This window comes from Ornithorhynchus anatinus, chromosome 1 (assembly GCF_004115215.2).
Source record: "Ornithorhynchus anatinus isolate Pmale09 chromosome 1, mOrnAna1.pri.v4, whole genome shotgun sequence".
NCBI lineage: Eukaryota > Metazoa > Chordata > Mammalia > Monotremata > Ornithorhynchidae > Ornithorhynchus > Ornithorhynchus anatinus.
The window spans coordinates 146,890,887-146,962,975 of record NC_041728.1 but is presented as its reverse complement, the minus strand read 5'-3'; the positions used below and the strand labels follow the sequence as shown (position 1 = coordinate 146,962,975).

Sequence of the window (72,089 nt, the reverse complement as noted above, 5' to 3'; positions counted from 1 at the left end):
GTGAGGTTGGGACTCTGTTGGCCTTTTAAGGCACACATGCACCTTGTAGGTAATCTTCATTATCTTCAATCAATCAGTCAATAGTACTCCCTGTACTAAACACATGGGAGTTGCAAGAAATATATTCCTTGCCCTCCAGGAGCTTTCAGTCAAACATGGAAGGCAGTACAAATATTATTTACAAATCATGAAGGCTGAAGAACAAAGTTAAAGTGTGAAGCTGTACAAATACATCTGGATGAAACAACTGAACAAATAGTTGAAAGTTCAGACAGACATACACATAAAAATGCTTAAGTATGTGAGTGTTGAGAATAGAATAAAGTCTGCAAGTTCAAAGGACTGGTGCACTGGCCTGTTATTAATTGATTGTACCTCTCTACTAATCCAAAGGACAGTTATGTAAAATCCAAGCCAGAGTACTTCAGATCAACCACTGAAGAACTGCATTCATTCATTCTATCATATTTGTTGAGCACTTATTGTGTGCAAAGCACTGTACTAAGCGCTTGGGAGAGTACACTATAACAATGAACAGATATGTTCCCTGCCCACAATGAGTTTACAGACTAGAGAAGAGCTTACCGTCTAGAGAACATCATTAATCTTAACCCTCTCAGAATCACAGTGTGACTTTCCCAGTGTGGCACAGTGGACCTGCTCAATGCAGCATAATATATTCATGAAAAGTTAAGGTAGTAGCATCAAGATGACTATACTTTTTCCATAGGCAATCTAATGCCTTCAACAGAACTGGGCTGCTTCATAACGCTGGCTGCACATCACATCTTCTTTAAAATTCTGACAGTACTGCTGGCCACACCTAAACTGACTTTTCTGCCCTATCTACTCCCCATTACCTACTGTGATAAAGCAGGGACATGTAGGGGCTCTGGTCAAACTGAATGTATTCTTCGCAGCTGTGCTGGAAAATGTCATATGTAAGTGTTAGATTCAGGTGTTGGAATATACCTTAGTAGGGCTGGGAAACTTTCAAAACAACAGAACTTGAGCTTTATCTAAAATCTGTCAATCAGCTGCTTGGCCTAGTGGATAGAGCACGGGCCTGGGAGTCAGAAGGAAGTGGGTTCTAATGCTGGCTCTGCCCCTTGTCTGTTGTGTGATCTTGGGCAAGTCACTAAACTTCTATGGGCCTCCGTTATCTCATCCGTAAAAGTAGGATTAAGACTGCGAGCCTCATGTGGGTCATGGACTGTGTCCAACTTCAATTTATTGCCATTGTTCTTGTCTGTCTGTCTCCCCCGATTAGACTGTAAGCCCGTCAAACGGCAGGGACTGTCTCTATCTGTTGCCGACTTGTTCATCCCAAGCGCTTAGTACAGTGCTCTGCACATAGTAAGCGCTCAATAAATACTATTGAATAATCTACCCAGTAATTAATACATGCCAGGCACTTAGTAAGCACTTAACAAATCCCATAAAAAAAATCAATCAGTGGTATTTATTGAGTGCTTACTATGTGCAGAATACTATGTGCAGAACTATGTGCAGAGTGCTTGGGAGAGTACAATACAAGAGAATTAGCAGATACTTTCTCTGCCCACAATCAATCATATTATTTTTGAGTGTTCACTGTGTTCAGGGCACTGTACTAAGAACTTGAGAGAGTACAATACAACGGAGTTGGTAAACACATTCCCTGCCGACAGTTTACAATCTACCCGGGGAGACAGACAATAATATAAATAAATAAATAATGGATATATACATAAATGATATGGGGCTGATGGAGGGATGAATAAAGGGAGCAAATCGGGGCGATAAAGAAAGGCTTGGGGAAAGAGGAAATGAGGGCTTAGTCAGGAAAAGCTTTTGGGAGGAGATGTGCCTTCAATAAGGCTTTGAAGATAGGAAGAGTAAATGTCTGTTGCATATGAAGAAGTAGGGCGTTCCAGGCCAGAAGCAGATTATGGGAGAGAGACCGGCAATGAGAAAGGTGAGATCGAGGTACAGTGAATAGGTTGGCATTAGAGGAGCCAAATGGGCTAGCTGGGTTGTAGTAAGAGATCGAGCATGAAAATAACCTAATATATAATCATATATGTGAATACGTGCATATGTATTTGCATGTATGTATATATGTGCTTATGTGCATGTATGTTACTGAGAAATGTCATGACCAATAGACAACTTGAAACTCTTTCACATTAAAAATATTTGTCTTAGTGGGAAAGTCATATTAATAGTTCCATTTTCCTCTGGATCTCCAGAGAATGAACTATTCAATCGGTTTTCAAATTGCTCCATGAACGATCACTTCTAATGAAGCAGATTAATTAGCTACTTCTTGTTGGGAGAGCACGTTTTGTTAAGCATCTCATTCCAACTTGTTTTACCCTCAGTGCTATTCATTGGCCTTTTCCTGCCGCTTTCATTCGTTTTCTCTTGTACTCAGTTAAATGCTGTCACTGAATTCTGCTCCCTAGGCAGCACATTGTCCAGAGACACGAGGATAGACAAAGAGGTAGGAAAATGAATTAAAGAAAACCAGCATGCCCTCAGAGAGGCTAACAGTGCATGGCACCAAAGTGGCACCAAGCTACAGAAGAGTAAGGGGACTCTTGGCTACTAAACGGCTGACACCTAGAACTGCCATTTGAAGATGACACTGCAGCCTATAAATCGTTGTTGAAAAGATCTACTGGATACTAACAGTGCATCCCACACTGTGTTCACACAGAAATTGGCCTTGGCTGAGTTAAAGTGTGTCTCACATGAGGTGGCTATTGCACCCAAATCCAGCTTTTGTTCTCTTGATGCTACCGAAGTCTCCCCTCTAATTACCCAGGCCGGGCTATCTTGTCTTTGCTCTACCCTCCCAACACTCTGCTGCTCTGCTGAAACATTTGACACAATTCTTCTTTTGTCTTTTCTGCTTCTGAGTGTCCCATTTTGGTGTATCATCAGCAGACGCTTCAAGTCCTTTTAACGATCATTCTCCTCATAAAATCTTGCTCAGTGAAGCTGAGTTGTCATAAACATCTCATCAATATGGTGAATTGACTCTGTTGCAGAATGAGGACTATCTGAGCCCAAAAGCAACTCAAACCTTCGTGTCATATCTAACATTTAATGTCACTGCAGCATAAATGGGGATGTCCAGGATTCAGTCAATTCACCAGCACTAAAGTCATCTTTATCACCTCACGTCTACACTGGGTGGGGTGCTGGAAGAGGAGGGCAGATGCTGTATGAAGAGCTCAAATGGGGGTATCACCGAGGACATATCGAAGAAAAATCTCAGCTAGTGTGGCTTGGCAGTGCACTGCTGGGGGAAAGTTACAGAGGACAGGTCAACCTGGCAGTTGGCAAGTAACAACGGGGTGGCTCTCAGAGTTTTTGAGTGGTTCATGACAACGACACAAAGCAATGAAAATGGCACCATGTAATACAGCTAGAAAAGCCCCCAAAATGACCATCTCTAAAAACATTTGATGAGCAGCTATAAGCAACTTGTGGGCAGGAAATGTGTCTACTGACTCAGTTGTTTTGTACTCACTCAAGTAGTTAGGAAAGTGCTTTGCACACAGTAAGCACTCAATAATTATGATTTACTGTTGGTCATACAAAGATTTTATCCACCACAAATACATAGACTGATAAAGGCAACATCAATAGGCAGATTAATGATGTGGAAAAATTAGGGAAATACTTGTGGGTTTGTCTGCGCTACTCCAAAGTTGAATATTAAAGCTTGGCAAACTGCCATTAAGTATCCAGTCATACCACATCACTTTCCTGCTCTGAAAGTCCCGAGCTATTGCCGTATTACCTATGAATTAAACTGACGTGTGAGAGAAGTCTGAGATGACTGTAAATACCAATGACAGATCATGGTGAGAATGCCAAGTTATTGTATTCCTTTATTCTGACATATAAAACTGACAGAGGAATTAATGCCAGTAGTCCTCAAGGAATTCCAAAGAACTCTAAGGGAAGTCCCTTATCAGTGAAATGCCCCTGCCTTAGAACTGTGACCGTCTGAACCCAAGTATTCTTAGGGCAAATCATGAAAGCTCTGTCTCTATCTGTTGCCGACTTGTTCATTCCAAGGGCTTAGTACAGTGCTCTGCACATAGTAAGCGCTCAATAAATACTATAAATAATAATAATAATAATAATAATAAATAAATGCAGTATGAACTAAAATGATTAATGACAATTAATGATTTAAAATTATGGCATTTATAAAACATTTTTTATGTTTTTAATGGCACTTGTTAAGTGCTTACTACATACCAGCATGATCCTAAGTGCTGGGGTAGACACAGGATAACCAAATTGGGCCTAATCCCTGCTCTCCACAGGGCTCACAGTCTAAATTTGAGGGAGTAGGATTTAATCCCCATTTTACAGATGAGGGAACTGAAGCACAGAGAAATGCTGTGGTACTTGCAAAGAGCAGAACTGGATTTTGAACTTAGGTCCTCTGAGTCCCAGACCCCAGGTTCTTTCTACTAGGTCATACCACTTCCATTTATTAAGTCCAAGTTCAGCTACAAGGCTATCAGATTGGACACAGTCCCAGTCCTACATGGGGCACACAACTATTTTGCCACCACTTTAGAGATGAGGAATTGAGGCCCCAGTTAATCAATCAACAAACAATGGTATTTCCTGAGCACTTATTATGGGCAGGACACTGTACTAAGTATTGGGGAGAGTACAATACAAACCCCAGACCACAAACAGGCCAGTGGTAGATGTGCAACTGGAACTTGGGTCATCTGACTCCCACCCATCTTGTGCGGCTTCTCTTGTCCATTTATTAAGAGCTTAGTGGCCTCAAAGAGTTCATGCATTTCCCAAATCATCTCTGTAAGTGGCTCCAGGCTAGAGAAGAATCTGGCTCACTATCTAAAGTTTCCATTAAGTTTCAATTGGTATTTCTTAGCCTAGCTTCACAACAACTTTCTGAGATCAGAAGTACCCTAACATCATCGACTGGTCTACAGAAGGAAAATCTGAGGTAAAAGAAAACTATATAACTTGGCCATGGTGGACAATCAGTGTCAGAACATGGATGACAATTCAACAACTTTTGTGACTAGTCCATCGTGAATGTATCTCCTCATTTGACGTTCTAGATGACCCATAATGAAATCATCTCTGGGCCTATTTACAAAGGTGAAAGAAGAAAAAGAAATTCTACCTTACTCTTTTGTCGCTTGAAAAATCAGAAGAATGAAAAACCATTTGGGAAGATGACAGAAATGATTCATTTAATAGTTTTGGCACTGAAGATGATGTGTGATTATTATATTATGAATATTAACTAATATTAATAATGGTACTTATTGAGCATTTACTAGATACCAAGTGTCAGGGTAGATAAAAAATCACCAGCTTAGACACAGTCTCTCATATCTCCTAACTCACAGGACCAGTCTCTTCACTGGACCCCACTGTCTCTCAATCAATCAATCATATTTATGCAAAGCACTTTACTAAGTGCTTGTGAGAGAACAACTCACCAATATAACAGACACATTCCCTGCCTAAAATGAGCTTAGAGCTTAGAGAGAATAGAAATATTTCAACATAATCGATTGTCACGTTCCAACAGAATAATAATTGGTTACCACCGAAAACACAAAAGAAAAATTGTTACCTAAAGTTTTAATTCTAGTTGAATAGTCTAAAGATTTTTTTCCATCTCCCAAAAGAAAAAAATGCTATTTTTTACTCTAGAACACAACAACCTGGACCTACTGTAGGTGTGATTTGATGTGGCCCTTTGTGGCTCTTGTTTAGCTGCAGGTTAAGTTATCCAATACGTGCAGAGGAGGGTGAAATTTTTATGTCACAGGGAAATATAAATGATGTATGAGTCAGCAGACCACTGCTTCCCTCCTCTGAGTCCTACGCCTGGTCTCATTCTTTCTAAATCCCTTACATTGGGGTAGGGTTGTGCCAGAATGGTGTTCTCCTTGAAGATATGCTGCCATTAGCAGGATCCCAAGGTTCCAAGGCTCTCAGATTGGACACAGTCCTTGTCTGAACATGGGGTTCACAATCTATCTGTTCACCAAATGGTCCCAGCAGATGCCTAGATTCCAAGCCTTAGGGAGGAAGAGTTTCAGGATCTCTAGATTGTTTGGGTTTCACTTTGATGGATCTAATAAAACTGTTTTCCCCACATAATCAATACAATTTCCCTCCAGTCCTCAGGGCAGGGAGTGAGCTAGGATTATTCCATTCTTTTAGATTTATTGTACGGACCCTGAAGGCACTGGCCTCTGACCAGATCTCAGGGTTTTGGTGGAACCAGACTTGCCTTGTGAGCCCAGGGAAGGACACAGAATAAATCATAGTCACTGGTATTTATTGAGCGCTTAATGAGTATAGAATTATTTAACTTCAGGAATCATATGTCCTAACATTATTGTATGCTCCTAAGAACTTAGTATAGTGTTCCATATTGAGTAAGTACTCAATAAATACTACTGAATGATTGACTCATTTATTCTACCTCGCAGGAAGGAGCCAGTTGGAAAGACAAATGTTTCACCATCAGTCAAATCCCCAATCAAAAGCGCCAAATATTCAACAGTCAGCATCTAGTCCAGAGTTAGGGATACAGGATTAAGTTAGGAAATCTTCCTTTAACATATAATTTTTTGAAGTCACTTTTCTGTGAGCATCTATTTCCATTTCAAAATACTAGGTCTTTCCTCAGAGATAGGATGTTTCATTGCAAAGGAGGATGTGGTCATTCCTATCAGATTTCGCTCCTTCTAGATTGTAAACTCACTGTGGGCAGGGAACGTGTCTACCAGTTCTATTATATTATACTTTCCTAAGCACTTTAGTACAGTGTTCTGTGCACAGTAAGTGCTCAATAAATATGATTGAATGATTGATAGACTGATTGGATTTGAGCACCAGGTTGCACTAGACTTTGAAAGTTCATATTTTAAAAGTTTGAGGCACAAATTTGGTAGTCATTCAAAACCCAAATTCAAACAAAGGAGCTTACCCTCAGGGATAAGATGAATGTCATAATGGTCCAGACATCTGGGCTGTATAATCCTACAAATGGATTCTGGATAGCTTCATAACTCCTGTTGTGGTTCTGGATAGCACTTTTGGGAAAAAGTTAAGAAAGGATTTAAAGTACATTAAGCTCACTTATAAATCGATTTCTAAGAAAATTGTTTTGTCTTAATAGTAATGAGTATATTTCAGATATTCATAAAATGCAATGGATCTGATTCCAGATGTTGTCAACTGTGTTTTACAACACATTTATTGATTTAAAATTCCATGAGCAAAATGTAAAAAAAAAACCTAAAAAGATAGTTCAGAAAATGAAGGTTAAGCCATGTTATATGTGTATAACCCTGAGTAAGAGTGGAAGTAATAATAATAATAACTTTTCATTTGACTTATCATACAGTGGGGAAAAAACACATCTATTGTTTTTATTTTTTCTTTACTAGAAGGAAATCAGGTGATGGCTATTGTTCAATTTGCTGCAAGGAAAATGCATCCAACTGGAAGAGAAAGAGTTAAGTCTGAAAGCCACCTCATTTTTCAGCCACTAGCAATAGCATCCTGGGTAATTACTGCGGCTTAAGCTAGACCACACCTTAGATAAACCTGTAATGCTGGAGTTTTCTGCAAACATTTTCTTTTCTGCATGCTGTGGCTTGCCTCTCTCATATATTTGTCCTCTGTTTTCAACTTGGTTTTCCTCTGGCTAGTTTATACTTCATTGAACCAACAAATCAGGCTCTATTGATTTAGCTTCATATCTTTTTGGTGTTTGCGTGAGACAACCATGACAGTTATGTGGTAATTAATAGTCATGCTAGATGACTGATTTTTCTACTGTAGGAATGAAGCCTTTTAAAAGGAGGAAACAGTTCAGGTAAAGGTGACATCTTAGTTTCTTTAATTTAGCCTCTGATCTGCTTGCCCTTGTATGTGGAGAAATGAATTGTAATTATTCATGAGGTTACTTTTCATTCTTTAGTAGTCTTGAGAAAAAATTTAAAAAACCATTGTATAAGCACACCCTTTCTAATGACTATGATATCGAGGGCTCTATAAATGCAAGCTGGTTTATGTTTTTACAGAAAATCCAACACCCTTCTTCAGGCCTCTGAGGTTCAGAAAATACTAGTACTATCAACTTTCCACCCTTATATTGTGTCAGTTCAATGAAGGATATAAATTGATTTAGTTTGTCTTTGGTTAGGCTGCTTACGTGAAGATGAGTTATTCCTGGAAGGCACCTGTCTTGTTAGAAGAACAGTATGCTATATCTTTGCTTCAAAGTTGGTTTTTTTTCCCTCAGAAGGAATCATTTGGGTGACCAATGGTGTTTCACTAATTTTCTTAGGTTTTTGGAGATACAAAAACTAGTCTCCTTTTTCCAGTTGGTGATGAAAGAGACATGGACCCTAGATTAAAGCTAAATAGTGGTCCTTAATGGTGAAAGTTACAACTGATAATGAGCTTTAAATCCTTGTGTGTGGTTGTGCTTGAAAAGATTGATGCAGTAAATGACCATCCCTTACTGTGAGCTGCTTTATTTGGACACTCTCAAAGAGTATGATGATGGTGGAACTAGACCTGAGTTTCAGAATTCATAATGCCCCACAGGAATCCTATCCAAATTATCATGTTATCGTTCTGAGAAATAAATTTTAATGAAAATATTACTGCATCCCCAAAAGACTTCTTACTTTTAGTAAATTAACTGGAATTCGCTTTTGCGATCCACTGTTATTTAGCTAGTATGACTGTAAAACAGGAAGGACAAATTGTGGTTTGGAAAGCAGTTTCTTTGCCAGTGACTAAGTGTTGCTCTTGATAGTTCAATCAATGCTATTTATTTAGTGCTCACTGTGTGCACAGCACTGTAGTGCTTGAGAAAGTACAATGCAGTAGAGTAGGTAGACATGACCCCTATCCAAAAGGAGGGAAAGACAGAGGGGGGACCGACATGAAAATAAATTGTAGGTGGATATGTACACAAGCTGTAGGGCTGGGGTGAAAATCAAAGTCCTTAATGGTTACAGACCTAAAGAAGGATGGTCAGATATGGGAGGTGACCCAGAAAGGAGGGAAAATGGAGGAAGTGAGGGCTAAGTCAGGGAAGGCCTCTTGGAAGAGGTGTAATTTTATTAAGGGTTTGAAAATAGAGCGAGTGATGGTCTGTCCTATGTGAAGGGGGGAGGGAGTTCCAGGCAAGAGGGAGGACATCGGCAAAGGGTCATTGGTGAGAAAAACAACACAGAGGAAGAGTGAGTAGATTAACTTTAGAGAAGCAAATGGTGAGGTTGGGTTTTAGTAGGAGAAGCAGCATGACCTAGTGGAAAGAGCACGGGCCTGGGAGTCAGAGGAACTTGGAGTTCTAATCCAGGCTCTGTTACTGAGGTGTACATCCCCTTGATTCTATTTATCTTGATGATGTTGTTTTGTTTTTGTTTTGTTCTGTTTTGCTTTGCTGTCTGTCTCCCCCATTTAGACTATGAGTCTGTCACTGGGCAGGGATTGTCTCTAATAATAATGGTAGTATTTGTTAAAAGCTTACTATGTGCCAAGCACTGTTCTAAGCATCAGGAGAGATACAAGGTCATCAGGTTGTCCCACGTGGGGCTCACAGTCTTACAATCCCCATTTTACAGTTGAGCTGAGGCCCAGAGAAGTTAAGTGACTTGCCTAAAGTCACACAGCTGACAGGTGGCAGAGCTGGGATTAGAACCCACCACCTCTGACTCCCAAGCCCGGGCTTTTTCCACTGAACCACGCTGTTCCTCTGTTGCCGAATTGTACCTTCCAAGTGTTTAGTACAGTGGTCTGCACATATAAGTGCTCAATAAATACTACTGAATGCATGAATGAATGAACTTATCTGCTGTTTGACCTTGGACGAGTCATTTAACTACTTCATGCCTCAGTTCCCTCATCTGCAAAATGGGGATTCAGTACCTGTTCCCCCTCCTAATTAGACTGTGAGCAGAATGTGGGACCTGATTATCTTGCATCTACCCCAGTGCTTAGTAAAGTGTTGGGCAGATAGTAAGCACTTAACAAATACCACAGTTATTATAGTTATTACTAAGAGTTCAACAGGGTAAAGTAGGATGAGAAGAGCTGATTAAGTGCTTAAAGCCAATGGTAAGGAATTTTTGTTTGGTGTGAAGACTGAGGGGCAACCATTGGAGATATGTGAAGAGAGGGGAGGCATGGACTGAGTTTTTTTATTTAATAAATCAATAGATCAGTCAATGATATTTATTGAGCACTTAAGTGCAGAGCACTATATATTGGAAGGGTACAATATAACAGAATTATTCACTGAATCATATTTACTGAGTACTTATTGTTTGCAGAGCATTGTACTAAACTTTTGGGACAGTACAATACTACAATAAACAGGCACAGTCCCTGTCTACAACAAGCTTACCCACTAAAGGGGGTAATTAGCAAATACATTCCTTGCCCTTAATGAGCTGACAATCTAGAGGTGGAGATAGGCATTAATATAAGTAGTTTATCATTTGTAATTTAAATACATGTACATTATGTTCTGTGGGGTTGAAAGTGGGGAAAATATGAAATGCCCAAAGGTCACAGATCAGAGTGCTTAGATGATGTAGAAGGGAGAGAGAGCCAGGGGAAAGGGGGTTGAATTGAGGAAGGCCTTTTGGAGATGTGACCTTAATAATGCTTTCTTTGAAGGTAGAGAGAATAGTGGTCTGAGGTATAGGAAGGGGGAAGGAATTCCAATCTAGGGGGAGGATTTGGGAAAGGGGTCAGAGGGGAGATAGAAGAGATCAGGGACCCATGAGTAAACTGGTGCTAGAGGAGTGGAATATGCAGAATGGACTGTAGTAGATCACTGAAGTGAGGAAGAATGTATGAGCTGATTGGGTGCCTCAAAGCCCATAGTAAGGAGTTTCTGTTTGATGCAGAGGTGGATGGGCAACCACTGAAGGTTCTTGAGGAGTGGGAAGACATGGACTGAACGTTTCTGTTGAAAAATGATCTGTGCAGCAGAGTGAATTATGGTCTGGAGTAGGGAGAGACAGGAGGCTGGTATGTCAGAAAGGAGGTAGATGAAATAGTCAAGAAGAGATAGGATAAGTGCTTGGATCAGCATGGTAGCAGCTGGAATGGAGAGGAAAGGACAGATTTTAGCAAGCAGGGCCAGGGAGGTCAGCGAAGAAACTAATGCAGCAGCCAAGACTGACATATGATAAGAGGTTGGATCCGAATGGAAAGGGGCAGATACTAGAAATCACCCCACACTCAGGCCCCCCAGCACTCATGTACATATCCATAATTCATCTTAATTCATTCAATAGTATTTATTGAGCACTTACTATGTGCAGATCACTGTACTAAGTGCTTGGAATGTACAATTTGGCAACAGATATAGACAATCCCTGCCCAATAATGGGCTTACAGTCTAATGTGTATCTCCCTCTCTAGACTGTAAGCTCCGTGTGGCCAGGGAATGTGACTACCAACTCTGTTGTAGTGTACTCTTCCAAATTCATTCATTCGTCCAATAGTATTTATTGAGCACTTACTATGTGCAGTGCGCTGTACTAAGCACTTGGAATGTACAATTCAACAACAGAAAGAGACAATCCCTGCCCATTGACAGGCTCACAATCTAAACTGGGAGACAGACAGCAAAGCAAGACAGAACAAAACAAAACAAGACAACATCATCAAGATAAATAGAATCATGGAGATATACACCTCATTAACAAAATAAATAGGGTAATGAATAATATATACAAATATGCACAGTGTTGAGGGGAGGGGAAGTGGGTAGAGCAGAGGGCGGGAGGTGGGGGAAGGGCAGGGGAGGAGGAGCAGAGGGAAGGGGTGCTCAGTCTGGGAAGGCCTCCTGGAGGAGGTGAGCTCTCAGTAGGGCTTTGAAGAGGAGAAGAGAGTTAGTTTGGTGGATGTGAGGGGGGAGGGCATTCCAAGACAGCAGTAGGACGAGGGCCAGGGGTTGACAGCGGGACAGCTGCGAACGGGGGACCATGAGGAGGTGAGCCGCAGAGGAGCGGAGTGTATGGGGTGAGCAATAGAAAGAGAGAAGGGAAGTGTAGGAGGGAGAGAAGGGTAGGAGGGGGCAAGGTGATGGAGAGCTTTGAAGCCAAGAGTGAGGAGCTTTTGTTTTGTGCAAATGTTGATAGGCAACCACTGGAGGTTTTTGAGGAGGGGACGTTTAGTACAGTGCTCTGCACCCAGGAAGCATTCAATAATTTCAATATATTGTTTGATGGAGTGATGCAGGACCTCACTGTTGTTAATCATCTTCATATCTGATGTTCACTACAGTGTACCCTTCAGCCTTCTAGGAAATTAACAGTCTTGGAATACTTTGGGACTCAACCAAACTCAAATTGCAAATGCCCAAACCCATACATGTCAATACAAATATATCATATATATCCCGGCCCACGTCCTACCTCTGGCCTGGACTGCCCTCCCTCCTCAAATCTGCCAATCACACTTCCTTTCTTCAAAGCTCTACTGAAGACACCTCCACCAGAAGGCCTTCCCAGACTAAGCCATCCTTTTCTTCAGCTCCTTCTTCCCCCATCTTGCCCCAAATCCCTCCCTTTGCTCTACCCCCTGCCTCACAGCACTTGTATATATTTGTACATATCTATAATTCTATTTATTCATATTAATGCCTGTTTTACCTGTTCTGATGTTTATATGTATATGTGTGTGTGTATATATATAGCTAATTCTATTTATTTTTATTGATGCTATTGATGCCTATTTACTTGCTTTGATGTCTGCCTCCCCCTTTCTAGACTGTAAGCCCATTGTGGGCAGGGATTGTCTCTCTTTGTTGTTGAATTGTACTTACCAAGCACTTAGTACAGTGCTCTGCACACAATAAGCACTCAATAAATACGACTGAATGACTAGGAATCAAATAATTAGGAGAATCTGGAGGGAAATCCCAACATAATACGCAGATAAAGCAAAAATGTCCCAATTTAGTACAAATGTGGTCTTTTTCTAAAACTGCCCAGGACAAATTCCAATTATCCAGGACTGTCTTGGCTAACTGGTGTTGGGTGGTCCACTGAATTAGAGCACTATGAGAATCTTCGGACAGGAGACTATAACTCTGGCCCTCATAAGTCCTTATGACTTTGGATTTAATTCAGTTAATGTCAACAAGTATTCACTGAAGCCCTAAAGAAGAAACAGGTCTCTGTTAGACACTATCATGTATTTTGAGAAATAGACATTGTCCCTGCCCTGAAATTGCTTATGCTCTAATAGAGGAAACATTGGAGACCAACATGAAATCCACATGAATTTGTACATATATAATACCTCACCCCACTTCTCTCCTACAACCCAGCCCACATACTTTGTTCCTCTGGTGCTAATCTTCTCCCTGTGCTCGATCCCACCTGTCTCACAGCTGACTCCTGGTCCACATTCTGTCTGTAATTTTACTTATTTGTATTGATTTCTGTTTATCTATATTGATGTCTACCTCCCTCACTCTAAACTGTGAGCTCACTGTGGGCAGAGATTGTCACTCTTTATTGTTGTGTTGTATTTTAATTTTACTTTGTTGTATTTTACTGTGTGCTCTGCACACAGTACGTGCTTAATAAATATGATTGAATGAATGTGATTGACTAGAGGCAATTTTGGGTGAAACTGGAAGTCGAGGACCCTTGAGCTTAATTTTAAGGGAAGAGAGGGAGGCAGTGTGTGGGAAAGGGATTCCCATTCATAAGGAAGAGTTCAGGAAAGGCTCAAAGTTTGCAGAAGAAGATCCTGATGCAGAGGGATTCAAAAATGTAAAATGGATTAGAATGGAGGGAGTTTTCTACAGAGTGGGGAAAAAAAAGCAGACAGGAAAGGTGGGAATTCTTGATCTAAAGAGGTTTAGGGGAGCCACTGCAGAACTGGAGTAGTGAAATAGTCAAAACAGTGAGCATGGTAGATGAGCTAAGTTAGTTATTTAATACTTAGTATTATTATTACTTATACTTATTACTTAGTATTACTTATGTATTGAAGGTGTACAGTGTTCTAATTAGCACTGAGGTCAGTACAAACTAAGCAATGCAGACATGATCCCAATCGCACAGGGCACATGGAATCTTAGTGGAGGAAAATAGACACATAGGAAAGGGAACAAATTCTAGGCAACAAATTATGGGCAAAGGAATAGTTTTTTGAAACAAACACAGACATATAGATTGGCAGATAAGGATGATGCTCCTTCAGGATCAAGGTCTGCACTTTGGTAATATCAGACAGCAGAGAAAAGTTGGCTTTGGGTATAGTGAATGGAAGGGCCAAACTAAATATTGGGAATAATAATAATTACGAAATTTAAGAACTTCCTATGTGCCAAGCACTGATTTAAGCACCAGCGTAGATACAAGTTAATGAGGTTGGACATGGTCCCTGTCTCACATGGGGCTCATAGTTTTATGCCCATTTTAGAGATGAGTTAACTGAGGCACAGAGAAGTGAAGTGACCTGCCCAAGGTCACCCAGCAAACATGTGGCAGATTAGAACCCAGGTCCTTCTGATTCCCAGGCCCGTGCTCCATCCACTAAGCCACAATGGATGCCACTAACATTTGGGTTGCTCAAATATAAAAAGATTTATGCTTGAACAAGAGTTGTGGTAGCAAGGATATGGAGGACTGGGGGAAGTGAGTCAAGAAGAAAGTGTCTGGCTATAGCCATCGATTTGATTCAGGAGGAACTGAAAGCTTCCTCTCCACAAAGCTTCAGGCTACCATGGGAATGAGGAAATTAGACAGTGAGGAAAAAAAAGTTAGAGAAAATAATATTTGTACCTTTATCTGTTGTATGAGTGATGTCTCATAGACAGAGAAAAATGGATATCACAAAACCAGAATGACCGGATGGGCCATTTTTTCAAGGACCATCCTGATTCCAGCCTCCAAAATCTGCAGTCTCTAAAATGTTTTAGGATCTCCAATACATCCCTTAGAAGCTGAGAAGCAGCAGACCCTCGTGGAAAGAGCATGAGCCTGGGAGCCAGAGGACCTGGGTTCTAATCTCCTCTCTGCCACGTGTCTGCTGTGTGACCTTGGGCAAGTCACTCAATATCTCTGTGTCTCCTACTCCTACTGAGTCCTGCTCCTACAGAGCAGGTTGGGCTGTGGCCTAGCGGCAAGAGCACAAACTTGGGAGTCAGAGGTTATGGGCTCTAATCCCAGCTCTGCCAATTGTCTGTTGAGTGACCTTGGGCAAGTCACTTCACTTGCCTGTGCCTCAGTTACCTCATGTGTAAAATGGGGATAAAGACTGTAAGCTCCATGTGGGACAGGGACTGTGTCCAACCTGATTACCATGCATCTACCCCATTCCTTAGAACAGTGCTTGGCACATAGTAAGCACTTAACAAATACCATTATTATGAGAAGCAGCATGGCTATAGTGGTAAGAGCTCCGGCTTGGGAGTCAGAGGACATGGGCTCTAATCCCAGCTCTGCCACTTGTCTGCTGTGTGACCTTGGGCAAGTCACTTCACTCCTCTGTGCCTCAGTTATCTCATCTGTAAAATGGGGATAAAAACTGTGAGCCCCACCTGGGACAACCTGTCTTGTCTCTACCCCAGCGCTTAGAACAGTGCTTGGCCCATAGAACGCGCTTAACAAATACTATCAGCATAAGTCCCCACCACAGTCTATTTCCCTTCTAAGCAGGGCTCTAGGTCCACTGGAAATGAGATTTTCAATGTGAAAATAGTTCAGAAACATAAAAAAGCATCATATAATTCAAGTTATTATTACTTTTATACCATTTTTGTGAGATGCTGTGGGAATATACATTTTTCTTCCCTAACAGTAAGTTTCATTTTTGAAAATTTGAGTCTAAAAGTATAAAAGTGGGTGAAGGAAAAGAGATGGGGAGGAAGCAACACAGAAGCTCCATGGCCTAGTGGAAAGAGCACAGGCCTGGGAGACAGAAGATCTGAATGCTAATCCTGTCTGCCATGTGTCTAACAATAATAATAATAATTGTGGTAGTTATTAAGCACTATGTGCCAGGCACTATTCTAAATGCTGAGGTGGATACAAGCAAATCAGGTTGGACAGTCCCTGACCCACATGGGGCTCACAGCCTTAATCCCCACTTTACAGATGAGTCAACTAAGGCAGAGAGAAGTGAAATGATTTGCCCAAGGTTACACAGCAAAGTGTTGGAACTGAGATTAGCACCCAGGTCCTTCTGACTCCCAGGACCAGGCTCTATCCACTAGTGCACGCTGCTTTGTTAATGTCTGATATGTGACCTTGGGCAAGCCATTTAACTTCTCTGTTCCTCAGTATCCTCATCTGTAAAATGGGGATTCAAAGCCTGTTCTCCTTAGATTGTAAGTCCATATAGGACAAGCTCTGTGTCTGACCTGATTATCTTGTATCTACCCAATTCTTTGGTTGGCACATAGTGAGTGCTTAACCAATGCCACGATTATTATCAATAGAAAGACTGAAAAACAATTATAGCACTATCTTTGATTGAAATTTAACTGCAACTTCACCATCTGAAAACTGCAGAGTAAGATTGGCTAGAAAAACTCATAACACTTGTAAAACAGAAACCATGTCAATAACCAATCAGCAATAAACCCCTGAAAGAGCTCTGCAAGACTCCTCCACCTTAAGCTATTTTAGTAATTACCACTACTAATAATAATAATTGTGGTTTTTGTTAAATGCTTACTATGTGCCAGGCACTGTACTAAGCACTGAAGTAGATACAAGATAATCAGTTGGACACAGTCCCTGACCTACGTAGGGCTTCCAGTCTCAATCACCATTTTACAGATGAGGAAACTGAGGCACAGAGAAGTGAAGTGACTTGCCCAAGGTTACAGCTCAGACAAGTGGTACAGCCAGGATTAGAATCTGCAGTTACCCAGACACTTGTATGGTAATCAATGGTATTTATCGAGCCTTATATGCAGAGCTCTGTACTAAGTGCCTGGGAGAGTATAACCCAACAGAATTAGCAGTTGTGTTCACAGTTCCCTGTCAGACCTGTAACACCATCTGCTGAATCCCCTCAACTAAGCTCTCTCTCCATAGGCCTCCCAGGAAGAACAGAAAGTGGCAGGAGGGGGAATGTCACTCATCAGAGGGAGAGAGAACGGAGACTAAGAGAGAAAATAGTCACTACTGTACCTTTCCAGTCTTAATTGTTCAGTACAATAGTTCAAATCATGAGTGGATTAGAGAACTTTGAAGTTACGAGTGGATTAAGCATAATTGTGTGGCTTGAATATTTTCTGGAATGAGTGACTTTCAAAAATCAAGAAAGCTGGTTTTTTGTTGCAAATCTTCCAGATCACTCAGAAGGTTTAAAAATAGCAAATGTTTACCATAAGATCTCTAATTTATTTCTCACACTGGATTCTAAAACGGACGTTCATTGCCATTCTACGGCTAAACATTGGAGATTGGTTTATTCACGTAATTGGCTTCTCAGGAAAAAGAGGGACTGATGGTGAGGAGATTAGGACAGAGAACAGTGATCCAAACCTGGAGGCAAAAGGCAGACACACAGGCAGAGGCAGACACACTACCACTCAGAGAGGCCTATGAAATGAACATGTGCTCAGAGGCAAGGCAGTTGAGAAGAGGAGGGAAGAACCAGCAGTGAGTGCATTATTCATTCATTCATTCAATCATATTTATTGAGCACTTACTATGTGCAGAGCACTGTACAAAGCGCGTGGAATGTACAATTCGGCAACAGATAGAGACAATCCCTGCCCAACAATGGGCTCAGAGTCTAAAAGGGGGAGACAGACAACAAAACCGAACAAAAGAAAACAAGTAGTCTGGCATCAATATCATAAAGATAAATAGAATCATAGATATATACACATTAACAAAATAAATAAAGTAACAAATAATACACTTCCACTACTTACCAGAGTGGGGCCAACAGGCATTCCTTCTCTATCAATCAATCAATGGTATTTTTGAGCATTCATTCATTGATTCATTCAGTCATATTTATTGAACGCTTAGTGTGTTCAGACCACTGAACTAAGCACCTGGAAAGTACAATTCAGCAATAGAGGTTAATCTCACCATGTGCAAAGCACTGACTTAAATACTTGGAAAAATACAACAGAGTTACTAATAATAATAATGATGATGATGGTATTTGTTATAAGTGCTTACTATGTGCCAAGCACTGTTCTAAGCACCAGGGTAGATACAAGGTAATCATGTTGTCCCACGTGGGGCTCCTAGTCTTAATCCCCATTTTACAGTTGCGGGAACTGAGGCATAGAGAAGTAAAGTGACTTGCCCAAAGTCACACAGCTGATAAGTGGCAGAGCTGGGATTAGAACTCACCACCTCTGACTCCCAAGCCCGTGTTCTTTCCCCTAAGCCACGCCGCTTAGTAAGCGTGTTCCCTGCCCACAAGGAGTTTTCAGTCTAAAGTGGGGAGGCAAACATGAAAATAAAGTTTTTGAAGATGTACATACGTGCTGTGGGGCTGAGGATGGGGTGAATATAATAATAATGACAATGATGGTATTTGTTACTATGTGCCAAGCACTGATCTAAGCACTGGGGAAGATACAAGATTACCAGGTTGTCCCACGTGGGGTTAAAAGACTTAATCCCCCTTTTACAGATGAGGGAACTGAGGCTCAGAGAAGTGAAGTGGCTTGCCCAAAGTCATACAGCAGACAAGTGGTGGAGCCAGGATTAGAACCTAAACCTTCTGACTCCCAAGCCCGTGCTCTTTCCACTAAGCCATGCTGCTTTTCTATCTAGTACTTAAAGGGTACTGGTTCATTCAATCATTCAATCATATTCATTGAGTGCTTACTATGTTCAGAGCACTGTACTAAGGCCTTCGGAGAATACAACAATAAACAGACACATTCTCAAGTGCAAGGGAGATGCAGAAGAGAGAGGGAAGAGAGGAAATGAGGGTTTAGTCCCAGAAAGTCTCTTGGAGGACCTGTGATTTTAATGAAGATTTGACAGAGGGGAGAGTGGTGGTCTTTCAGATTTGAATGGGGAGGGAGTTCCAGGCCAGAGGGAGGATGTGGAAATGGGAAACAGCAACATGGATTCCAAGGGGTCAGTGGCTGTTGAGCTCATTTGTTGCTGTAACTTTCTTCTACCCGTGACTTCTCTGTCTTGCCACAGGCTACCTAGAATTTTCACCACCACCACCACCACCACCATCAGCATCATGACCACCACTTGTGAGACAAAAGTGAGGCAGCATAATTTAGTGGAAAGAAAGTGGGCCTGGAAATCAGAGTCGTAGCTCATCTCTGACACTGGCTTGCCCCATGAGGGACAGAGACTGTCTGATTTCATTATCATGCATCTACTCTCAGTTTTCATCACAATGCTTGGTACATAATGAGTGCTTAATAAATAACACTAAGAAACTTTTTAAATTGAGATTTTTACCTGCTCAACCATCCTTTTGAAAATCACTGGTTTATTCACTGGGATGTTGGTCTGACTGAAGGATCACAGGTCATTTCATGAAGAAATTTGAATTGCTAATCCCCACCTTTTATAGCTCCCCAGTTCCCACATCAGTGCTTCCATACCACCTATGCATTGAAGAATTAATTACCCATAGCCCCCATATGCATTTTATGTACTTTTCTCTCCTCAGATGTATAATTTATTTTAGTGTCCATGTCCCTTTCTGGATCACAAGGTCCTTGAGGAAACAGATCAAATCAATCTATGAGTGATATATATTGACTGCTTAATGTGGGCAAAGAACTGTACTAAGCACTCTGGAGAGTACAATACAATAGAGTTGGTAGATATGTTTCCTGCCCACAGGACCTTACAGTCTGGAGGGGATATAGCCACCTCCTCAGCTGGCCAAAAATGGAGCCAATAAGCATTCCTTATCTATCAGTCAACCAATCAATGGTATTTTTGAGCACTTACTGTGCTCAACTTTACAGTTATCTCCCAAAATACTACTTAATAATAGTGCTCAAAAGAACCTATTGATTAACTGATTTTATCCACGTCAGCAGGTTCATTTAATTAAATTTTCTGTGGTGAAGTCTACTTGAGTCACACAGCCTCACCAAAATAGCTTTACTAAATTGCTTTTTCTCTCCCTTGTATAGACTGTAGTGGTCTATTGGAAAAAGAAGTAGAATGACTTGTTGGAAAAAGCTGCATGACCTGGGAGTCAGAAGATCTGGGTTCTAGTCCCACTTGCCTGCTGAATGACTCTGGGCAAATCACATAACAGCTCCGTGCCTTGGTATCCTCATCTGTAAAATGGGAAGATTTCTTGTGGTTCCGTAACTTAGTTGATTACCTGTCCCAGTATAGCCAGAAATAAATTGGACTGTGTCTGACGTAATTATCTTTTATCTATCTCAGCATTTAGCACAGTGTTTTGGGTTATTTAAGTACTTAATTATCACCATTATTATTTGTAGTAGCAAATCAAGGTCAGTAAGGATTTAGAAAGGTGGTGCCTAGCTACTTTTCATGGTATTTTTAGACATTTATTATGTGTCAAAAGTTGATGTAAATACAAAGTAATCAGATCAGACACAGTCTGTTTCACACAGGGCTCACGTTATAAGAGGCAGGGAGAACCAGAATCTTATCCCCATTTTACATATATGGAAACTGAGGGGCAGAGAAGTTGAGAATTTCCCAAGGTCACACTACAGGTCACTTTATTTAGCAAGTAAGGAAACGTAAAAGGAACAATTCGCCTAATGACTGGGGCATGAAACTGGGGGAGGACGATGGAGGAAATTAGGCTGGACAAAGTTCTGAGTGGACACTGCACTTTACATGATAATAATGATAATAATAATAACTGTGGTATTTATGAAGTGTTCACTATGAATCCAGCACCATAATAAAGGCTGAGATACAAGGTAATTGGGTTGGACAAAGTCCCTGTCCTACACAGGGCTCAGTCTGAATCCCCATTTTCCAGCTGAGGTAACACTGAGGTCCAGAAAAGTGAAGTGACTTGCCTAAGGTCACACAGTCGACATGTGGCAGAGCCGGGATTAGAACTCAGGTCCTTCTGACTCACAGGCCTTACTCTATCCACCAAGCATGCTGCTTCTCCGAGGACATCTCCCACCAGGAACAGCAGGCAAGTCTCAGTCTTGTGTCTTATGGATTGTGAACCTGACCAGAGGAATTGGTTATGGTTTTAGTGATTTGTATAGCACAACTCACTATTTCTCATCCCTGCCAGTCTTGCCCATGGTAAAGCAGAGGGAATAATGAGTGACCAGATGGGCTGAGTGCTTGCACATATTTATTTTGAATGCAGGACCCACTCATGGCCAAAGTGACTGTAGAGCTGATGCTGTTCTGTAGCACCATGACCTAGCAGGAAGTTGGCTTAGTAGCAATTGTGACCTTTGTTGTCCATGGAAGCCTGCTGCTTTTCAAGAATACTGGTAAGCCTTTCACTTTGTAGAATGACCTGGGTTTGTTTTGTTTTGATTTTTAAACTGGAAATTTCTCCACTGAAGACATAGTTCCATCAGGCAGATCCAGGTTTATGAGCCAAGTGACCTAACTCCCAGAACTATGATCTTTCCACTGGAACAAAGCAGGACAAGCAACTTACCTAATCATCATCTGAAGAGGGTCTGTCTAACCAAATGGATGTGGATTCTGACTCTGAAGGAGCTGGAAAGTCACACCCAGTCCCCAGTCAAGAGCAGTGCTGAATTGTAAATCCGCTGGGGTTAAGGACTAGATCTCCTACTTCTACTGCACTGTCCCAAGCATTTAGAACAGTGCTCTGCACATAAGAGATGCTCAATAAACACCATCAGTTGAGATTGATTGAGGGTGTTTCAAGTCTCTCCCCATGTGCTCAATAAATACTTTTGATGGACTGATGGATGGGTGTGCTTTCTCAGCTCCAGAATTCAGTCAGTCTCCACGATCAGGGAAAATTTTAGACAGATCCCAGCTTGAGTTCTTTGCCTCATATTCATCTCAGACACATTATGGTCCAGATTCACATGCACGGGCCTGGGATGGAATGATCCAACTTAAATGGGAAGGGCTCCTAGCAAAGGGATAATTTGCCCCAGTGCATTTGCCAGTCAGGAAAAGTGGGATTATAATAATTTGTCACCCAAAATTAAGGAGGAAGAGTCTATTCCTGTTACAGAAATTTTGTAAAGATGATCTAGAAAGTTGGCTAGAGTGTAAAAAACAATCTGAGCTACCATGATTTGAAGTTAATGTTAATGACCCTTAATCTATAGAGCTGCTGTTTCTAAGCATTTATTTGCATGTTGCTCTCTGAAAAGATTTATTATGCATCTGAACACTTCATTACTTTAAAAAAATTCTGAGAATTACTTTGTGATTTTAATCATCTAATTTTTAATACTTTTTAATGGAAGAGGAAAAGTTGAGGATGGAGGCCTAGAAAAACTTGATCCAGACCAAGTATATTTACTTGTGTGACTGTGGGCAAGTCACTTAACTTCTCTGTGCCTCAGTTAACTCATCTGTAAAATGGGGATTAACTGTGAGCCTCACCTGGGACAACCTGATTACCCTGTATCTACCCCAGTGCTTAGAACAGTGCTCGGCACGTAGTAAGCACTTAACAAATATCAACATTATTATTATTAGTTCCTTCCTCTTGAGGAATTTTATTTTTTTGATCAGTCATATTGATTGAGTGTTTGGGAGAATACAACAAAGTTGTTAGACACATTCCCTTCTCACAAAGAGCTTACAATCTGTATGGGGATGCAGGTATTAAGATAAATATGGATTGGTACTAAGTGCTGTGGGACCAACTCTGTTATGTTGTACTTTCCCAAGCATTTAGTACAGTGCTCTGCACATATTAGACATTTGATAAATATGATGGATTGACTGACAGTGGATTAAATGTCAAGTGCTCGAAGGGTACAGATTCAAGAGCATAGACAACTCAGAAGGAAGAAGGAGTAGAGGAAATGAAGATTAGTCAGGAAAGACCTTTTAGAGGAGATGTGATTTTAGTAAGGCTTTGAAGGTGGAAGGAGTGGTGTTCTGTCTTATTAAAGGGAGGGAGTTTCAGGACAGAGAGAGAATGAAGGTAAGGGGTCAGTGGTAAAATAGATGAGATTGAGGTACGGTGAGCAGTTTGGCACTGGAGGAGCAAAAAGCATGGAGTGGGTTGTTGTAGGAGATAAGCAAGGTAAGGTAGGAGGGAGACATCTGATTGAATGCTCTAAAGTTGATAAGGAGTTTTTTGTTTGGTGCAGAAATTGGTAGGCAACCACTCGAGTTTCTTTAGGAGTGGGGAGTCATGGACTGAACAATGAGTGAGGAGACATGGATTGAACAGTTTACAGTTTATGAGAAACAGCATGGCCTAATGGGAAGAGCACAGGCTTGGGAGTCAAAGGACATGGGTTCTAATCCCAGCTCTGCCACTTGTCTGCTGTGTGACCTTGAGCAAATCACTTAACCACTAGTTTTCCCATCATCAAGCTATTAGGGAATCGTTCATCGGGTATCTTTGATAAACTTCCTCGAAGACCATTCTCTGGCTATGAATTTTATAAATACAACCCAAGCAAGCTACAATAGCTGGGATTACAAGAATTGTATGAGGATGAACTGTTCTTGAAAAGTTCCAGAGAAGCGGTGCTACGGCTTTGACATGTGAATCCCATTTGGTCCTTCTGCCAATGCCCATGGCTAGAGGCGGTCTGGTGTTGGCAGGCTATGCTGCTGCAAAGCATGTTTGTAGCATGTATTAAAATGGGGAGTCCTGGTGCTTCATTTTGAACTCTGAATTAAAGTTCGATACTGACCAAATCCCAACCAAGCATGCTATGCAGGTAAGCTTTGAAGAGAGACTTGCAATTTAGAAGAGATTTTTGTCCTACCATACAGAAGAAGTGCTGCAAATCAAAGAAAGTACATAAACAATCAAGCTCAAAAGATTTCTGTTTTAACTGGAAATTGCAGTGAGCTTTTTAATACTCCTTTGCCTCATTATCAATTTAAGAACCACTATGAATTAAATTTCCGATCATGAGTAATGGTGTACTTGTCTTTTCTATAAACCCTCAAGGAAAAATGCAATAAATATTTACAAAAAATATGTAGGCCTTGCTGTGATGGCTGACTATGAATTGAAAGGTGAGTCCTTTTGAACTGTGCAGAAATATGACCTCATAACTAGGCAGGTAAAGACACGGTCAACTGCAAAACACAGCCCATACTGAGAGATCAAGCTTAAAGCCTGACATTTTCTTCCTTTGTTCCCGACATGTGTTTATTTTTTAAAGTTCATAAAGACTATTAAAGGAAGTAAATTAATATCCTTAAATATTCATTGGCGCAAAGCACTGACTGTTCGTGTTCTCCTAATGTGTTTGGTTTGGTTCACGCAATACAAATAAAGAGCAGACTATCCCGCCCTGTCAACAATAGCAATGTTTTTTGTTAAATGCAAGGAACAACTGAAAATAATTGGGGCTTTTTGTGGCATAATTCTAGATAGATTTACTGGGGTTATTGGGGTGTGGGAGATGGGAACTGGCTTAGTTGCAGGCAAAGATAAATGCAGTCATTTATCTGGCAAAACTCAAAACTCTGGAATTTGCTTGATAACTAATATTCCTTGATGAAATTTAGTCCTCCGTCACCTATTCATTCATTCAATAGTATTTATTGAGCGCTTACTATGTGCAGAACACTGTACTAAGTGCTTGGAATGAACAAGTCGGCAACAGATAGAGACAGCTTGACGACGTTTGACGAGCTTACAGTCTAATCGGGGGAGACAGACAGACAAGAACAATGGCAATAAATAGAGTTGAGGGGAAGAACATCTCGTAAAAACAATGGCAACTAAATAGAATCAAGGTGATGTACATTTCATTAACAAAATAAATAGGGTAATGAAAATATATACAGTTGAGCAGACGAGTACAGTGCTGAGGGGATGGGAAGGTAGAGGGGAAGGAGCAGAGGGAAATGGGGGGAAAAGAGGGTTAAGCTGCGGAGAGGTGGGGGGGGGGCGGTAGAGGGAGTAGAGGGAGAAGGGGAGCTCAGTCTGGGAAGGCCTCTTGGAGGAGGTGAGTTTTAAGTAGGGTTTTGAAGAGGAGAAGAGAATTAGTTTGGCGGAGATGAGGAGGGAGGGCATTCCAGGACCACGGGAGGAAGTGGCCCAGGGGTCGACGGCGGGATAGGAGAGACCGAGGGACGGTGAGGAGGTGGGAGGCAGAGGAGCGGAGCGTGCGGGGTTGGCAGTGGAAAGAGGGAAGGGAGGAGAGGTAGGAAGGGGCAAGGTGATGTAGAGCCTTGAAGCCTAGAGTGAGGAGTTTTTGTTTGGAGCGGAGGTTGATAGGCAACCACTGGAGGTGTTTAAGAAGGGGAGTGACATGCCCAGAACGTTTCTGCAGGAAGATGAGCGGGGCAGCGGAGTGAAGAATAGACTGGAGCGGGGCAAGAGAGGAGGTGGGGAGATCAGAGAGAAGGCTGACACAGTAGTCTAGCTGGGATATAACAAGAGCTTGTAGCAGTAAAGTAGCCGTTTGGGTGGAGAGGAAAGAGCGGATCTTGGCGATATTGTAAAAGTGAAACCGGCAGGTCTTGGTAACGGAATGATGGACTAAACATCTTTAACAGGTTTCACAGTTTGGTGGAAAACTATCCATTTATCTGGAGAAGCAGTTATCATATTCATGGTTCAGTACCTAATCGTGACATTAGAAGTCAGGACTATTCATTTCAGAGCTCTAACCAGCAGTTTAATGAATAAAAACAACCCTGCTTTGAAGTAATTAATTACAGTGCTCACGATAATAATAATAATAATAATGTTGGTATTTAAGCCCTTACTACATGCAGAGCACTGTTCTAAGCACTGGGGTAGATACAGGGTAATCAGGTTGTCCCACGTGAGGCTCACAGTCTTAATCCCCATTTTACAGATGAGGGAACTGAGGCTAAGTGACTTGCCCAAAGTCACACAGCTGACAAGTGGCAGAGCTGGGATTCGAACCCATGACCTCTGACTCCCAAGCCCATGCTCTTTCCACTGAACCATGCTGCGATCCCATTTTAACAACAGGGAAGTTAAGGTAGAGAGGCTAAATCATTACCCAAAGCAAGAAAGAGCAAAAAACAAAGAACCAACAGTCTAGAAATGGAAATAGACATTGAAATAAATTTCAGACAGGTGAAATGGTAGCATATAAAAATATATACATCACTGTTCTGGGGTTGCTGGTAGGGTGACTATCAAAGGGGTACAGACCCAGTTCTTAGATGATGCCAAAGAAAAGACAAATATGAGGGATTAGTCAGGAAAGGCCTTTTGGAGCAAACATTATTTTAGTAGGGCCATGAACCCCTCTCAGGACCGCACCAGTAGAGTTTCCTGTAGTCTTCCAGTCTTTACTACGGGAGAGAGAGTCAATCAGTGGCTTTCCCATTCTATTCCTAGCTTGGGCAATAGCTAGTAAGTGGAAGGCAATCTGCTACAATTCAAAACTCACTTGTGCTGGGCAGCAGTAATGTGGGAGAGAGTTGAGGATGGAGATTCAAGTTTCTTGCATAGAAGAAGGCAATGGGAAACCATTTCCATATTTTTACCAAGAAAACTCTATGGATACACTATCAGAATAATTGCAGATTGAGGTGGGGTGTTGTGGGAGAAATATGTCTATGGAGTTGCTATGGGTCAGAGACAACTCGACAGCATAAGACAAGACAGGGCCTTTAAGGTGGTTAGAGTGGTGATCCATCAGATGATAATGGGGAGAGAGTCCAGGTCAAAAGGAAGATGTGGAAAATGGGGTCAACGGCAAGATAGATGAGATCAAGGTAAAATAGAGGAGCAAAATTTGAGGGCTGGGTTGGAGTAGGAAATCAGTGAAGTAAGGTAGGAGGGGGAAAGCTGATTTAGTGCATTAAAGTCATTGATAAGGAGATTTTATTTGATGCAGAGATGGATGGACAACCATTGGAAGTTTGTGAGGAGTGGGAAAATGTGGATTGAACTTTTTTTAGAAAAATGATCTGATCAGCAGAGTGAAATGTGGACTAAATTGGGTAATGACTGGAGGCAGAGAGGTCAACGAGGACAATAACACCACTAAAGTCAAGATAGGATAAGTGTTTGGATCAACGTGGTAGCAGTTCGGATGGAGAGAAAGGGGCAGATTGTAGAGATGTGAAGAAAGAACCAACTAGATTTGGTGTCCGGTTGAATGTGAGCATTGAATGCGAAAGATGAGTATTGTATTGTACTCTCCTAAACAGTACAGTGCTTATAACATAGAAAGGACTAAATAAATAACATAGATTGATTGTGTCAAGGATAATGCCAAGGTTATGGGCTTTTGAAACAGAAAGTATAGTGGTTTTGTCAAACAGTGCCAAGAAGTCTGGGGGAGGACAAGGTTTGGGTGGGAAGGTGCGGGTTTGATGTGTTTAGTTTGAGATTTAAGTGGGACATTCAAAGGAAGGGAGCATGGATGGTTATCAACTCTGAAACACATTCTACTAATATAATTTCTTAGAAACAGTATGAAATAGACTACAGGGAGTGCATGTGAAAGTCGACATTGGTCTTTTATCAAAAGAAATAAAAATCTGATGTAAGAGGCCATGCTTTCCAATGCTGTTAGTGTGTAAAAACTTGGGAAAAAAACTACTGAACAATATGTTGTATTTAAAATTGTCCTGCCACATTGTTACTGTGATTATTCTTTTACATGGCATACTCCAACAGTTGACTGGTATAACTTTGGTGATGGAAGTTTTGTGTTCGTGAATTGTTTTAACACATTTGACTTGACCTGCCTTTTTCCTCTGCTTTAGCCTTCGGTGAAACATATGAACCCACACAGCAATCTTGGGTTAGCATAAAACTCTGCTTCATCAGTAACTCTTTTATTGAAATTATGCATAAATCAGATAAAAAGAGTGAAATTTCCTCAAAAGGAAGCTTTTTTTTTTCTTTTAGTGCTTAAGTTACCTAAGGAATGGTGAGTATAGCCATCAACTGAATTTACTGAAGTGATGTTAAGGATCTAACTTAAGCTGCACAAAAGGAAAGAAATTCAAATCCATGAACTGACAATATTCTTTCTTAAATCTAGATAAGGTTTCACTCCCTTCCATACATCACCTGCTTCCACTAACAGGATGAAGTAAAGCCACAGTATTTGTTTTCAAAGCACAGGCATGAATGCTAAAGCAAGATTTTTGGCCCAATGATTTTACTTTTTTGGGAAACTAGTAATTGCTGGAGAAGTGAGGTTTTTTTGTAGAGGATATTGTTCCACTGGAAATGTTTTTTTTTTTTCTTTACTGTACCATCTCTTTCTGAATTAAGTACTGACATATTGACAGAGGCTACATTTTTCTAACTTGTACTCTTCATTCTCTGACATTGAACTGGCTAAGCATTGATTTCTATGAGTCAAGATCTTATCAAACTCTGATATGATTTCAGAGGAGCCTATCCTATTATTCATCATATTGGAAATGGATGGAGGCATCCATGGGATTGGGCAATCGCAACATTTCTAGTTCTTCCAACTTGAGCATCAGATTGCAATAAAAATAACGTTGAAGTCATTTTGATTGCTTCCTTTCCTTTCAGAAGTCTAAGGAGTCACACATTCTTGGCAATCAACCAGTCATTCTCTTCCCTCTACACCTGCTCCTCCACCAGTAGCTGATATACCCCCATGGCTTCCTGTCCCAGAAGCTGGCAACCTAGCTGTTATCCTGGACTCCCCTCTGTCTTTCTAATCCTGCAGGTTCTTTCTACATAATATCTGCCAGGTCAAAGCCTTTCTCTCCATATGAAGAGCTACCACTCCGATCCAATCTCAAGTCCTGCTAAGGGTAGACAACTGCATTAGGCTCCTTGCTGATCTCCCTGCCTCCAGCCTCTTCTCCATCCTATCAAAACAGCATGCTGCTTTTTCATTCATGATATATCTAATTTCTCCCCCTTCAGAGTGTGAATTCCTTGCAGGCAGGAAATGTAGTTCTCCATTTTGTACTTCCCAAACACTTAGAACAATGCATAGGCCCCAGTGGACCCTCAATCTTTCTCTCTACGAAGAAAGATTTGTTTTCCCTACAAACAGTTCAAAAAACCAAGGACTTCAGAATTAGGTTATGTTTCCAAAGGACTCGGTGTAAGACACTGAGCTAGGCAACAGACTCCAGATTCCTTTACTACTTCCATCTGCAGGGTAACTAGTAGACAATGTCCATGCTTAATTAGACAAATGTTGGCATGGACAAAACCAAAGACCCTGACTTCGTAAATCACCATGCTATTCACTCTGGCCTCTATTGTCTATATTTTGTGTATCGGGTTAATTTGGTGATTCTGCTTCACATCACAGGCAAAAAAAACACAATTTAACTGAATTTTGCTTTTGGTACTTTTGTACCACAGTTTAACAATCAGTAAATTAATAAAGGCTGGAAGATTGATATCAGTTTGAAAGGCAAAACCCACACAAAACAATTAATTAAGTGGGTTAAAACAAATGAACTGCTCAGGATGGAACTGTATCCCGGAGATGAGATGGTAAAAAAAAAAAAAAACCCAGAAGGAAATGTTCTAATTGAAAACTGGCTGCAAAAGAAACAGTATAGTTAAAACAGTATCTTATCAGAAAATTAGCAAAATGTAATTTTTATTGGATTTTACAGATGTTATTTTTAACCACATCAAAAATCCCACCTCATGGCTATTGGCATAAATTGTCATAATTACTATAATTTGAAGTCTAAGCTGTGGAATGGCTGCTCAGATAGTTATCTCATCCTCAGTCTGAGTCTGTATTAGTAAAGCAGTCAGGAGAAGCATCACATGTTTTTGTACCTAGTCTGGACTTCATTTGTGTCTCTTATCCAATCTTATTCTTCAGAATATTGAAAAATTATTTTTCTCTACCTGAAACACTGGGGAAAATCAGGAGGTTAATACTGAGAGTGTTAAGGTCATCTTTAATTAACGTACCACTCACCTTACCTCCAATCTACGTGTAAATTGTTTTATTTTATTCTATTTTTCTGTTTCTCTGGTGAACTCCATCATCTTTATGCATATACTAAATTCTCTGCATAATATAGTCAGGTATCTAGAGAAGCCAGTTACATTGTTAAGCTAAGGAAGAGTTATTTTTCTTTTTCAGACACAAAGTCAAATTTAAATATGTTTATTGGGCTGTTGGGATTAAAAAGTGATTTAAAGATAACCGAATGAATTTATACCTCTAGATTAGGGGAGGCGAAATCAGAAAAAAATATGAATAAAACGGTAAAAATTGCTTGTAAAACCTCAGTAAATGATTATCAAATATATATTTTAAACTGTTTTTTACATGGCACCAGGGAGGTTTAGTTGAAAGATAACTTTATTTTATAATTGATTTGGTAATTGCAAGCTGGATTCTAGTCCCTTCTCTTACACTGGACTGCTTGTGACCTAGGGAAAGTCACAAACTCTGTTTCTTAGAATCTACTTCTCCTACTCACAGGAATGTTGTGACGATAAATCCTTCAAATAATCAAACCAATTGTATTTATTGAACACCTACTGTATGCAGAACACAATGCTAAGTGCCTGGATGAGAACAATACAATAGAGTTGGGAGACACAACTAGTTTAAAATCTAATACAACAGAGTTGGTAGACTCATTACCTGCCCACAGTGAGTTTTCGGTCTAGAGGTAATAAGCTTACAATCTAGAGTCTAGGTTAAAATGAGATACACAAAAATGCTTTGGGCATATAAAAGTGCTATTGCAATTTTCCGTACCAGCTGTAATTGTGGTAATATCACTAGTATTAGTCAGTCATTTGTATTTATTGAGCATTTACTGTGTGCAGAGCACTGTACTGAATGCTTGGGTGAGTACACTATAGCAATATTACAGATTCATTCCCTGCCCACAATGAGCTTACAGTCTAGAAGTGGGACAGACATTAATATAAATAAATAAAATTACAGATATGTACAGAAGTGTTGTAGGGCTGGGAGGGGGATGAATAAAAGGAGCAAGTCAAGGTGATGCAGAAGGGAGTGGGAAAAGAGAAAGGAGGGATTTGTCAGAGAAGGCCCCTCGGAGGAGATAAGGCTTTGAAGTAGGGGAGAGTAATAATGTGTCTATTATGAAGAGGGAGGGCATTATCAACATTATTATTGTATGGGGCAAAGTAACTATAATCAAGAATATAGCAAAGTACTTTTATCCATATACTTTCTTTCAGCAGAGTAGAAAGTACATGTAAAAGTATATGTAAATTGAACTGAAAACACCTACTAATAGTCATCCAATACTCATACTAATAATCTTGTCTATCTTGAATCTGACCTCTCACCACTTCCTGCCTCTGGCCTGGTGAAGAGGGAGGGCATTCCAGGCCAGAGGCAGGAAGTGGTGAGAGGTCAGATTCAAGATAGACAAGATTATTAGTATGAGTATTGGATGACTATTAGTAGGTGTTTTCAGTTCAATTTACATATACTTTTACATGTACTTTCTACTCTGCTGAAAGAAAGTATATGGATAAAAGTACTTTGCTATATTCTTGATTACAGTTACTTTGCCCCATACAATAATAATGTTGGTATTTGTTAAGCACTTACTAAGTGCAGAGCACTGTTCTAAGTGCTGGGGTAGATACAGGGTAATCAGGTTGTCCCACATGAGGCTCACAGTCTCACTGCCATTTTACAGATGAGGTAACTGGGTCACAGAGAAGTTAAGTGACTTGCCCACAGTCACACAGCTGACAAGCGGCGAAGCTGGGATTCCAACTCATGACCTCTGACTCCCAAGCCCGGGCTCTTTCCACTGAGCCATGCTACTTCTTATTATATGTGCTATTTAACCTATCAAAGACACCTACTAGCCTTATTGCAACAAATACTCCTTTTTATTCAAGTTTGATAACTTTTAAAAACATTAGGACAAGTCAGGATTAAGTCTTGGGTAGAAAAGAGTAATTAAAAACCCGCTTTCCCCCCATCTGTGAAAATTTATATGCTTGGGTTTGTACTCCTTAAGCACTTTGATACTCACCCCACCTTCAGCCACATAGCATTTCCTCATACTCTGCTGTTTCCCCAATTTTGAATTTATTTTTAATGTCTGTCTTTCCCACTAGGCTGTAAATTCCTTGATAACAGGGATCATGTCTACCAATGGCATCACACTGTACTCTCCCAAGCACTCAGTTCAGTGTTCTGCACACAGTAAATGCTCAGTAAATACCATTTATCGATTGGGTGCTCTGCAAGCCGAATTTGGATTAAGAAGTCTTCTACCATTGTTAAACATGTTAAGCATTACAAGGTCTATGTGATTACAATGACCAGGGTCATCCATCACGTAAGGTGCAACATGTGAAGCAATTGTACTGGACCTGCCTTTCAGAAGATCTCATTCCTCTCTACCCAGAATCACAGTTGATCAGTGTAGGAGAATAATAATAGTAATTGTGGTATTTGTTAAGGGCTTACTATGTATCAGGCACTGTACTAAATGATGGGGTGGATAAAAGATAATTAGTTTTGAGAATGTGAGACTGTACCACATGGGGCTTACAGTGTCAATCCTCACTTTACAGATGAGATAACTGAGGCACAGAGAATGAAGTGACTTTCCCAAGGTCACATAGCAGACAAGTGGCAGAACCGGGATTAGAACCCAGGCCCTTCCAACTCCTAGACCCATGCTCTATTCCCTAGGCCATGTTGCTTCCAACTCAGCCAATGAAGGATTATTGTTCTAAGGACTCAGATGAGTGAGCAGGCTGTAAGGAGAGGAACTACTACCCATCCATCTCATAAGCAGCATCATTTCCCCTCTCCTCTGACTGAGTCTATGAGGAATCTTATGCCACCCACTGTATTTCAGATCTTCATACCCCTGGGAGCATACCTGTTGAAGACACTCAAAAATGCCAGAGAACACTAAGGAGATGCAGTGACAATCTTCAAGAATATGAAGCTTTATCAATCACAGGGAGGGAAACCTACTCTTCTCCACTTCTACTGAGAACTAGACAAAAGGAAACAGGCAAGAGGGACATGAAGGGATTAGTAGAGAAGCAAAATTGCCTAATGGCAAGATCACAGACCTGGAATTCTTGGCTTCTAATCCCGCTCTGTCATTTGCCTTCTGGGTGACCTTGGGTAAGTCACTTAACTTCTCTGTCCCTCGATTTCCTTGTGTTCAAAATTCCTCATTCTCAGCAGGAGGTCTCCAATCATCACTGATTGAGAGGTAATTCTGGTTTATTATCAGGCTGAGAATGATTTTTCTCAACAGCACAATTTAAAATGACTTACTTTCAAACTTACAACTCTTGGACAGATCAAAAGCAGGAGAGAGCAGGCTTTCAGGGGTAGCAGAGCAAATCGCTGAGCCAGACTCTTAACAAATCATTCTCGGCAATTGGCAACACTGTCTCCAGAGTCCTGATGCTTTGAATGAAGAGTGGTTGTAGGCTAACGAGAGAGACCTATGATATCCTCGAGATTCCTCCCATTGACACCCTCATGTAAACATCATCCATATTTACAGCTAGCCAGTGATTCTTGATGGGTGACCGGATGGTCTGCGAATTTATGGATGTTTGGTAAACCTGCTCCTAATCTTGAAGAGTTCTCTTCCAAGGATCCAGATCCTGAAGTTTCAGCAGGATGCAATAATGGCAAGACTGCTATTTACATATTGATAACAGACAGATCATCATAAAGTTACTCCAAATGACCAAACCAAAAAAATAAACAAGATCAGAAATGTAAATTCAATTACTGAAAAGAGTTACTGGAATCATAGTCAGTGTTTAGAATGGTTAGATTTGAGTTAGTTTTGAAGCATTGAGTGTCAATCCAAATTTTTATTTCATATTTGGATGTTAGGAATGTCAATCTTTTCCTATTTGATTTACTGACTATTTGATTTCCCAGGACTTCTGCAGCACCGGCACAATGGCCACACTGAAACAGGCGGCTATCATGCCATTGGCCATGGCCAATAGAATGTGGTAAGCCAAAATTGGTTCAATATCCCAGAGACAAAAAGTCTACTTATTGCCAAATATTGTTTGCACCATCAGCATCTTGACACACCAAATAATTCAGACAGAATAAATTGATCAACCATTAGCATTTCTAGGGCTCCCAAGGGCTTAATAGGGGGCTATGCAAAGAGTAAGTGTTCGGTAAGTACTACTGATTGTGTGACACCTACACAGAGTTGCCCTGCGTATTCAAAGACTACTGCACTGATGATGTTCTCCTTTGAATGCATTCATTCATTCAATCATATTTATTGAGCACTTTGTGTGCCAAGCACTGTACTAAGCACTTGGGGAGTACAATACAACAACAAACAGACATATTCCCTGCCCACAACAAGCTCACAGCCTCAAGGGGGAGATGTGTGGCTGAAAAGCCCATTGCTGTATCGAAAATCCCAAGCACACTGACACACAAAAGTGTTGTCCTTTAAAGTGTTGTAGTTCACTTTTGTAGCATCTGGCACTGTTTTCTCTTTTGACACTTCTCTTTTTCCTCCCTCTGCACTGTCTGAGGCTTTCTTTCACGCTGCCTTAAAATGCTTCCTCTGCCTTCCTTGCTTTCGGTTTCCAGTGTCAACACTCCACAGAGCAGTTGTTTGGGTATCCTGTTGCCACTCATTTTCCATACACGCCCACCCAATGTGGCAGTGTTACTGAGAACATAGTTTTGATGCTAGGAGTCTATGTTTCTAGAACTTCATTGTCTGTATCTTTTCTTGCCATTTAATACTGAAGTGCCCAATCAATCAGTGAAATTTATTGAGCATGGCCTAATGGATAGAGCATGGACCTGGGAATCAGAAGGGCATGGATTCTAATCCTGGCTCCACCATTTGTCTACTGTGGGACCTTGGGCAAGTGAGCTCACTTCTCTGTGACTCAGTTACCTCATCTGTAAAATGGGGAGTAAGGCTGAGCACCCCATATGGGACAGGGACTGTATCTGATCTGATTTGCTTATATCCACCCCAGTACTTAGTACAGTAAGTACATAGTAAGTGCTTAACAAGCACCATAATTATTAGTAGTAGTAGTAGTAGTATTAAGCACTAACTGCGTGCAGACCACTATACTAACACTGTATTCATTGGAAGCAATTGTTTGCTTCTTCACTTTTGCTCCCAAGTGTCTGATTCCCTTCTTCCCAGCTGCATTCAAAATTTCTAGATGAACATTGTTCATAATCTTGCCTTGTCATTTGGTATTAAGTCTGGCACATAAGTGATGATATTGGAACTGCTCAAGAAGCTGTTTGTGGCCCTGGCAGCCATAGAGAAGGTTAGATGACACTACAGCTCTGGTGACCTTTGGTTTGGTCTAGAGCCTGTCGTCATGTTGTTGACACACTCTTTTGGACAATCTCCAAAAGGATATGCTGGCATTCTTGACTTTTTTTTCTATTTAAATCAATCAGTGGTATTTATTGAGCACTATTATGTGCAGAGCACTTTACTAAACACGTGGGAGAGAATGATACAAAAGAATAGGCATAGATCATTCTCACCAACAAGGATTTTACAGATTACAGGGGGAGACAGACAAAATAAATTACAGCTGAATATGTGTATAAATGTGGGTCTGGGGGAGGGGTGAATATCAATCAAAGTGTTTAAGGAGAACAGACCCCATGCTTAGGCAGCTCAGAAGGGATGGCTTAGACAGGGAAGTGAAGGCTTAGTTGGGGATGATCTCTTGAAGGAGATGTGATTTTAGTAGGACTTTGAAGTTGGGAAGAGAGTGGGTCTGTCAGATATGACAGAGGGAGGAGTTCCAGGCCAGAAGGTAGACATGAACAACGGGCTAGTGGCAAGGAAGAGGAAATTAAGATACACTGAGAAAGTTGGTGTTAGAAGAGTGAAATGTGCAGGTTGAGTTTGTAGTAGATCTCCCCTTCTAGACTGTAAGCTTCTTGTGGGGAGGGATCGTGTCTACCAATTTTGATATGTCGTACTCTTCCAAATGCTTAGTACAGTGCTCTGCACACAGTAAGTGCTCAATGACAGATTGACTGATTGATCTGTGAAGTAAGGATAGTTGGGGGTGGGAGTTGATTGAGTACTTAAAGTCAACAGTAAGGAGTTTCAGTTTGATGTGGAGTTGGATGGAAAACCATGGGAGGTATTTGAGGAGAGGAGAAACATGGACTGAGCATTTTTAAAGAAAGATAATATGGGCAGCAGGATGAAGTATGGCCTGGAGAGGGGAGAGACAGGAGACAGGTAGGTCAGTGAGGAGGCTGGTGCAGTAACCAAGGTAGGATCTAATAAGTGCTTGGATCAGCATGGTAGTAGTTAGAGTGAAGAGAAAGGGGCAGAGTCTAGAGATGTTGAGAAATTAGTCGACAGGATTTGGTGTTAGAAGAATGAGAGAAGTAAATTGAGAATAATATCAATTTGGTGTTAGAAGAATGAGAGAAGTAAATTGAGAATAATATCAGTGTTAGGGCTTGTGAGACCGGGAGAATTGTGGTGTTGTCTATGATAATAGGGAAGTCTGGAGGAGGACAGGGTCTGAGTGGGAAGATAAGGAGTTACTGAACAGTTATTAAATAACATCGATACTATTTACAGGCAATATTCAACACTTAATGGCAAGCCTTACTAAGCTCACATTTCCTCCAAGAGTTCTTCCTCAGTTAAAGCCTCTTTTCCCTGGCTTCCTTTTCCTTCTATATCGTCTTTGTACTTGTTCTGTGATCTTTGGGCATTTGATAGTCACCCCATCCTCAACCCCATAGCAGTTATGTACATATATATAAATATAACATATATATAAATATATGTACCTCTAATTCATATAAATATAAATACATTATTATTTATATCTTTTTCCCTCTGAGACTGTAATACTGTGAGCAGAAGAGTATACTGTACTCTCTCAGGAGCTTAGTATAATGCTCTGCATAAAGTAACTGCTTAATAAATAACAATGATAATGACACAACTATAGACAAGGATGTTTACAATGAAATCAGTCCCCATTCACTGAAGCTAGGCTCATTGGATGTAGTAAGTGAAGAGACTGAATGGCAGCAGGATACCCAAACAGTTGCTGTATGGAGACCTCAAGTTTGGAAACCCAAAGCAAGGAGGACAGAGGAAATGTATTGAGGATCCAGTAAAACAAAACCTCAGACAATGTTACATCCCAGATGAAAACTGGAATTCAATTGTTGCAGGTGTACCAACATGCCACACTACCATCAAAAAGAGAGTGGCTCTTCTTGAGCAGAAACTTCCTAAGGAAAGAGCATCAAGGAGGCAAAAGGGAAGAATATCAGGCTCTGTAGATGTTAACCCCATTGACAAAGGGACAATGTTTCTGTGCTCCATTGTGACAAAGACTCTGAATCCCCCATTGGAGTATGCTCTCTCCCTTTCTCTCTCTCTCTCTCTCTCCCTCTCTCTCTCTCTCACACACACACACACACACACACACACACCCCAACCTTTAGGAGAATTTCACTGAATCTTCCCATTACAGTGGGAGGTATAAGGCAAATATTTCCCTAATCCAGAGATGATGACATTAAGTTACAGTGAGGTTAAGAGTCACCCAGCAAGTTAGAGGTAAATTCCATGTTGTTTGGGATTTTTTTTTTGAGAATTATTCATATGCTTCTTATGCAACACAATTTAAATCATATTATCTTTGACTGGAATCACAACTAGATGAGTATCTATCTCAAACAATGGTTCACTTTGTGCCTTGGGGAGTTCCACAGAGGTGGCTGTAGTCTTAATATTGTTATTAATGACTCGCTATAATAGAGAACATGATCATTCAACTTTCCAAGGACTTAAATGTGGGTGGAGCGACTAGGAAACTGGGTGGGGTGGCTGGCACCTAGGCACCCTGAATTAAAATCCAAAAATGACCCTGACAAGTTGGAGAAATGAATACTAGAACTGTAATGACGTTCAATATGATTAAGTTCTGTGTAATTCCCTTAGAAAGGAAAACTGCACAAAGACAACTCCATCTACAAGGGGAAATGTGGCTTAGATGGCAACAAGAAACTTTTCACTTAGACAAGGAAAACTTGACTAAAAAAACCAGTTAAATATTTGAATTGGCATCAAGAAAGGATATGGAATCTTTTAAGTACAAATACCAGTAAGCAACATTTATCTGGGTTGGTTTTCAGTGTTTACCTAAAGAAAGCGCTTAGTGTAGTTCCTTGCACACAGTAAGTGCTCAATAAATATGACTGAATGAATGAAAGGGGCTGGACCAGATACCTCTCTTTCTATCAGTCAATTTTTACTGAGCACAATGTGAGCAGAGCACTGTACTAAGTTCTTGGAGGAGTACAGTGCAACAGAGTTGGTAGGCATGTTCCCCATCCACAATGAGCCAACAGCCTAAAGGTCTTTATGATCGCTTCCATCTCTATGATTCTATGACATGGGACAGGTCTGGCTTTACGCAAGCAAAGTAATAAGGGATCTTGCTTCCAAGTGGACCATGAACCACAAACTAAACATAAAACCAGCATTGAAAAGACCATAAACATCTAGCATCTCCCACTATATTGTGAAAGTAATCTTTACTCAAGTTGGTCAAGATAGGCAGACTTTGTCCAGTTTTGGATCTATAATGAAAGTAGATTTGGGGAAATGGAAAACTTGGCGAGCATTCCAATTAGAGCAACTAGGTTTGAATAATAAATGCTACAGCTAAAGAAAGGAAAAAGGGACGGGCCTCATTAGTCTAAGGAGGAGATCTAAGAAAAGTGACGAAGAATGTGCACTGATACCCGTGCTGTTAGCAGTGAGTACCTACTTCCACTGAGAATAGGACAATAAGGAAAGGGCAAGGAATGCTCTGATAGGTCTTGGAAAAGCTGGACCCTTTACTACATTGTGGAAGCTGGAGATTTTTTAAGAAAAGGATAAAGATCTCTCCACGTGGAATCTTTCAAGTCTAACCCCACTAAGAGACTGCACACAGTAAGTGCTCAGTAAATATGATTGAATGAATGAATGAATGAAGTCTGTCCATCCCCCATCACCCCCAGACTGTGAGCTTGTTGTGTGCAGGGATTCTCTCTCTTTATTGTTGTATTGTTCTTTCCCAAGCACTTAGTACAGTACTCTGCACACAACTAGTGCTCAGTAAATACGTTTGAATGAATAGACAATCCCTGCCCACAACGAGCTCACAGTCTAGAGGGGATAAGTCCAATATGGTGGCAACCAAGATTGTTTGGGCACAACAAAGAGCTCATTGAAGCACCCTGTTTGGGATCTGTACTAGATAAACGTTTGATATCTTCTCTGGCTTTATGATCCGGTGCTTATATTTTTGCTTATTTTAAGCCCACAAGAAATGCTAAAATGAAACAAGAGATAATGTGAGGCTGAAATCAAATTTTGAAATTGCTACCAAAGATCAGCTACAACTCAATCAGTTCAAAACACAGCTGGGAGAACTGCAGCAGTGGGGACAGGGGAAGAGGGTGATTATTTCAGTTTTGTAGAAGTAATCAAGTGAGCATACTTGGCATATTGCCCATGTGGTAGCAGAGGAGGTTCTGTTTGTTCAGTTTGGATTTATAGCCAAATTCTTTCTTTTAGTCGAGGAAAAAGTATCAAGAGTGCAAACTTTAATATAGACTTGTAGTGAGTGCTTTTTCTAGTTGGAACTACCATGTAGCCAAAAAAGGTCTTTCCTTTGATCTTTAACTCCTTCCACTCCTGACCGAGATATAGGCAGGAAATAGGAGGTTAACAAAGAGCTTAAAATCTTGTTTTGGGGGGCTTGAATTTTCAAACAAAACGTCTTGTGCAGTTTTAGGTAACTTGGCTGACATTCTTTCTTCTTAATCTGTTTACCTTAAATTTAAAAAAAAAAACTTTTTTTCTTTAAAAATGTTAGGTTTATTGTTTGTAAAATGTTTTAAATGATGTAAATTTTTTATACTCAAAATACCTTCAAGCAAAGAAAATAGAAATAATTTCAGTGGAGAAGCAAGAAATATGACAAATAATATGCATTGGAAAAACAGTACCCAAATGAGATATTATATATTATTATATTTGTTAAGCACTATTAATAATAATAATGGTGATGATGGTATTTGTAAAGTGCTTACTATGTGCCAAGCACTGTACTAAGCGCTGGAGTGGATACAAGCAAATCGGGTTGTTCTAGTCTAATCACCATTTACCACTGTTCTAATCACTGGGGTAAATACAAGTCAATCAGATCATACACAGTCCCGTTCTCACATGGAGTTCACAGTCTAAGTAGGAGGGAGTACAACCATTGAATCTCCATATCACAAATGAGGAAACTGAGGCCTAGAGAAGCTCAGTCATTACACTAGTTATCAAGGCACCTCATTTGTCTCCATGGCTGGCAAGATCCTAGCCTCAGTACTTCTGGACTGACTCTTCAAGAGGAAGCGTGACGAGCTCATTGTGGGCAGGAATGTGTCTGTTTATTGTAAAATTGTATTCTCCCAAGTGCTTAGTACAGTGCTCTGCACACAGTAAGGGCCTGATAAGCACCAGTGAATGAATGGAATGTTGCAAACCTCCATCCCTCACGAATGTCACATTTGTAACTTGAGCTAACTCCTCAGTGTCATTCACAGAGCTGATGCTTGAGTAATCCCACTGTCAGTCAGTCCTATTTATTGAACACTTACTGTGTGAAGAGCACATTGCTAAGCGTTTTGGAGAGTACAATATAATAATATAACAGACATATTACCTGCCCACAGTGAGCTTAACAGTCTAGAGTGGGAGACAGAGGTTTATATAAATAAAATTACAGACAGGTACCTCAGGGGTCAGTTACGAGAAGCAGTGTGGCTCAGTGGAAAGAGCACGGGCTTTGGAGTCAGAGGTCATGAGTTCGAATCCCAGCTCTGCCACTTGTCAGCTGTGTGACTTGTGTGACTTGTGTGTGACTTGTCAGCCGTGTGACTGTGGGCAAGTCACTTAACTTCTCTGTGCCTCAGTTACCTCATCTGTAAAATGGGGATTAAGACTGTGAGCCCCACGTGGGACAACCTGATTCCCCTGTGTCTACCCCAGCGCTTAGAACAGTGCTTGGCACATAGTAAGCGCTTAACAAATACCAACATTATTATTATTATTCTTGGCCCTCTTCTATTCTCCATCTATACTCCCTTGGTGAACTCATTCGCTCCCACAACTTAAATTATCATTATGAATTCTAATCCCTGGCTCTGCCACTTGTCTATGTGAACTTGGGCAAGTCACTTCATTGTGACTCAGTTTATCTCATCTGTAAAATGGGGATTAAAATTGTGATCCCCACATGTGTCCAACCTGATTTGCTTGTACTCTCCCCAGCACTTAGTACAGTGCTTAGTACTTAATATAATGTGCGGACTGGCAGAGAGACAGGGGAGCAACAGAGTTGAGTTCAGTGGAGAGGGTGGTATTGAGTGCGTCGAGTTTTGCTTCAGGAGAATATATTTTCGGTCGGACATCAAATGGGGTATAAAATGACTGTAGAATATTGGAGCAGGGGTCAAATGAACAGAGGCCTCTTTGTGAGGAAAAGGACAGATTTGCTGGGGGAAGGGGGGTTGTTTGAGAAAGAAAGCGGGGAGAAGACTGTGGTCTGATAGATGAATTTCCAAATTAATGAGGGTAGAGATTGTACAGTTACTAGAGATTAGAACATTAAGACTGTGCCCAAGTTGTTTAGTATGTGAGCTGGGGTGGAGCGGGAGGTCATTGGAATAGAGGAGCGAGAGGAAGTGACTGCAGAAGGATCATCAGGGACTTCCACGTGGGTTGCAAGCTCTCAGTACAGCACTCTGCACGTAGTAAGCACTCAATAAATATGATTGAATGAATGATATTGAAGTCCTCAAGGATCAAAGTAGAGATGGAGCATGAGAGAAGGAGTGTGAGAAAGGGATCGAAACCAAAGTATCTACAACAACATATGTAATGGTGCTTTACAAGGGAGTGGGTTTCAGCTATATGGTATCAAAGTGTCTAGTTGTATTAAAGTTATACGTAATATGTAAGCAATATGGAAATTTACAGTGAAAACTCTCTACTTCCTATGAAATGAATATCCTCAGGGGGAAATGTAATGTTGGAAAACCAATCATAATAAGGAATGCTTTGTTCATAAAATTCAGACTGACTTCTCTCTAAATCTTTCAAAATTGTTTTAGCTTCACATTTTTTTTTTAAGATCACTGTTAACCCAAGAGATTGTCAGAATCTCTTTCTTCATATATAAGCAGTTAGATCAGGAAATAAACCACAAAAATGCTTTAATTGCTAGTCATCTAAGTAAGGTCTTATAGCCTAAATGAAAAAAAAAAAAACAAACCAAAGGCAAGGAATGCCCAGCAAATTTTCAGGGCATTTTTCACACAACCTAAGAAAAACATTTTAACAGGTAAAGGGCGTCAAAATAATAGAGGTGAGAGAGCTCTTCAAACTTTCTTTTCTAGATGGAATGAGCCATTTAAGCTCTGTCCACATTAACATTAAGCTAAGAAGGGTTGGAAAATGACTTAACTACCTCAGCTTCCAAATGTGTTTATTTAGCATGTCCTGGTTGGTCCAAAAAGGATATTCAAAATTAGGTTAATTCAATCTAATGGGGTTCTCTGTCCCTGCAACATCCTGAATGATTTATGAATCATATTCTCACTCTTACCACTTATATAATACTTAGCATTTGGGGATTGCTAACAATATACTAGATTCTATACAGAATTATACAATTAGACCTAGGCCTTTGATTCATTTATTTAGTAGTATTTTTGAGCACTTGAAGTGTGCAGAAGAACAGTGTGTGCAGGGAGCAGCATGGCCTAGTGGATAGAGCATGGGCCTGGGAGTCAGAAGGTCATGGGTTCTAATCCCAGCTCCTCCACTTGTCTGCTGTGTGACCTTGGGCAAATTCACTTCCCTTCTCTGGCCTCAGTCACCTCATCTGTAAAATGGGGATTGAGACTGCGAGCCCCACATGGGACAGGGACTGTGTCCAACCTGATTTGCTTGTATCCACCCCAGTGCATAGAAAGCACTTAAATAACGTAATTCATTCAATCTTATTTATTGTGTTTAAATAAATCATACTAATCATATTTAAGCGCTTACTCTGTGCAGAACTATTATTATCATTCACTGCACCAACCCAAGGACTCACAGTATGTAGGTTAGAGGAGAATGTCGGTCACAGACACATAAGGAAAGAACGAATAGGAAAACCAACAAAGCAAGATAAGCAGTGTGGCCTAGTGGAAAGAGCATGAGCCTAGCAATCAAAGGATCTGGCTCCTAATCCTGGCTTTGCTACATGTCTGTTCTGTAGTCCTGGGGGAAGGCATTTAACTTCTCCGTGCCCTAGTTACCTCATCTGTTAAATAGGGATTAAATCCTGCTCCCTTTGATTTAGAGTGTGAGCCCCATGTGGGGCAGGGACTAGGTCCAACCTGATTATCTTGTATCTACCCCAGTGCTTCTTACAGTGTTTAGTAAGCACATAATAAACCCTTAAGTACTATCAAAAAAATGGGGAAAAAAGAAGTTTATGAGAACAACAATAAGCACTGTGGCTTCTCTCCGTTAGGCTAGAACCATTCAGAATCCAAGTTACAACAGCCACAGCCTTCTGAACAATCTAAATGAAGGGAAGTTGATTCCCACTTCAGTTTTTCCCTATGTTGCTCCACGAACCCCTGCATGACATGCGAGGACTGTGAGTTTTGGTGTTCCTGTAAGGAAGTAGAATGTCTTAGTGAATAGAGCACACCTGGGAATCAAAAGGACCTGGGTTCTACTCCTGGCTCACCATATGTCTGCTGTGTGACCTTGAGCAAGTCACTTCACTTCTCTGGGCCTCAGTGACCTCATCTGTAAAATGGGGATTAAGAATGTGAGCCCCATGTGGAACAGGGACTGTGTCCAAGCTAATTAGCTTGTATCTACCCCAGATGTTAGAACAGTGTTTGGTGCACTTAAGTACCATAATAAATAATTACTATTATTATAAGAGCAGTTTAGGCCACATACTTCTGCTTCAGTTTCTCTCTGTCCTGCTCAGCAACCCTGTCCAATTGAGATTCTGGGACCAATGATTTTTCAAGACCCCATTCCTACATCCCCATTCCCAGAAGCAAGCAAAACATCTAGATAAATGCAGATTGGGAACTAACCAGTTTTTAAATGAAGGCTAAACCCAAAGAGAGCTTTCTACAATATTGTGAAACTGACAAGCTCTTCTAATAGAGATTTGTATGCTATTTTTTTAGGAAACAAATATGTTGTACTTTACTATATGGATTTATATCCCTGGGGTAAATAAAGATGGTAAATATTTCCCCAACAGACTGTGGTAAAATTATAAGTGAAGCTTATCTTTTTTTCCATTAAGGAAAATACTTCCAGGACATCTGCTAATAAAATAGCAGTAAATGAGGGAGCGGCACACAAATAGAGTCCTTAGAGACTCCCCATTTGTAATTTATAACCGTTATATGGGGAGAGGGGAAGGGAAGATGGATGGTAGAGGTCACATGTTTTGTAGATCTGATACTCAGAATGAGTGCCACCATGCCATGGGTGTTCTTGAGACCTGAGAAAAGCCATGTAACTATGTGAGTGGTTGTTGGTGTTATATGATAGAGAAGTAGCATGGCTTAGTGGCAAGACCCCAGACTTGGAAGTCAGAGGTCGTGGGTTCTAATTCCACTCCGCCACTTGTCAGCTGTGTGACTTTGGGCAAGTCACTTAACTTCTTTGGGTCTCAGTTACCTCATCTGTAAAATGGAGATTGAGACTGTGAACCTCATGTGGGACACCCTGATTACCTTGTACCCACCCCAGTGCTTAGAACAGTACTTGGCACATAGTAAGTGCTTAACAAATACCATCATCATATGATATTTCTATATCTATAATGAATTAATTCCATGGTGCACACCTGAATTCTGCTCATTTGGGAGGGTGCAGAGAGAAGATAAAGGCTACTTTTATTTTCTTAGAAGCTCTGAAGATGACTTTAGAGCAAATTAAGCAAAAGTGGTCTTTGGAAGGCCAGATAACTTGACTTAGATTAGCATATTTTGGACACATAATCAGGAGAGCAAATTCTCTGGAGAATCAGTAATGCTAGGAAAAGTCCAAGGAAAACGTGGAAGAAGCAGACCAACAGCTAGATGGATAGAGACCATAATAACAATACGGAAAAACCGTTAGAAAGGTTGCGGATTGTGGCAGAGGACAGGACGTTCTGGAGAAAGTACATCCACGGTGTCACTAGGAATCAGAAATGACTTGATGGCACTTAATGATAATAATGAAGATGATTAAAGACTTGTATATCTGTTTTAACAATTTATATCAACACTGATTGAGCACTGACCATTTAAACAGGGCAGAGTAAAGGAAGAATACATAGGCATTCATCAGTAAAAATTGCAAGAGTGAAAAGAATATTTTTTTTGTTGCCTGGAGTTGGGAGGTTGCCTTGAGGTTATTGGATCTTCAGTGTTCCAGGCAGGGGAATAGGCTGGGCAACTTCTCAAGAGTCTTGGTGATTCTAAGCACAAGAGAAGGGAGTCGATGCAGTCCCCAATCACCCCTCCCCTGAAAACCCAAGAAAAAGCTGATCACGAAGGCCTTAAGGCTCACCCAATCAATTGTATTTACTCAATACTCATTGTGTGCAGACCACTGTAGTTACTGCTTGGTAGAATACAATATAGCAATATAATAGACACATTCCCCTGGCCACAACAATCTTACAGTCTAGTAGACTCCCTGGATCTGGCCCCACTCATCCACACTGTGGTCCCAAAAGAGGCAGCTGAGCTAAGTATTCTAGCTGCCTAGGTAGCACTGGGGTCCTTGTAGAGGATGGGTAGAGGCAGCCAGCTTCCCAATAGCCCCCTGCAAGCCTAAAGGAGAAGCAACATGGCTTAGTGGAAAGAGCATGGGCTTGGGAGTTAGGGAACCCAGGTTCTAAACCCCACTCCACCATTTGTCTGCTGTGTGACCTTGGACAAGTCACTTCACTTCTCTGCACCTCAGTTACCTCATCTGTGAAATGGGGATTAAGACTGTGAGCCCCATGTGGGACAATCCGATTACATTGTATCTACCCCAGAGCATAGAACAGTCCTTAGCATATAATAAGTGCTTAACAAATACCATTATTAATATTATTACTATAGGGGCCCAACGCTGCCTAGGGACAGCCATTTTTAAATGGCAATTATTAAGCACTTACTTCTGCCAGGCACTGTACTAAGTCTAGAGTAGATACAAGTTAATCAGGTTAGACAAAGTCCGTGTCCCACGTGGTGCTCACAGTCTTAATCCCTATTTTATGGATGAAGTAACTGAGGCACAGAAAAGTAACTTGCCCAAATTCACCCAGCAGACAAGTGGTAGAGTCAGGCTTAGAAACCAGGTCCTTCTGACTCCCAGGGCTATGCTCTATCCATCAGGCCTTGCTCCTTCTCTGCCTTTTCCACCACCCCTGTAGGTGATTAGAAGTGAGCAGTGCCCCCAGCTATCAGGCAAAAGTAATGAAGAGGAGACTTTAAACACTCCACGGCCTACGGAGTTTATGTGAGTGAAAGACAAGAAAGGGGATTGATAAAGCCATGTTTGTGGGATATGGTCTTTCCAAAGACTTAAGTGCTCTAAGAGGGACAGAAGAAATGGAGAGCTTTTTGAAAGGTTAGAATGTCACATTTCAGCTCCTCCCCTACTGTTCAACCTACCTAACAGTCGCTACCTTTCTGGAGGTATCCAAACTACTGTAATTCAACCTATCAAATATAACGAAAGGCTCAATAGAGCTGTGATCACAAGCTCTGTGGAGAGTGGTATCCCCTCATTCTATAGAAAGATTACTAACATTGCATGAAAGAACTGGAGTTTGGGGAATCGGGAAATAAAATGACAATCAATGCTTTGAGAAGCAACTATCACAGAAGACTTCCTGAGGGAGCAAGAAAGAGAGAAACACCTTCATGATGGATGCTAACCCTGACATACAGCAACTTTGCGCACATGTACTAAAAAAAAACAAAACAGCGATTTATTCCTAGCAGATTAACAAAATACAGCAAAGCAAAGCATCTGTTGCTGGGAAAAGGTTCACTGAAAAGATCTTCAAATATTTTTATCTGCCAGACTGGTTTCTTATCACAGTATTAAGTATCTTTCTTAATAAGGATTGCTCGACTTGCATAAAAATCTTAAATTTGTAGACAGATTTATTTTATATGGCATTTCCTTTTATTGTATTTATAATAAGACGCTGAGATCCTGGGATAAAGGGTGTTATATAAATGGAAAACCCTTTACAAGTAAGTGCTCTTGTAGTCTTTGGAAAGATAAAGAAATTGAAGTACTGTATATAGAGATGAGGTGCTTTTATAGAAGTTGTTGGGAAGGTTCAAGGGAAGTTGAGAGTCATGGAAAATGTTGAAAACCACAGACTCTTTCCCCCCACTTCCCTGTTCCAATCTTAACCACTAAGAAGCACCACCTTTGATTATTATCTTCGCAGGAACATTTGTCTGTTTCATCTAAACACATTTTACTTCAACTACTTTCACCCACAATCACACTGAGAAAGCACAATATTACATGTATCAAAACTGCAAGCTTTTTTTCCAATTTGCAATCAACTTTACATTTACAGGATTCGTTTTATTGTGAAATTCAGATAAGGCCTTCAGGCAACTTCCCTAAAACAAAGACATTTCTCCCTAATTTGGCTGAAAGGAATCACTTATGATGGTTGGCTGTTGCCTTGATAAGCAAACAAACTTTACATGTAGTTTAGACTCAGTTTTTAAAAAGTTACGGCCTGTCATCATGGAAACTATCTCCTATATCCTTAACCTTGCCAGTGTGAAAATGAGTGGAACAAGCAAATATCTTAACTAGAATCATTCCTGGACTGGAAGAAGAGGTGGGCATTTAATTTTGCTCTCATTACTTGCAATCAAAAATGTCATCTGAAGAAGTAGATTTAGTACATTCTGTGAAGCCTAAATATTTAGAAATGGAGAACCACCTGGGAGAAGGTATACATTTGTTCTCTTTCTCCCTCCCCTTTGCCCTGAACTTAGAACTTGCTAACTGCATCTGCTGCAGTTTGGGGTGTTCTAATAGCGGATGGATTAGTGCTGATCTACACTGATTGCTCACACCTGCAATTCAAACTAACCCCTGTTCCGCTTTGTGCAATCAGCCATGCCCAGGTAAGGCCATCAGCTCCAAAATGACATGCAAACAGAGACCCACCTGACAGGTCTGACCAGACACCTGTGAGAGCTATAAAATAAGAACTGGGGGGGGGGGGGGGGGGGGCACAGGTAAAGGGGAAAAGTGGAATTACAAATTTAAACCTCCAAATGTAGGAGTTAAAAGAACTGGTAATTCATCTGTTTCTCAAAAGATTAGAAAGTTTGGGGATGAGGACATCAAAGGTTATAAGCCTAGGAGTACAATGAGATAACCTGGAATTTCACCAACCCTGGGCTTCAATATTTGGTTCTCAGGATATTGTGTACAAAGGCTTTAGGCTCACAACAGATGGATATTTGCTATCAAATTTTTAGAATGTAATCTCACTGAACTCTTACACTTTCTTCCAAGGAGTCCTCAATGCACTCCATCACTGTCACATTAAACTTCATAACATCCTGCCAATAGGAAAGGGCCAGGATATCATCCTGTTTTACAGATGGGGAAAACTAAGGCACAAAGAAGGAAAAACAAATTGCCTGATATTTCAAAGAGAATGAAGAACAGTTCTGAAAATATCATTCCTGTCTCATTTATTTCTTCTACTCTATTCATATTTTCACTTAGCTTCTGCTTAACCTCCTAGTAACTCAAAGTCACCACAGCACTGTCCTTCATATAATGCATTTCACTTAATTCTTGGCAGGAGATTTCTTTTAGAGGAATAGTTGTAGGGTATTATGAATACTTGGGAAATTTCCAGTTATAACTATAAACAATGGCTCTCAACTTATTTCCTCCTGTAAAACTTTTCAGATTTCCCCCTGACTTTTCTAAGTGTCCAGTTTTAGAATTAGAGTTCTCACTGGAATTTAAAAAAACAAAAAACAAAAAATGAGTGTTTCTGAGTGGAACTACATAAGAAAGAAGGAAGGTGGATAGCTATCTAATAAGCTATAGATTTAGAACAGTTTCTATTCCAAAGTATAGGTCAGGAAAAGCTGTCAAGGCCTTAAAAAACTGGCTTTGGGTTTTTTTTTAAAGGCAAAGAACATGAAACTTACTGATAAGAGCATCTAATGGATCTCAGTTTTCTTTTGCAATTTTCCATCCAGACACTGGTGGATTGACCAGTCTAAAATATTAACATCTTTTAATATTATTAAAAATAGTAATAATAGGTTAATCAGCTAGGCAGTATCTGGGGGATTAAACCTGAACTCCAGTGGTTTCAAATTCCATTGCCACTCCCTAAACTTGGCTCCAGCTCACACATTTTTCTGACCAAGTTGAAACCAGATTAAGCTTGGTGGGTTCACCTGCTTTGAGGTTGAGGGGCTGTTCAGACCTGAAAGAATGAAATCCAGGGGCTTCAAGCCATAGAAAACCTTGGCAAAAAAAAAACAGCAAAAAAAACTTTCCCTATGAAACACCTGAGAATCCATACCTATTGAACCTTCCTCTTTTGCTAAACTAAATTCTAATATTTACTACAGAGTTGAGGTATTTAAGTATTGGGGTACTGCAAAAAAATGAGATCAAAGTCTCTGTCCCACATGGGACTCCCAGTCTAAAAGGAACACTCAGTATCTTATTCTCATTTTACAGATAAGGAAACCGAGGCACAGAACATTTCAGTGATTTACTTAAGGTCACTTAACAGGAAAGTGGCAGACCCAAGGTTAGAATCCCAGTCCCCTGACTCCAAGGCAAACACTTTTTTCAATAGGCCTTGCTGCTTCTCATTGTCCTCATGGCAGAATTTGAATGTTCTGGCCTCTGTTTTGATATACCCTGCTCATGTGATTTTGCCAAGTTACATTCACTGTCACACTGTAAAAGAGAAATAATAAAAACAGTTATTCCTTCCAGAATACCACTTTTTCTGGTGTCGGTCTAACGCAATGCAAGAACAAGGGACCTGCCACAGTACAACTTTGAAATGGCCATAATGCAAAAGCAACAATGACCTAGGAAATATTTTAAGGACACAGTAGGGCAAAAATCAAATCCCAAGGAGAGACAAGCATGAGGCACTGTTATCAATAAAAGACTGGTTCTTTTTAAGCAAAATCATCACAACAATGGGCCACCTCTTTTTACTTTATTTTTTTAACGGTCTTTATTATGATGTGCCAAGCACTGTATTAAACTCTAGGGTAGACCTATGGTAATCAGGTCAGAAAAAGTCCCTCTCCATCAAGGAGGTCCCAGCCTAGACTCCAAACTTGTTACTGGCCGGAAATGTGTCTGCCAACTATAGTGTTTTGAACTCTACCAAATACTATTCAGTACAGTGTTCTGAACATTTACTATGCTTGTCTTCTGTGTGACCTTGGGAAAGTCACTTAACTTCTCTGAGCCTACCTCTTCTGTACAACGGGGATTATGAGTGTGAGCCCTTTGTGACAGAGGGGCTGTGTCCAACCAATTATCTTGTATCTATCCCAGCAGTTGGTGCAACACCTGACATTAGGCATTTAAATACAATTTTTTTAAAAAAAAATTTCAATAGTCTTTATTTTAGAGGTGAGGAAACTGAGGAACTGAGAAGTTGAGTGATTTACAGTTTACACAGCAGGAGAATGACAGAGTCTGATTAGAACCCAGGTCCCCTTATTACCAAGCCCATGCTCTTTCTTATCAGGTGTTTTTTTTTTCCCCATTCCTCTATTTCCCTTATCCCTGATATAAATTAACTTCTCAGGGTCTCACCTGGAGAGTTTCCAGTACTCTACCTGTCTCGGCTATGGGAGGGAGAGTCAAGCCGTGGCCTACACATTCCATTTCTAGCTTGGGTAGTGGCTAGCAAGTGGAAGGCAATCTGCTACAAGTCAAAACTCACCCACGCTGGCAGCCACAGTATGAGAGAGAGTCAAAGGCAGAGACTCGAGTTTACTGCACAGAAGGCAGCAATGGTAAACCACTTCCGTATTTTTTACCAAGAAAACTCTCTGGATCCACTACCAGAATGACTGCAGATGGAGAGTGGGTCATTCTGGGAGAAATGTGTCCGAGATGTCGCTATGGGTCAGAAACAACTCGGCATAAAACAATATAAATTAACATCTGTCCCCTCCTGCAAACTGTAAACTCCTTATGAGCGGGGGTCATGTCTATTAACTCTATTGCACTGTACTTTCCCAAGTGTTTAGTACAGTGCTCTATATACAGTAAGTGATCAATAAATACCATTGACTGACTGACTGGGAAGAGGTTACTTACACTGAACAGCTCTCTGCCAGAATTTTCTACCTTCAACAAGTCTCACTGTTGATAGTCTGTGCTAAATCCCACAGCACTTAAAATCTTGTCATGCTGTCGAAACATTTCTGATCCATAGCGACTCCATGGACACATCTCTCCCGAAATACCCCACCTCCATATGCAATCATTCTGATAGTGTATCCATAGGGTTTTCTTGGTAAGAATACAGAAGTGGTTTACCATTGCCTTCTTCCACACAGTACACTTGAGTCTCCACCCTCGGCTCTCTCCCATGCGGCTGCTGCCCAACACAGGGGAGTTTTGACTTGTAGCAGATTGTCTGCCACTCGCTAGCCACTGGCCAAGCTAGGAATGGAATGGATAAGCCTCTGCTTGATTCTCCCTCCCATAGATGAAACTGGTAGAGTACTGGAAACTCTACAGGTGCCATCCTGAGAGAGGAGCACTTCTATACATATCCTTAAATCACTTATGGTCTCTAGACCATAGGTTCTTTGGGGGAAGGCAACTTGTCTACCAACTCCGTTATACTGAACTCTCTCAAACACTTAGTACAGTGCTCTGCACACAGTGAGTGCTCAATAAATGTGATTGATTGAAAGCTGAACTAACAAATTGGGTCAATGAATGCTGTCTTTTGTGTTGTTGATAATCAGGCACCAAAAGGCCAAAACTACTGTGTGATTTATTTGTACAGTAAGGCATAAAAAGGCAAAACTTGAGGGACAGGGATTGTGTCCAATTTCTTCCTGTGAATTTATTTTCTTCCAGCACTTAGTACAGTGCTCTGCACACAGTGACTAAAAAATATTATTACTACTGTTTTTTACTACTACTTCTAAGCAAATCAGAAATGGTTGCTGTTCCACATTTGGCTAACAGTCCAAGATGATGAGAAAATGGGTATTTTTCCCCATTTCCCAGATGAGGAAATTGAGGTTAATGGACTTGAATAAAGCAGGTAAGTGAGTGGGCTGGGACTAGAAGCCAGGTCTCCCAACTCCAGATCTCATCCCCTTTACTCTAGGCAACTGTAAAATTTCAAAAACAACAAAAGGCTGCAAGATTCCCTCTTAAACCACCACCTCCTTCCAACTTTCCCATCTCCATTAACAATTCCACCACTCTTCTTTGTCCTTCAACCAGTCAATCGATAATATTTGTTGAATGCCTACTGGGTGCAAAACACATTACAAAATGCTCAAAAGAGTAAAGACCAACAGGATTTGGTAATAGAATGAATGTGGGGGGTGAAAGAGGGATAGGAGTTAAAAATAATACTAAGGCTCTTGGCTTTAGCAGGAAAGTTTGGAAGAGATGAGGATTTGGGAGAAACGATGAGGTATCCAGATTTTAACATATGCAAATAGAAATGTTGTGAAAGCATGAAGAAATGTTTGACTGCAGAGAAGGAAAGGGGTCAGAACTAGTTAAGTAGTAAACCATGGGGTAGATGAGGTGTCCATGGAATGTAAAGTGAGAAGTGAGAGGTTCCCAGGACAGAGCCTTCAGGGACAACCCACAATTAGTGGGTGGGAGGCATTGGAGGAGCTGGTGAAATAGACTAAGACCAGTTAGAAATCCAAGAGGAGAACCTGGCGAGAACCATATCACAATACTCAGGGTTAGATCCACAGGGTCCAAGGCAGCCAAGAGGTCAAAGAGGATTAGAGCAGAGTAGATTTGAGCAGAGAGAAGTCATATACGATCCTTTTGGGGAATTTGAATAGGAATGGGAGGAAGGATATGGTGAAATAGCTAGATCATAGAGTGTAAACTACAGACTGTAAACTAAAAATTGTAAGATCATTACGGGCAGGGAACCTGTCTTCAAATTATGTTGTATTATACTCTCCCAACAATTAGTACAGTGCTTTGCACATGGTAAGGCTCAGTAAATACCATTGATTATGTAGTAGGATCCAGGTAAGGTTTTTGTTTGGTTCATTCCTTCATTCATTCAGTCATATTTATTTAGTGTTTACTGTGTGCAGAGCACTGTATTAAGTGCTTGGAAAGTACAATTTGGCAACAGATTGAAACAATCCCTACCCAGGAATAGGCTCACAATTTAGGAAGGGGGAGAAAGACATCAAAACAAGTAAACAGGAATCAAAATAAATAGAATTATGGATATATACACATCAAAACAAGTAAACAGGCAATAATACAAATAAATAGAACTATAGATATGTACATATATACACAAGTGCTGTGGGGCAGGGAGGGGGTAGAGCAAAGGGAGCGAGTCAGGGTGACAGGGAGGGGAGAGGGAGCAGAGGAAAAGGGGGGCTTAGTCTGGGAAGACCTCTTTTAGGAGGTGAGCCTTCAATAGGGTTTTGAAGGGGGATGCATGATTGGCGGATTTGAGGAGAGGGGTTTAATCTGGGAAGGCCTCTTGTAGGAGGTGAGCCTTCAATAGGGCTTTGAAGGGGAGATGTATGATTGGCGGATTTGAGGAGGGAGGGTGTTCCAGGCCAGACATAGGACATGGGCCAGGGGTCGATGGCTGGACAGGTGAGAACGAGGCACAGTGAGAAGCTTAACACCAGAGGAGCGGAGTGTGTAGGGTGGGATGTAGAAGGAGAGAAGGGAGGTGAAGTAAGAGGGGGCAAGGTGATGGAGAGGTTTGAAACCAATAGTGAGGAGTTTTTACTTGATATGAAGGTTGATAGGCAACCAATGGAGATTTTTGAGGATGGGGGTGACATGTTCAGAACTTTCTGTAGAAAGATAATCCAGGAAACAGAGTGAAATATGGACTGAAGTGGGGAGAGACAGGGGGTTGGAAGGTCAGAAAGGAGAATGATGCAGTAATCCAATTGGGATAGGATGAATAATTGTACTAACGTGGTAGTGGTTTGGTTGGAGAGGAAAAGGCAGATCTTGGCGATGTTGTGAAGGTGAGACCGGAAGGCACTGGTCACGGATTGGATATGTTTGGTGAATGAGAGAGCGGAGTCAAAGATGACACCAAGGTTGCGGGCTTGTGAGACGGGAAGGATGGTAATGCCGTCCACAGTGATGGGAAAGTCAGGGAGAGGACAGGGTGTGGGAGGGAAGATAAGGAGCTCTGTCTTGGACATGTTGAATTTGAGGTGGCGGGAGGACATCCAAGTAGAGATATCCTGAAGGCAGGAGGAGATGTGAGCCTGGAGGGAGGGAGGAAGAGAGAACAGTCCGCATAGAGATGATAGTTGAAGCCATGGGAGCTAATGAGTTGACCAAGGGAGTGTAGATGGACAATAGAAGGGGACCAAGAAGTGTCCCTTGAGGAACCCCTTGAGGGTTCTAATCCTGGCTCTGTTACTTGCATGCTGTGTGGCCTTAGACAAATCACTTATTTGTGCCTCAATTTCCTCAAATGTAAAATGGAGATTCAATACCTGTTCTCCCTGTGAGCTCCATGTGGGTTAGGGACTCTAATTAACCTGATTAGCTTTTATGTATGCTAGTGCTCGGAACAGTGCTTGACACATAGTAAGTGCCTAACAAATACCTTATTAATAATAATAATAATTATGGCATTTGTTAAGTGCTTGCTGTGTGCCAGCCACTGGTACTTTACTTAAGTTCTGGGGTAGATACAAATTGGGTTGGACACAATCCCTGTCCCACATGGGACTCACAGTCTTGATTCCCATTTTACAGGTAGGTAACTGAGGCACAGAGAAGTCAAGTCACACAGCAAGGTCACACAGCAGACAAGTGGTACAGACCCATGACTTTCTAACTCCCAGGCTCGTTCATCTTCCAATCAGAAAGCAAGCAGTTTGTTTTGTTTTTATAGTATTTAAGACCTTACTATAGGTCAGGCTCTACGAAGAGTGCTGGAGCTGATACATACCACTCAGGCTAGACACAGTTCATGACCCACATGGGGCTCACAGTCTCAATCCCCATTTTACAGATGAGGTAACTGAGGCACAGAAAAGTTGAGTGATTTGCCAAGGTCACACAGCAGACAAGTGGTGGAGCCGCATTTAAAACTCAAGTTCTCTGACTCCTAGGCCCATGCTCTCTCCACTAGGCACCCTACTTCAAGCAGTTGAAAGAGGCCATCATGGAAGAAAGAAGAGTGGGAATGTGACGGGGGGTAAGGTCAGAGGCAAAGGTAAAATGCTAGATTTTGAAAGCAGGTGGGTGATTTCCTGAGAGACAGCTGAGAAGGGAAAAGAGAATAGATGTGGGGGCAGAAGGGAGGGAGCAAAAGGAAAGACTTTGGAGAATTCATGTTTGATGGGCTCAATTTTCTTTGTTGCTGCTGACGAACTCATTAGGGGAAAGGGAAAACACTGGGGATTTCAAGAGAGCTAAAAATCTAGAATAATCTCTGTGGTGATGGGCATGGGTGATAACCAGGGAGGAAAAGTTGTGTTTCTGAGCAGAAGAGAGACAGTGTTACATAGTGGACAGAGCATGGGCCTGAGTCAGAAGGACCTGGGTTCTAATCCCAGCTCCACTACATGTCTGCTGTATGACCTTGGGGAAGTCACTTCACTTCTCTGTGCTTCAGTGACCTCTTATGTAAAATGGGGATTGAGACTGTGAACCCCATGTGGAACAGGACCTTTGTCCAATCTGATTTATTTGTATACATCCCAGTGCTCAGTACAGCATCTGGCACATAGTAAGTGCTTAAATACCACAATTATAGTTATTATTTGAGGAAGGGAGGGAATTCCAATCTGAGGGGACCAGCATAAGTGAGGGGAGAGAAATGGGAATGAGGAGAGCATGCAACAATTAAAAGGTTCTCTTGGTAGGAACAAAGAGTATAAAGTGAGGGGGAAGAGATGAATTACCCCTGGTGAATTCTTTGGCCAACAGTGGTGGCTCGTTATAGGCAGGGAAGGTATCTGTTATAGTGTACTCTCCCAAGTGCTTAATAGAGTGTTCTGCACATGGTAAATGCTCAATAAATTTGATTAACTGACTGATGGTTGACTGTCTAGATGTCCACCCTTGGAGTGTTAGATGAATCCAGCTCAATACTGCAAAGTGCTCACGGGATAGATTGGAGCCCAACACCACTTCTACTGCCCAGGTTGCTATCCTTGCACTCAAAAGAGGATATATACAATCAATCTAATGTGAATGATTGCCTTCTGCCAGCTCCAAATCTCTGTCCTATTCTAGAGATGTTTATCATTTAATGGATCAAATTAAAACTTACATTCTTTAGAATTAAAATCAAAATAAATTCTCTCATGATTCTCTTATAATAATGTTAATGTTGGTATTTGTTAAGCGCTTACTATGTGCAGAGCACTGTTCTAAGCGCTGGGGTAGACATAGGGGAATCAGGTTGTCGCACATGGGGCTCACAGTCTTAATCCTCATTTTACAGATGAGGTAACTGAGGTCCAGAGAAGTTAAGTGACTTGCCCACAGTCACACAGCTGACAAGTGGCAGAGCTGGGATCCGAACTCATGACCTCTGACTCCAAAGCCCGTGCTCTTTCCACTGAGCCACGCTGCTTCTCATCTTATCTGCTGCTTCTTATCACCCTAAATGGCACGCTAATGACCCATCATTGATATTTATAGGCCAATGTGTGGTAGCCTCTTGCTGCCCACATTTCATCAAGGCAGAAGAGCATCTAGGCAGAAAGGCAGAACAGTGGTTAGGAGATATGTATTTGGAAATGTTAACCAAACTATGCAATTGAGGGGATTTGTTTGTTTCTATTTCCTAGAATTGGTTTTAATTACAATTTCTGAGTCGACCTTTGGCAACTCAGAAGAAGCATGCATGGCCTAGTGGCAAGAGCACGGGCTTGGGAGTGAGGGGACGGGGGTTCTATTCCTGGCTCGGCCACTTGTCTGCTGGGCTGCCTTGGGCAAGTCGCTTCACTTCTCTGTGCCTGTTACCTCACCTATAAAAGGGGAATTAAAACTCTGAGCCTCACGTGGGACCACCTGATTACCTCGTATCCACCCCAGCGCTTAGAACAGTGCTTGGTACATAGTAAGGTCTTAAATACCAGAATTATTATTATAATTAAAATCATAAATATTTTCTTTCAAGTTGAGACTTTTTAAATTAAGGATTGTAGAATTGAAGTGCAATGGCAAATGGGAAACTAAAACTGATGTGAATTGAAGTGCAATGGCAAATGGGAAACTAAAACTGATGTGATAAGTGCTAGAGATGACCGCACAAAGCCTAATTTTGGGTACCAAATTTACAGTTACTCACTGCAAAAATAACATTTCAGTTAAAAGTGTGAAGTAGAAAGGAATGTATATTTAATTAGCACTCTGCCAAATTTCTAAGAGATTATATAAGCAATCATGCCCAGAACATAATTGTAAGACTACATCCACAGATTACACACTGTGTCAAATGTCAGATCACATTGTGCTAAGCATCAATTTATCCTAAAATTGTTCAGTAATAAATGAAAAATGTGATTTTGTCACTTGCTGGGTGGTCTCTTTTGGTGCATTATCCAGCTGTTATCTGCTTGACAGAGCTCTGTATAGCTGGCATAGACTCTCTCAAAGTTATCAATCATAACTGGAGAAGTCAAAGTCTAACCTATGCTTCCTGCTTAAGACAAGAGGAAATCAAAAAATTGGTTCCTTGCTATTTAGTCCTATTTGTAAAAATCCCAAAGAGGTGAGGAGCAAACAAAAGCCTTAACTTAAATCAATTGATGAGGCCTATGTATTAATTAGTGACTTAAAATGTCAAATGGGCACCCTGGGATGGTTTTTCTTAACCAGTTCAAGGAAGATTTTAATTTTAAAGTGCAGAAATAGAAAACAAGGACAACAAACAAATTGAATAAAAATATTTATATGTCCAGATTGAAGTGGAGCTGTGGTAGTGGAAAAGTTTCAAGAAAAAATAAATAATAGAATTTCATTTTATTGTGGATAAAAGACCTGGCAGACTGGAGGAGAAACCTTCCTTTAGTTTATTCTTCCAGTCAATTTGACAAGAGGAATCTCTCACCCAGTGACAGAGGCTTGAGAATACAGAATAGACCAAAGCATCCCTGACACTTTTCTTCTTTTGTTCCCCCTTTACTTTTTGTCTTGTCTCCACTTACCACCTACCATAGTAGTATGCATCATGTGATATTCAAAATTCAAAATGGCTGACCCTGGACAGTTAAATGGATAATTCAAAGGTGAAACTGCTCCTTTTAGTATTTACTTGATGTTTCTTCTGTATAGAATCCACCTATGCTGCTAAAAGTCTCAAATTCTGAGCACCAGATTTTTTTCCTTCTCCAAAAATCCAGTTGAAATGTGACAATATGAGTATCCTTAAAAATGAATTGGGAAAATAAAAATTAATAATAATGACATTAAACATGTACTATGTAATGAACACTGGGTAGATACAAGGTTATCAGATCAGACACAGTCCCTGTCCCACATGGAAGTCACAATCTTTCTTTCCCCCATTTTATAGATGAGGATTCCGAGGCCCAGAAAGGTTAAGTGACTTGCCCAAGGTCACAAAGCAGGTCAGGCAGAGCTGAGAATAGAATCAGTCTCCTGACATTCAGTCCCGTGTTTTTTCTCCAACTTCTTTAAAAGTCATCAGAAATAGGAAAGGTGAAGAGGGGTATTAAAACTGCCAAAGTAACTCACGAAAAATTTCATCAATTAACTGCTATTCTACTGACAGCGCTGTGCTAGTCACCAAAGGTGTAAAGGATAAAAGATGGGGGGAAAACACATAAGTATCTGTCACTTTGACACAAGACATTTTGACCCTGGCTGGATATCTACTTTAGATTCTTCTGGGGAAAATTAGTAAAAATCACGGTTTGTCTAATGGTTCCTTTTCTTTTTCTATTTTTTTCTCCCAGATACTTTCCTAATAGAATGAAAGACCAAATTAACTGTTTTCATAAAATTCAGCATAAAGGCTCATTCACTTGTAAAGTCCTCACCCACTCCTTTCCCCTCACTCTCTGTCCATACACATTTGTCCCCAAGCATAGGACTTGAGCTGCAAACTTTCTTGGAGACTTCCATTCTCCATAAGCCTCTTGTTAAATAGAAATCAAAGATGCACTCACAATGATTATCCTTCTTGCTCTTCCTCCCTGCTCTCTTTGTCATCATCATGTTATTTATTGAGCGCTCACTATAAACACAGCTTGGTTGGGTCTTTTCTGCATTTGCTGCACTGAGCCTCAGACTTAGGATGCTTAACTAATGGTGCCATCTTTCCTAGTATTTCAATATTACATGCTACAGAAGTAGTATGATCTAGTGCAAAAAACACAGGCCTGGGAGTCAGAGGACCTGGGTTCTAATCTCCGCTCCACCAATTGCTTGCTCTGTGACCTTAGGCAAGTCACTTAACGTCTCTGTCCCTCAGTTTCTTCAACTGTAAAAAGATGGATTCCACACCTTTCCACCCTCATACTCAGTCTGTGAGCCCCATGGAGGAAAGGGACTGTGTCTGACCTGATTAATTAGTATCTACCCCAGCACTTAGAACAGTGCTTGACACATAACAAGTCAATAATAATAATAGTTATGATATTTGTTAAGCACTTACTATGTGCCAGGCACTGTACTAACTGTTGGGATGGATACAAGCAAACCAGTTTGGACCCAGTCCCTGTCCCATGTAGGGTTCACAGTCTCAATCACCATTTTACAGATGAAGGAACTGAGGCACAGAGCTTAACAAATACAATAATAATAATAATCTCACCATCTCATAAATGTAATTTTGTTTGTTGTGCATTCTCACTGATTCATAATTAATTCACTTACTACATGTTGTCTTAAGCAACGAATAACCTGTTCATGTATAAGAATGAACTATTATAATTCAGTCTTTCTAATGCTTTTTTTTTCTGTGAACACTGCTGGCTCTGCCAGCACTTTCTTGTCTTCTGGAACATTCCACTTATAAGTATGATGTAGTGGATAAAGCACAGTCGTGGGAGTCAGAAGGTAATGGGTTCCAATCTCAGCTCTGCCACTCATCTGCTGTGTGATCTTGAGCAAGCTGCTTAACTTATCTGTGCCTAAATTACCTCATCTATAAAATGGGGATTGAGAGTGTGAGCCTCAAGTGTGACAGGGATTGTGTCCAACTCAATTTGCTTGTATCCACTCCAAGGACAGTGTCTGACACATAGTAAGAACTTAACAAATGCCACAATTATTACTATTTATAGTGTAAAATTTCTCTCCTACAATAAAAACATACTGCCCTAAACTTGGAGGGATTATTGTTTACAAGAATTATTTAATAAGGGACTTGAATTCATTGGAAGTCCATTTAAAATGAGTTCTTTAAAACATCACTTTTTTGCCCCATATTTCTATTTAATGCAAAAGTATTGAATTATACATGGTATTTATGAACAGCTCATCTAGAAAATGGGGAAGGGAGGAAATGAATCTGTCTGAATCACTGAGTCTGTCTCCCCTCCTCTAGACTGTGAGCTCATTGTGAACCAGCAAAGAAGCAGCGTGGCTCAGTGGAAAGAGCCCAGGCTTGGGAGTCAGAGGTCATGGGTTCTAATCCCAGCTCTTCCGCTTGTCAGCTGTGTGACTTTGGGCAAGTCACAACTTCTTTGTGCCTCAGTTCCCTCATCTGTAAAATAGGGATGAAGACTGTGAGCCCCACGTGGGACAACCTGATTACCTAATATCTCCCCCAGTGCTTAGAACAGTGTTCGGCACATGGTAAGCGCTTAACAAATACCGACATTATCGGTATTATTATTATTTTGAATGGCAGATAATTCACTCAGCTGAAAGCAAGGCAGCAGCAAGAAGAAGGGAGAGAATGGGAAGGAATGATTCATTTGGTTGGCAGGGTGGGTCATGATGTTAAAACATGAGAAAGGGAATGAGAAGAAAAGTGAACCCGTCAATCAGCCAGCCAATCAATCAATCAACCGATCAGGTGGTGGTGTTAGTCAGAGAATAAAGGAGAGACACAGATATCTGGAAGTATGATAGTGGCATCGTGTAAAGTTGAGAAGAGGATGAACTGAAATTAAGATTTGTGTTCTAATCTCAGCTCCACCACTTCTTTGTGTCTCTATTTCCTAATCTGTAAAATGAAGTTAAATACCTGTTTACCCCCCATCTTAGACTATGGGCCCCATGTGCAGCAGAAATTGTGCCTCATCCTATTATTTTGTACTTGAGTGTGTGACACCTAGAAAGCCCTTAACCAATACCACAGTTATGGAAAAGAGATGGCAAAAAGAGGTGAGGAGAGGAAAATCCAATATATGCCTTGTGTACTCACTTTGAAATGAGTCAAAAAAGATTCGTTATTTCTCTTCTCATAAACTGAAGAAAATTGGATAAAGTTAATTCAATTAGCTGTTGAGATTTGGTACCTTTGATTCAAATTCCTATAATGTGAATATAATGAAAATGATAAACAATGTATTGAAGATGTTAATGATAGTGATAGAAAGGGGCTTACTAAATGAATTCTGTTGAAGCATAAATGGCTCAGAGTAAAAAGAAATAAATTAGCACCTGGGTAAAAAAAAAATAATTTACAAAGAAATATGCTGTTTTGAAACTAGATTCAAAGGCAGAAAAAGGGACAGAAATATCTGCATTAAAATTGTGACATAGCAGAGAACAACTGCAGTATAGTTAAGCATTCTGACTGTAAACCCGTCAAACGGCAGGGACTGTCTCTATCTTTTGCCGACTTGTTCATTCCAAGCGCTTACTACAGTGCTCTGCACATAGTAAGCGCTCAATAAATACTATTGAATGAATGAATAGAAACTATTAAAAACAATAATTCACTCATTTTGAATCTGTGGTAGATTTTCAGGGGTGTGACAGTTGAACAGGGAACTGTATCCTTTCATCTCAGGGTGACAGAGATGGTTGATTTTTCAGAAATTCAGATACATAGGAATAAATAATAATAATAGCAATAGTATTTGTTAAGCTATGTTCCAAGCACTGTACTAAGCCCTGGGGTGAATACAAGCAAATCGGGTAGGACAGAGTCACTGTCCCAAGTGGGGCTCACAGTCCCATTCCCCAGTTTAAGATGAAGTAACTGAGGCACAGAGAAGTTAAGTGACTTGCCCTAGGTCACACAACAGACAAGTGGATCTGGGATTAGAACCCATGACCTTTTGACTCTAAGGCCCGTGCTTTATCCACTATGCCATGCTGTTTCACGTGGCACTCATGAGGGACCAAGTCTTCACTCCATCAAAAGATGTAACAGTGCAACAAATCATAGAATTCCTGAACCGCTTCCCCCCACCCCTCCACAAAAGCCCAAAACGTGCACAAATGTAAAGTTATCCTTTGTATTCAACTATGACCTCATAGGGAGAAATTATCATTTTTATTAAAAATAATAATAATAATAGTACTTGTTAAGTGCTTACTACGTGCCCCTCACTTGTCCAGGTACTGGGGAACATACAAGTTTATCAGTTTGGACACAGTCCCTATCCCTCATGGGGCTCACAGTCTAAGTAGAAAGGAGTAGGATTTACAGATGAAGTAACTGAGGCATAGAGAAGTTGTGAGGTCACACAGCAGGCAATCCATCAGTCATATTTAAGTGCTTACTTTGTGCAGAGCACTGTCCTAAGTGCTTGGGGAGTTGGTATACGTGCTCCCTGCCCACAATGAGCTTACAGTCTAGAGAGAAAAACAGATATTAAAATAACAAATAAGGAATATGAACATAGTGCTGGGGGCTGAGGGAGAGTTCAAGAGCAAGGGTGATACAGAAGGGAGTGGCAGAAAAGAAAATGAGAGCTTAGTTAGGAAAGCCTCTTGGAGGAGATGTGCCTTCAATAAGGCTATTTAATTGCTTATTATCAATTAACAAATGGCATTTATTGAGGACTTGGTCTGTGACAAGCACTATATTAAGTTCTGGGATGAATACAAAATGAATAAATCAGAGACAGTCCCTGTCCAACATTGGGCTCCTTGTCCAAATAAGGGGGAGAAGAGGTATTTATTCCCCATTTTACAGATGAGGAAACTGGCATAGAGAAGTTGAGTGGCTTCTCTAAGGTCACTCTTGGTTGCCCCATGACTTGAAAAACAATTGGCAGAAGCAGCTCCAACATTTTAAAGGAAATGCAGACCCTTGGCTTGGCAGGGCAGGGCAGGAGACTAAAGAGCAGAATGAAGTGTTTTATATGCTTTCTTAGTAGTAGTCCTTCTCCGACTGCATCTGGGCTGGGGATGAAGTGGAATGTGTGGAAAAAAAATGTCACTCTAGTTCTTTCCATTTCTTTCCTGAATGGGATCAACCCTCTGGTGAACGTGGACTTGCATTTTCTGTAGGCTTGGAGGGGCCTGTCAATCAAGCCTGAACTCGATGGGGATTTTGGGCCCATTCCATCTCGTTAGGATCCCCCCAACACCAGGCTGATGCAAATCCAGGCAGGACTCAAGTGGGAGGTCACCTAGGCCTTGATTCCACAGTTATGGAACACTTTTGGGGAAGAAAAATATAATGAAATCCACATACAAAAGTCAATAAGTAGACTTTTTGGGCAGAGATGGGATTAGAACCCAGGTCCTCCAATTTCCAGGCCCATGCTCTTTCCACTACGCTATGCTGCTTCTCATCATTATTATAATCCTCTCCTGCTCTCCTCTCCTCAACTTTTTCATCACTGCTGACAGCACTACCATTCTCCACAATCACAAACCGCCAAACTAGGAACTATCCTTGACTCTCTCGCAGACCCTCAATTCAGTCAATCACTAAATCCTGTTGGTCTATGTTCACAACAATGCAGAATCCAGCCTACCTCTCCATCCAAAGAGCCACCTTATTGGTCTAAGCACTTGCAGATCTCATCTCGATTACTGTATCAGCCTTCTCACTGAACCCTCTGTCTCCAGCCTTTCCCCTTACCAGCCCATACTTCATTCTGCTGACTTCATTTTTAATAAATCATATTTATTGAGTACTTGCTGTGTACAGAGCACTGAATTAACTGCTCAGGAGAGTACAACATAACACAGTTGGTAGACGTTTCCAGACCATAACAAGAGTGAAGATATTCTGTGCATGTCTCCCCACTCTTCAAAAACCTCCGGTGTTTCCCAGCCATCTCCTCATCAAGCAGAAACTCCTGACAGTTGGCTTTAGGGCATTCAGTTAGCTCCCTCCACTACTTATCCTCACTCCTCTTCCAGTGCAACACATCTCACCCACTCTGCTCCTCTGATGTTAACATACTCACTCAGCCTTGAGCCTTAGCTGTGCAGATTGTCCATAGGGAGTTCTTAACATATCACTTAGGTCAGAACTAGTAAGGGACTTTTTCCAACTTAGGGAAAAAGGGACATTTTAAAGTAGTGGAATTACTTGTCAAATCAAGCTTGGCCTAATGGATAGAGCACAGACCTGGGATCCAGAAGGACCTGAGTTCTAACCCCCTGCTCCACTATTTGTCTGCTGTATAAATTTGGGCAAGTCACTTCGCTTCTCTGTGCCTCAGTTACCTCATCTGTAAGATGGACATTGAGGCCGTTAGCCTCATACAGTGCTTTGCACACGGTAAGCACCTTATAAATATGATTGAATGACAGGGCTTATGTCCAGCCCGATTGGCTTGTATCCACCCTAGTGTTTAGTACAGTCCCTGGCACAGAGTAAGTGCTTAACAAATACCACAGTTATTCTGGGGATCCTACACTAGATAATTCCCTGATGGGGCATAACCTACCCACTTGTTTCATTTCTAAAGGTGACTGTTTCAGAGTTCATTCGATTACTTTCAAATTTTACAGAACTTATTCTTGATCAGTTTTCACCCCCATTTAATCTTGGTTGACATTAGGAAAGCGAAAGTTCAACGCAATTTTACTGATACTCCAAGTGACCACAGAAGTACTTTAGACAATTATTTGCATGTTTCAGGAGAAACAGTTGAATTTCTCATTTTCCTCCGAAGTTCCCCACTCCTTTGGATAACACCACCAGTTTCCCATCCGTGAAGCCAGAAACCTTGGTGTCATCCTCAATTCTTTGCTGTTTTTCAACTCTTTCACCCAATAAACTGCTAAAACTTCCCCAAATCTTTCTCCCAAATAGTTCCTGGATTTGCCCCTTTCCTTCCACCCAAACAGCCACTTCTCTGAAATCATGGTTCGATTACTTTATCTGCTTCTTCATTTGTCTTCCTGACTCCAACCTCTCCTCTCTTCAGCATATACTCTATGGTGCAGCCTGGATCATCTTCCTGAAACATTCCTCTAGACTGTAAGCTCATAGTGGGAAGGGAATATGTCTACCCACTCTGTTGTATGGTACTCTCCAAAGTGCTTAGTACAGTGCTGTGCACACAATAAACACTCAAACTGATTTATTGATCCCTCAGATCGTGTTTCCCCTCTCTGCAAAGGCTTCTTATGCCTGCCCATCTCCCTCTGCATCAAAAAAAACAGTCCTTACCATTGACATCAAGACTCTCTATTAGTTCTATCTTTCATATCAACTTTCTTCATCTGGTATTCCCAGCTTGCACTCTTTACTCCTCCAAAGCTCACCTAACAGTATCCCATTCTCTTCTCACCCCACCTCCAATCTGCTGCTCACAACATACCCCCTGGTAAGTCCCCCCTCACAAAATTCAGCTGACCTTTTTCCTCTCCACCTTTAAAGCCCTCCTAACAACCAACCCACCTTGAACTTTTTTAATGGTGTTTGTTAAGTGCTTACTATGTGTCAAGGACTTTTCTAAGAATTGAAATAGATACTAGATAATCAGGTTGGACACAGTCCCTGTCCCACATGGCAATCACAGTCAAGCCTTCCTAACTAATCCCAATGCCATGGGTTCTATCAACCCATGAGCCACAACAAGAACTCATTTGTTTTTACCTATCTTCAGTCCTCTTGTACTTACCTATATTCAACTACTTATTCTGTTCCACTATTTGTAGATATTCATATGAATTTCCCCCCTCAAGAGAGCATAAATTCCTTGTGGACAGGAAACCTGCTCTGTGTTTCTGTTGTACCCTTCCCAAATGTTCAGAATGTAGAAGTGTACTCACTGGGTGCTTGATAAATCTCAATATTACTACTACTCCTTCTAAGATAAAGCATTGCTTTGGCCTAAATAACACAATAATTATCCCAGTGTTGCATCTGACTTTCTTGGTTTAGGCCCTGCTGGGTGTGTAGACTTTGATCTCTTGTTGTTACTGTAGACTAATGCACCTCCTGAGTCCCTGCTTTGCTGGTATTTTTTATTATTTTTATTTAACATTTTGTAGAAGCTTTGGAACCCCTTCAAGAGTTTTTATTATACTGCAAGATGAATGATATTTGAATTACATTATTTAAATTAATCATTTAAACCCCAACATTATTGTTCAAATCTTAAGACAAAATCTGGTTTGGAATTCCAAAATCAGACATTATGCCTTCTCCTTGAGTGCGGAAATAAGCCCACCTGGAAATGAGTTGATTTTGATCCTCATAGGCCCTTTCTGCCCCCCATGTCTGGCCTTTTGTTTCATATGCGAGGGGTTGAATTCAGAATTTATATTTACACCTCAATCAAGGCCCTAAGCTCTTTGAGGCCAACATCTCCTAAAACAACTGCACGTTACAATGTTTCCTTCTCAACCAGATGTTGCCTTGATTTGAGTAAGGCTGTACTGATGTTAGCTAAGATGCTTTAGGGCCTCAGGAATAGTCTTAGACTTGCAGCAAAACCCCCTTGGTTTCATGTTTTGTTTTGAAAGTTTCCTAGATTTCTAAACTGGAGACTAAACTTGCATTGGTGTGGTCTAAATGGAACGGCCAGGTGGGCTGAGCTAATGCTTAAGCATTCCTGAACTTCAGAGCCTCACAACAGGGATTCTCTTTGCTGTCACTTCTTAAGCGCCTTGCATAGCCCAGGAAGCGTGAATAGTGGATTGCCCTAATCTGTTTTTTTTTTCTTTTTAATGGAGTAAGGATGGTTCTGGCTATCTGTGGAAAAAAAAATAATGAATAGCAAAGCCTCTGTAAAATGTATTTACCCTCACTAGCTTTCTAGGTACGTTAGAATACACTGTGAGACCAGAACTAGTTACGTTAGATAGTTTTGATCACTTAGAATCTTTGTTATGGAAACCTAGTTTCCAGTGATCACACACATCGAGGGGACTTCTTTGCATTTGGCAAAATGACTAAAAACAACGGTTTTGTTTTTAGCAGTTGAAAAAAAATTTTAATTAGAAAATGTGGTCAGCCAATGTAAAATAGTAACAATAGCTTTAAAGTGCTTCCTCTGTGCAGAGAATTATACTAAGCACTTGGGAGAAAAGATTAAGGTTGGTAGACACAATCCCTGCCCTAAAAATGCTTATGATCTAGCCAACCTACTATGCTGACCCAAGCATTATCTTGACAACCGCATCAGCCTCCTTGCTGCAGCAGGGCATAGGGAATAGAGCATAGGCGTGGGAGTCAGAAGGTCATGGGTTCTAATCCCTTCTCTGCCAATTGTCTGCTGTGTGGCCTTGGGCAAGTTACTTAACGTCTCTGTGCCTCAGTTACCTCATCTGTAAAATGGGGATTGAGACTGTGAACCCTACGTGAGACAGGGACTGTGTCCAACCCTATTTGCTTGTATCCACCCAGTGCTTAGTACAGTGCCTGGCACATAGTAAGGGCTTAACAAATGCCATTAGTTAGAGAAGCAGTGTGGCTTAGTAGAAAGAGCACAGGCTTGGGAGTCCGAGGTCATGGGTTCTAATCCCAGCTCCGACATTAATCAGCTGTGTGACTTTGTGCAAGTCACTTAACTTCTCTATACCTCAGTTACCTCATCTGCAAAATGGGGATTAAGACTGTGAACCCCACGCAGGACAATGTGATTACCTTGTATCTAACCTGGGGCTTAGAACAGTGCTTGGCACATAGTAAAAGAGCTTAACAAATACCCTCATCATTATTTATTTTCCTCCTGTCTCTCCCACCTCCAGCCCACACTTCACTCTCTTACTCAGATCATTTAAGAAAGAAAAAAACATTTATTCCATGTCTCCCCCTTCCTTGAGAACCTCCAAGCAGTTGCCCATCCACCTCCACATTAAACAGAAACTCTTTACCATCAGCTTGAAGATACTCCTTCAGTGCTCCCCAACCTACTTTACCTCACTGATCTACAGCTACCACCAAACCTGCACACTTCCCTCCTCTAATTTCTACCTACTCACTGTACCTCGCTCTCATCTGTCTCACCTCCAACCCCTTCTACATATTTTCCCTCTAGCCTGCATTTCTCTCTCCCTTCAAATCTGACAGACCACAATTCTCCCAACCTTCAAAGCCCTGGAGAAAGCCTATCTCCTCCAAGCGGCCTTCCCTGACGTACCCCTCATATGCCCACCCTTTTTACCCTGCCTTCCTCTTGGGTCTGTAACCCTTAACCATTTTGATATTCATTTCATGCACAGACCCTCATTAGACTGTAAACTCCCTGTGGGTTGGGATCATGTCCACCAGTTCTGTAGTACTGTACTCTCCCAAGTGTTTACTACAGTGATCAGAGAAGCACTCTGTGGGCTTGTGGGCAGAGAAGCAGCATGGCTCAATGGAAAGAGCCCAGGCTTGGGGGTCAGAGGTCGTGGGTTCTAATCCCAGCTCTGCCACTTGTCAGCTGTGTGACGTTGGGCAAGTCACTTCACTTCTCTGTGCCTCAGTTCCCTCATGTCTAAAATGGGGATGAAGACTGTGAGCCCCACGGGGGACAACCTGAACACCTTGTATCCCCCAGTGCTTAGAACAGTGCTTTTCACATAGTAAGCACTTAAATACCAGCATTATTATTATTATTGGTCATCACAGAGCAGAATACAATTGATTGATTACTCTATACTGGTTACACTAGACTGTAAGCTCTTTATAAGAAAGAAGCGTGTCTACCAACTCTGTTGTATGGTACTCTCCCAAGTGCATAGTACAGTGCTTTGCATGGAATAAGTGCTCAATAAATGCCATTGATGATGATTACACTCTTCTGCATAGATCATCATCATACGAGAAGCGACATGGCTTAGTGGAAAGAGCAAAGGCTTGAAAGTCGTAGGTCATGGGTTCTAATCCTGGCTCCACCACTTGTCAACTCTGTGACTTTGGGCAAATCACTTAACTTCTCTGTGCCTCAGTTACCTCATCTGTAAAATGATAACCTTGTATCTCCCCCAGCACCTAGAACAGTGCTTGGCACATGGTAAGTGCTTAACAAATACCACTGTTGTTATTATTGTCTTCTTGAAGCATCAGTTGGCTCATCTCTCTCCACTTGTCCAAAACCTCCATTGGCTTTTCTTTTCTTTCTCCAAACTGATTAGCTCCAAGTCTCTTCATAATTTCTCTCTGTCTTATACATCAGCTTTCTTCACCTACTTTTCCCTGGCTTGCTCATTTTCCTCCATCCACCCTAACCTTCTCAGGGGGCTCCACTGTATCAGGGTGAGGCCAAAACAATAGCTTGAGCTCTTTCCATTCTTCTGTTACTGGAGAGGAAGCTCCATCTCCCAGAAGATACCCTCTGCTGCCATGCTCCTCAACATTAAGCAGTATTCTACTCTGTTTCAAGTGGGGTGAGGACAAAATGGCAGCACATCCTCTGAAATTTTAGAACACTGGGGTCAGGATTCCTGTGGGCTTTTTGAAGACTATTGGCTGTTGTTCTGACCAATAATAATAATAATAATGATGGTATTTGTTAAGCACTTACTATGTGCCAAGGTCTGTTCTAAGGGCTGGGGTGGATACAAGGTAATCAGGTTGTCCCAAATCCTGCCTGGGTGGTGAGGAAGATGAAAATATGCTTCCTGGGGTGTTGATTCTTGTTTCTTTATGTTGTTTTTCTATGTTTTGTTTCAACTCTCCCTATGGGTCGAATTGTACATCCCAAGCACATAATACAGTGCCCAGCACACAGTAAGCACTCAGTAAATGATTGATTGAATGAATGAATGGGTCTGTTGCCAACCCTTCCTAATTCATTCTTAGATTCTGAGCACTCCAAGGGTCAAAGATCATGCCTCATTATCTAATTAGTGCCTGATTCTCATTTGTGTACTTTTCTCAGCACTTAAAACACTGCTTTAGGCATAGTAGGCACCTACTAAATACTATTACTACTATTACTACTACTTTGCTCTCACTCTCCCACCTGAATTTCCCACCCACCCTGGAATAATGGAAAGAGCACGGGGTTGGGAGTCAGAAGGTCATGGCTTCTCATTCTGGCTCCACCACTTGTCCGCTGTGTGACCTGGGACAAGTCACTTCACTTCTCTGGGCCTCAGTGACCTCATCCATAAAATGGAGATTGAGACTGTGAGCCCCTCGTGGGACAGGGACTGTGTCCGAATTGATTTGCTTGTTTCCACCCCAGTGCTTAGTACAGTCTTAGCACAGAGTAAACACTTAAATACCACAGTCACTATTACCCTTAGGCCATACCTCCAACTTTCTCAAATCCCAATCCAACAGACTACAGTTCTCACCATCTTCAAGGCCCTCCTAAAATCACACTTTATCTACAGAGTCTTCACACAGAAGAGAAGATCGAGAATGGTAGAGCCAGGTGGGAGATTTTTTTCCCCAGGCTGTGACTATCTCTATCAGGGTGCATGTTGTCCTTAACTGGTTTGTAAGAAATGGAGAGAGCATAAATTTGAATTTTTTTGTTCCTTGTCTGAGTCATATTCATGTGTTATAATTTTGAAAAGAGCAAACAAACATTTGAAGAGTGAGGGCACTCAGGTAAAGCTTTGATTTCTGAATTGAACTTCAAACATATGCAGACATACTGCTTGCTTTCACTACGTGATTTATAGATACTTTGAAAAGCATACAGATCACAAAGATATAGCAAAGTAAGAGTTTACTGAAGTCAATAAAGCCCAAGATAAATGAGCCTCTGGGGGAAAGGGTTAAAAGTGGGTTGGAGTGTACAGCTAGTAAAAGTAATGGTATTTCATCTGCTTGGGGGCACTAAATTAATGGAATGGCATTTGGGAGATAAATGGTGGGAAGATTAGAAATCAAATCACTCACAGATGATCCCAAATCTATCTCTCCAGCTTTGACCTGTCTCCTCTGCAGTCTCAGGAACAGATGTCCCATTGACACATATGTAATAAGTCCAAAACGGAACTCCACATCTCACCCAAATCCTTACCTCTCTGTCTTTCCCATCACTGTAGGTAACACTTCTATCATCCCTGTCTAACAAGCCTGTAAACTTGGCATTATCCTCAACTCGTCTCTCTTCCATTCAAACCACATATTCAGTTTGTCACCAAATTCTGTGGGCTCTACCTTGACAACATTACTAGAATCTACCCTTTCCTCTCCATCTGAACTTCTACTACACTAATCGAAGCTCTTCTTATATTCCACCTTGATTACTACATCAGCTTCCTAGTTGATCTACCTGCCTCCTGTCTTTATTCCAATCCTTACTTCATTCTGCTGCCCCGATTATTGTACTAAAAAAAAACAACCCAAAAACATGCAGGTGACAT

The 72,089-nt window shown here is 41.0% G+C and overlaps 2 non-coding genes across 2 annotated transcripts; one reads left to right on the top strand and one right to left on the bottom strand.

Moving 5' to 3' along the window:
• Window positions 1-51,050: 51,050 nt before the first annotated feature.
• On the top strand, window positions 51,051-51,188 carry LOC114816248. Its single transcript, XR_003764012.1, has one exon. It is a non-coding gene; the product is annotated as a small nucleolar RNA SNORA7 (small nucleolar RNA).
• A 696-nt stretch (window positions 51,189-51,884) lies between these two features.
• On the bottom strand, window positions 51,885-52,022 carry LOC114815912. The gene has a single exon (XR_003763708.1). It is a non-coding gene; the product is annotated as a small nucleolar RNA SNORA7 (small nucleolar RNA).
• Between the last annotated feature and the right edge of the window lie 20,067 nt (window positions 52,023-72,089).